The sequence below is a fragment of the Mus pahari genome, chromosome 10 (genome assembly GCF_900095145.1).
Source record: "Mus pahari chromosome 10, PAHARI_EIJ_v1.1, whole genome shotgun sequence".
Classification (NCBI taxonomy): Eukaryota; Metazoa; Chordata; class Mammalia; order Rodentia; family Muridae; genus Mus; species Mus pahari.
Window position 1 is genome coordinate 78,893,409 of NC_034599.1, and position 71,497 is coordinate 78,964,905.

The 71,497-nt window shown below is 37.3% G+C and overlaps 1 non-coding gene across 1 annotated transcript; it reads left to right on the forward strand.

Moving 5' to 3' along the window:
* Positions 1–13,843: 13,843 nt before the first annotated feature.
* LOC115064940 lies at positions 13,844–14,006 on the forward strand. Its single transcript, XR_003844754.1, has one exon. It is a non-coding gene; the product is annotated as a U1 spliceosomal RNA (small nuclear RNA).
* Positions 14,007–71,497: the final 57,491 nt, after the last annotated feature.

A 71,497-nucleotide genomic window follows, 5' to 3' on the forward strand; every position in this document is an offset into this window, starting at 1 on the left:
GGATAGCATTTAAATGTAAATTAAGAAAATATCTAATAAAAAAAGAAAGGGATTTATTAGACGGGCTTATGAAGTCAATCTGACTAGTCTAACAATAGTTGCCTATGAATTGAAAAGTCTGAAACCCCAGTAACTTCTCAGTCCACAAAGCTGTATGCCTGAGCAGTCCCAATCCACAAAATTGGATGTCTGAGCAGTCCCAAGCTGATGCTGAAGGCCTGAAAGGATGACTGGAAATCTGCTGGTCTTTACATTGGAACAATATTGGAAGCCTGAAGAAGGTTTTCTCTGTTTTCAGCAAATGCTAAGAGTACTAGCAACAATGAGTTGATACACTCAGCAAGAAGTGAAGGTAAGCAGGAAGCCAGCATAGCTTTTCCTCAGATGTCTTAATCTTTTGGTTACAGTCTGTGCTGCCCTTTCTAGTGGAGGGTTCTCTCTGCTCTGCTCTACCAATCCTCCTAGGCATTTCCTTCATAGACTCACCAGGAGGCTAGACTCTTTGTTGATTCATAATGGAAATGATCAAGATTAGCAACATGTAGCTAAAATTGTCACCTGTATGTCAGATGCATGCTAAGTTGTATTTCAAATCATTTTCAACATTTCCATCTCCCCTATAAACTCTGCTTTCTGATTTTTTTCTTTTCAAGTCCTTGACAACCCTGGTGCTGACTATAGGATGAAGTACATATATCATAGGCAAGGCACATGTGGAATGACAGGCCCATTTGATTGACATGTCCGGAAGATCGAAGTTTTCATTAAATAGGTAGCAATAATCAATTGTGTTGTCTTGAATGATTTATCTGAGTTCTTCAAACAGAGTTTTCATCTAAAATAAAAATGGAAGAGTCACATAATTGACTGAGCTGACAGATCCTAGTGTTGACAAGTGGGGAGGAAATGCTTATGATTAATTGTCAAAGTCAGAGAGTGGCGATACTATTCAGACCTAGTTTGGGAATGAAAGCACAACCAAAAGGAATAAACCCTTAAACAGGATGCCCTGAAATGGCCTCTGAAGAACTAGTAGTGAACAGGGCATCTGTCATCTGTCCTCTGTCCTCATCACTCCCCACTTCCATCCTCCTCCGTTGACCTTCCAATCTGTTGCCTAGGTTGCCCTTCCTACCTCTTCTTCAACCACAAAGTGCTCTGGCGCAAGCTTTTTTCTCACCCACTCATTGAGAATGAGTCTTAGCTGTGCAGCTTGTACCCACAGTTTAGTCTTTTCCAAGTATGGTATGTTCTATAACTTTCATTATCTAGGACCAATGGAGCAAGAGCCATCTATTTCTCTTCTCTATAAAAGTCAACCCAAGAAGGATGTTGGGTGAACACCTACTGAAAGTAGAGATCTTCAACTTAGACCATTTGCTTTCACAATTTAACACAAATGTTAGTTTCTTAAAATGACTTCTGCTGGCTATTTACAAACATCACTTTCTGGAAAACTGTCTCTGTGAAGTTTCATATATGATATATTGATGAGATTATTTCTATCGGGAAATATTTCTAGGATCATCTTTGAACTATATCTCCTGTAAATCTTCATCTACTATATTCCATTATATCCATAATTTAAATATCAGATACCTTCCTCAAAGGTCTCCTTTGGAATTGTTTGTTTGTGTGTGTGTGTGTGTGTGTGTGTGTGTGTGTGTGTGTGTGTGTGTGTGTGTAAATATGCCAAGCAAATTAATTATATTCATGTTTTCACATTGATATTTTGAAATTTTTTCATTTTTATTTATTCACTTTATATCTCACTCATGCTTCTGCCTTCTGATGGTTACCCTCTTCCACAATCCTCCCCCCAATACCCCTTCCTCTTATCCTTTGCAAGTGGGGAGCACATCAAGTCTCTATGGGGCCAGGTGTATCCTCTCCTACTGAGGCAGCCCAGCTAGAGAAACATATCTCACAGACAGGAAACAGGTTTTGGGATAGCCCCCATTCCAGTTGTTTGGGACCCACATGAAGACCAAGCTGCACATCTGCTACATATGTCTGGGGATGGGTGAGGGGAGAGTAGGTCCAGCCTGTGTGTGCTTTTTGGTTGTTGTTTCAGTCTCTGACTGTCCCAAGGGTCCAGGTTAGTTGACTCTGTTGGTCTTCCTGTGGAGCTCCTATCTCTTTCCTGGCCTGCAATCCTTCTGCCTCCTTAATCCTTCCATAAGAGTCTCCAATCTCCATCTACTGTTTGACTGTGGGTTTCTGCATCCTTCTGAGTCATCTTCTAGGTGGAACCTCTTAGAAGACAGCCATGCTAGACTCTTGTCTGCAGGCATAACAGAGTATCATTTATATTGTCAAGGATTGGTAATTGCCCATGGGATGGGTCTCAAGTTGGGCTGGCTATTATTTGTCCATTCCCTCAATCTCTGCTCTTGCTCTCTCCCTGCATTTCTGGTAGACAGTATTATTGGGGGGCAGTTTTGTCAGTGGGTTGGTGTCCCTATTTCTCTATTGGTGTTGCTGCCTGTCTACAGGAGGTGGTCTCTTCAGGCTCCGTATTACCAATACTGTGAGTCACAGGTACGGTCACGCCCATTGACTCTTGGGCACCTCTCATATCCCAGGTTTCTGTCATATCCTTGAGATGCCTCTCACCTCCCCAGCCCTGTCAGTTGCAGATTTCTATTTATCCTCCTATCCCTCCGCAGATCTGATACTAAACAACACATTCCTTTCCCCTTTCTCTCTCCCATCCAGTTCTCTTGAATCCATCTGCCTCTTACAACTATTTTATTCCCTCTTCTAAGTGAGATTCAAGAATCCTTCCTTCTTGTTTAGCTTCTTTGGGTCTGTGGAATGTAGCATGAGCATTCTGTATTTTATGGCTAATATTCACATACACATGATTATATACCATTCATGATTATATACCATTCATGTCCTTTTGGGTCTGGGTTGAAGTGGAAGTTTTTGTTACATGTAATACAGATTCACATGATGTCTTGATGAGGCCAACTTATGTGGTGTTTTGCTGAGACAAGACCTGTAGAATGATAGAGAATTTGACAGTGCGCTTGCATAGCTAGCCTTGCAAGGCTTCGTTAGTTTTCTGTCATTGCTGATCTTCAGTTCCTTGAGAGAGGCATGACAGAGAACTTGTTCTGGCATTCCTGCTGGTTCTGGTAGATTCTGTTGATTTATGCTGATTCAACAGAGGCCTTGGTGTTTCTGTTGGATTGTGTTGCAGTTGTTGATTTTTTTCTTTGGTGACACTTTTGAACGGTATTGTTGGCATTTTAACAAACGACTACTTCTAAACAGGTCCGCATTACCATCTTTTCTCCTTCCATTGGATGGCAGGGTAGAAGTGTAGTCAAAGTGTTTGAGAACCCTTATTCAAAAGTAAGGTTTTGAAAAATCTAAGCCTACATGGGTCACCTCACTCAGGATGCTATTCTCAAGCTCCATCCATTTGCCTGCACAGTTCATGATGCTTTGATTTTAGTAACTGAATAGTATTGCACTGTGTAGATATACCATATTTTCTTTATCCATTCTTTAGTTGAGGGACATCTGAACAGGACTCTTCATTCTTACATATTGCTTTAATTCTTTGCTCCATATATGTAACAAACAGATGTCAGAGGTGATCCGTTTACTCATACCCTACTCTGATTCTAAATTCACTAGGAAGTGGAAGTCGTGAGGAATACATGAGGACAGTTGGGGATTTTAAATAGCATGTTTTAACTTTCCATTGTTTTAATGTGTTGTGAACAAGATAGTCAACTAAGAAACTCTTAAATAGTCAGTTAGAAACGAAAGAAGAAATTTGTTGTATTTATGCAGATAGTTTGTGGCCTTAGAAATTAAATAGAATTTGTTTTCAGATATGAAGCAGGAATATATGAACACAAATGCCTCTTTTGTGAGGATAGTCACCTGATCCAAAGCTACATGGGATTTCATTCTGCCTTGGAATCTTTCTCTCTTTCCGTAATTGTAGTAGTTTTTCCTTATCCATGGTTTTACTCTTTGTGGTTTTAGTTGCCCTCATTCAACCACAGCCCAAAAAAATATTAAATGGAAAGTTCCAGAAATACATAATTCATAAATTTGACTTTGTAGACTATTGTGAGTCGCTTAATGAAATATTACATTGGCCACTCCATCTTGCCCAGACCATGAATCATCCTTTTGTCCAATGCATCCACACTGTTCCCTTCCTGACCATTAATCACTTAATGGACATTTTGGTCCTCAGATCTACTGTTATACTGTCACAGTGGCTCTACCCAAGTCACTGTGTTTTACTTAGTAATTCCCAGGAGTGAGGTTGGCCATTCAGCTGTACTAAAAGAAGTTGAAAGATTTTCTTTAAATGAGATGCTATTTATTTTAAAAAGGAATAAAATATATTTTATAATTTTATTAGAGAACACTGTTACAGTTTTTCATTTTATTGTGCTATTGCTGTTAATCTCTTTCCAAACATGCCATAGTTATGCATATATAGGAAAAACATAATTACTATAAGGTTTCGAGGTATCTGCAGTTCAGATATTACTAGGCATCTTGGAACAACATTCAGTCATGTATAAAAAGAGACTAATCTATATTAATATATTTTGTCTAATATTCCAGAGTGTTATGTTTTAATTCCTTTATTTCCTATTACATTTCTTTTTATTTACCTTTTCCACCCATTAGCTTAAAATTCTTTGCACAGAATAATATAGTTATCAGTTTGCTTTATACATACATACACATGTATGTATATTATATATATATGTGTGTGTGTGTGAATATACATATATATTTATGTATGTTTTATATTCAAATGTTTTACCTACAAGTATGTATGTACACTATATGAATTCCTGGTGCTAATGGAAGCCAGAAAAGGGCACTAGAAACCTTGAGACTAGAGACAAGCCGATGTGAACTGTATGAGTGCTGAGAATTGAACACAGATCCTCTAGAAGAGCAAAATGTTCTCTGAACAGATGATTCATCTTTCCAGCCCAATGCAGTATAGATACTGGGAGTAGTTTAATTTATTGTTAGCTGTTGGAGTTTGAGAACACCCATTTGTTGATGAAAATTCATTTTACCACCAATTATTTCTGTTTATCTGGATGGTCTTCAAATAGCTCCTGTGTTTCATTTATGGTATATATTTCTATGTTATAACTTGGTATACTGATTTGATTTTTTTCAGTCCATATAGCTTATATATAAATGATTATATCCAAGCTCACCTCTTATATTTATGGTCTAATTTAATTTTTCTTTGTTAGGAAACAATGTATTACATATTTCTGGTGGAGCTTCAAAATAAAATGATGTGCAGAATGCACATATTTTTAAATAATTAACTTGCATTTTAAAACTTTGTGACCCAGTCTCTTATTTTGTAATACTTGTAAAGATCATTTTTTTGGTACAAAGAATTGAAAATCTATTAGTTAAGACAAAGAGACTCTATAGATGCTGCTTGTTTAAGCATTAACTCTGTTCCCTCAAAGTGTGATCCATTTTTTTCCTAAGGAAATTTAGTTTCTTTCTTTGCAATTAAAATTTTCTTGTTATGAGAACAATAAAAATGCATACAAGTAAAAAGGAAAGCTGTTACCAATAAAAATTGTATTTAAAGACTAAATATTTACATTTTTAAAGTAATTTTATTTTTATTTAGTTTTTTATTTAATATTTTAACATTTAAAAGTTTAATGTTTTACGTTATAATCTCACTTGAATCAAATAAAATTTTAGGGGTGAACTTTTTTTTAAATTTGATAAGTTTAAGTAATAGTTTCCATGTTTTCATTGAGTGGAACAGATGGGTCCTAGATGAAACTGAGATTTAAATATTATCTGTAAAAGATTTATTTCCTTAGTATTAATATAGGAAGAACTGAAGACTGTATACATCACTTACACAGCTTATAAAATGGATAAAACCTCAGGTTCAAAAATGTATTTCCAAACCTATCACATGCTCTAGCAGAACACTCATATTTTATTTCACTCCATAGGTATTTGGTGGGCTTTGCTTGAAGGCATTCCTGCCAACAGTAGGCAAGATATGTCATCTTTTCCACCTTAGTATTTGGAGAGTCTAAATGAATTTAATGTCTTCCCTTGGCATTGCTGATGATGCATACTGTGAGAAAAGTGTGAACCTTGCCAAAGTTGCAGTTGCTACATTTGCCTTGCAAACCACAAAGCCCTCAGAATCTCTTTAGGGCAGGAAGCCTTTTTGCTACCTAGTCAGTCAGTAGCTGTTGTGTTATATAGGTGGTCACGAAGCCTTGACTAAGGGTATCACTGTTTCTAGATCTTATCCCTTTGCCAGGATTCTGAAGCCTCTGTGAAAAGATTTATTTCAGTGTCTGGTTGGTGGTTGGTACTTTATGCTGTATTCTAGAAGATGGACCTATTACTATATGATATGGCCACATGTTTGTTATGGCCCCGAAGGCTGTTCAGCAGGGGAAGATGTGGAGAGAGAAGACAGTAATAGTAATAAAATTGTGACTGTGCAGGGCTACAGTGAGTGTGTTCCTGTATTTGTTTTTAATAAATTACTTGAAATGTGTTTAGTAAACTATTTTAAGTGCACAAATTGAAAACAATTAAAAATACAGAAGAGGTCATGGAATAAAATATAAAGAAAAAGGTTTATTGTGTTAATCTTTTAATCTAAATATTATTATGAGTAGAAAGCTTAAAATATACATTAAAAAGTTTGTAAAGTAAAAAGCTGCATTAACCCATACTTAATTCACTATTAAAGAAACAAAATATCTTTCTATAAATTGTGTGTGGCTTAAGTATATGTTGTTTATAAAGAATATAAAAATGAACACTAACACAAGGAACTAACCCACACTTCCTTTCTTTTCCACTAATTTAATTGAGTAACTGCCAGCCCATAAGTGTGGTACTGGGTTTGCAGATTCACTGTTTTAAAAATCATTTATTATTGTAATCAATTATTATTGTTGTTGTTCCCTTTGAATATTTTAGATATGTTTACATATACAAATTTACATCAAATTTATCTTAAAATCCCCAAAGTATTCAGTAAAGTCACATGCTATTGAAGTTTATAAGATAGGATCAATAGGCTAGACCAAACAGCATAGATGTGTAGTAGTCTGTTCCATTAATATTCATGTACATATATTCTATAATATTAACACAATGACAAAATTTCCTAAAGATATGTTTCATTTGAATTATTCTTCCAGGATATCCAAAACTATGTTTCTTCCTGTTTAGTCTTTTGTATATACCAGACCAATGAAACAACCTGTTTGTGTTGTCTACTATGTAAACCTAAATCATGCCACTTCTTTTTCTGATTAGAATGGAAAACCACATGTGTTACTTGATTGAAATTCTATCTAAATAGGACTTCCTTCAGCAAGAAATATCATAGTTACTCTTGAGAAGTAGCTTGTAATCCAGCTAGTATATTATGTCCAGATTCATTTAGAGAAAGTAGTTTTAATCCCTGTTACCATATGGAATTCCATATGAAACTAGCTTGTGAGTTCATGGAGGATCATCAATACTATGGGTCTAGACGTTATAAGAATATAAATAAATGATTTTATCTTTTGACCAATAAAATATACTACTCATGTGTCATCACCCCTCAATAATAAACTCAGAAACTTGAATTAGTTCAGTCTCATGGAATCTTGGATCCACTAACACTCAGTTTAATGTAAGACGTTCAATTTATATAGCCACATAATGATCTTTTAGGTTTTCGATCTCTGCAAGAGCTTAATGTCAAAAACACAATGTCTACAAAGACATTACTTAATCATACAAAAGAAAATCTATCCCTTGTATAGCCTTGGAGATTTGTACTGATTCTGCTATTTGGGTCAACTGCCAAGAACAAGCATGGGCTCAGAAAGTGGTTCTTGGGAGAATGGGTGTTTGTAAGTAGTGAAAAAAAAAAACAAAAAAAAAAACAAAAAAAACCAAAAAACAAACCTGGAGTTAAATCGTGGGTTACAAGCTGATGGTCTATGTTCTACTCAAGACACCTTTCCAGATTGTCCTCTCTCTCTCTCTCTCTCTCTCTCTCTCTCTCTCTCCAACTTTTTCTTGCAACTCTAAAAACACTGTATACCTCTTCTCCTAAAGGTCAAAGGCCCAGTCTTTTATTTACATGTCAATTCAGTCATTACTCCAGATTCCTTTTTGATTATTCCATGAATGGGCATGACTTGGAAAGACCCTAGCCTGTTGATTCTTGGGAGGAGGGGCCCTGTTCTTGCAAAGATTATATGCCCCAGTACAGGGGAATGCCAGGGCCAGGAAGTGGGAGTGGGTGGGTTGGGAGCAGGGCCTGGGGGGGGGGGGTATAGGGGACTTTGGGGATAGCATTTGAAATGTAAATGAAGAAAGTATCTAATAAAAAATTCTTTTAAAAAAAGAAAGAAACAGCAAGCATACTATTATTTGACATTGCAAATGCATTCAGTAATATGCTTGCCTTTGTTAAGCATGGACTGTAAACTAGCTGGGTGAGACCCTGCATATTGGTGTTCCTGAAAGGCAAACTCAAATTTCTTTAGGTAAGCCTTACCAATAGAAAAAGTTGACCTGCCACATCAAAGGCCACTTGCTGGCTGTGTTGACATGCTCCAATTCAAAACACCACACACACACACACACACACACACACACACACACACACACACACTGAAAAGTTACAACTGTAATAATGCTTTGATGATATTAGCAAGAACCCACCAATCAGATGCAGTCACTTTTCACATTGGCAAAGTAGATAATATGAACAAAGATGGGTATAAATTATTACTTTTGTCTTATTCAAGTCATTTATGGTTAATGTAACTCAAGTAATTGGCTCAGATATTTGTTCTTATGGTACTAAAGTATTTGTAAATGAGCATAAATCTAGGGACTTTATTTTGCCTCTCTAACATATTATTCTTTCCTATATGCTTAGTATATATATAGAATTTTTAATTTATTCATACCATATATTTCTATAATATAAACAGGAATCAAAATAAGATAAACACAGGATGTATCCATTAATACTTCTGCTGTTTATTATAATATATTCATTCCGCAGTAACTATATATAATTCACAGTAACACTTGTCTGAGGTATGGTGATCCATAGCACTGAAAACATTATGATTCTATCTGTGACTTGCTTCAGATACCTACATGTTTTATGTCAGATAAAAAAAATAAACTCTCTCTAAACTAAACTACCTTTATTTTCTCTGTATAGTGTTATTATTTAGTTCTCACATGTTAGCCTAAATCAAAAGTTAGTTTCCTCAGTGTTAAAACTAACCCTAAAGAACTTAATTCTATATACATAGGACAGTGCACCTCTTTCCTCAGTGAAACATTTTGCAGTTAGATGGTGTCTTAGTCAGGGACTCTATTCCTGCACAAACATCATGACCAAGAAGCAGTTAGGGAGGAAAGGGTTTATTCAGCTTACACATTCCACATTGCTGTTCATCACTAAAGGAAGTCAGGACTGGAACTCAAGCAGGTCAGGAAGCAGGAGCTGATGCAGAGCCCGTGGAGGGATGTTCCTTACTGGCTTGCTTCCCCTGGNTTGNNCAGCCTGCTCTCTTATNGAAACCAAGACTACCAGCCCAGGGATGGTCCCACCCACAAGGGGCCTTTTCCCCTTGATCACTAATTGAGAAAATCCCTTACAGCTGGANCTCATGGAGGCATTTCCCCAACTGAATCTCCTTTCTCTGTGATAACTCCAGCTTGTGTCAAGTTGACACAAAACTAGCCAGTATGATGGTAATTAACAGAGATCTACAACTGATTAACATGTAGACATTATAAGATGCTGTAGAAAATTCATCCCTAAATGGGACACACATATTACTCACATGTCTACACGTGTTCAGGGAACTTCAAGGTAAAGCAAACAGGATGCAAGCAAAATCCAGAGATAGAGAATGACTTCAAGCAAGTGGTGTTGTCCAGACACAACGGGAAGTTGCACACAGGAACTCACATAGACAACATATTGAAGACTTGCATAAGTTCAAGCTAAATATTGGAGGTGTCAGGCATCAATGCCAGGACTGGGGGTGTAGGCCTGAAATCTTGTAGCTAAGCTGTGAGTTATTGACATTTGAAATGGAAAGCCTTAATTATTTTATTTTGCAAATGCATAGGCATCCTGCTTTACAGGAACATGTTATAAAATTATGCATACAGTATACTTGCATTTGCTTTGTATTTGAGACAAATTTCTACACATTTAGTTACTTAAACCAACATGAACATATTATCTCATATTTCTGGAGATTATGATTCTCATACAGATTCTACTAGGCTAAAGTCAAGGTATATATTAAGCTTCTTCTTTAAGGGGGGGTATTTCCCCTTGTCTTTTCCGGTTCTAAGGGACACTACCCTTCATTGACCCCCTTTCACCCGGATTATGGAGGCAACAACCTTGTATCTCTATTATGTAGCTGACTGTATTATGAATGTTAATTACATTCCCCCCAAAACCTGTTTATAGGAGAGGGTCTACATGTAGCTTCTTAGAACCTCTCATTACTTGGTTTTGATTGGTAATTAAAGACACCAGCAGCCAATAGCTGGGGAGGACAGGCAGAGGGAGGGTTTTAGGATTTCCGGAGACCAGAGGAGGAAGGAGAAGATCAGTCATGCTTTAGGAGAGCATGGAGAGGGGAGAGACACAGACGCTGCCATGGGGGTAGAGAAGTAAGGAGAGCACCCTGGGCTCTGAGCCAAGAAACCCCAGCCCAGATGGCACCTCAAATGGGTAGGGAGCAGGAGGCAGATTCTAGCCCAGAGGCTATAGGCAGTGCCATTGTGCTGCACAAGACATAGTGAAATATAAAGGGTGTGTGTGTGTGTGTGTGTGTGTGTGTGTGTGTTTTGTTCAGGAACATAAAGAATTGAGCTGGGTAGCAACCCTTTGCCAGGATTTAACTCTTCAGTACGACCTTTTATTTTTAAGTAATTTCTTCTCTCTCTCTCTCTCTCTCTCTCTCTCTCTCTCTCTCTCTCTCTCTCACACACACACACACACACACACACACAGGTGGCCAAGCTCCCTCTATGGAATTTTATCTCGTTGATTATTTTTAAGATTATGATTTGATTGCAAGGATTCTCTCTTGTCTTTCCCTTTCCTTTCCTCCCTAGTTACACATCCACACATTGTGTCCCTCGTAGACACATCTGCAAAACACTCCTTAAACCTAAGGCTCAAGGGATACTTCTAAAGAGAGGGTGGGGAGATTTTTTAAGAGTCAGAGGATCATGGAGGTTGTTGTGAGATTGTGTCTCCTGTACTATCTGTTTCACTTCCTGAGTTTATATTCTGTCTTCTCTTCTACTCTCACTACCTAATGCCTCTGACCCACAGAAAAGGCAAAGCCTATTCTATCCTATTGTCAGGTTTAGAGGAATGGCAACACTTTCTGGTCCAGGTACACACGTAGTCAGCATGTGAAAAAATTAGCAGCTGGAGCTTCCTCTTTTCAGATATTTACAGTCTCCTACCAAGACTAGCCTAACTCCTTTCCTCTGGGCTGTGTACAATAAATGCCCTGAGGTGATGTACCTTGGGATGGTACACTAGGTGGGGGCTCCATCAGAGTATTCACAGCATGTATTACAGCAAGTATGATTCTAGCTTTTCTGTAGGTATATCTTCGTGTCATTCCTCATTCCCTTGTTATCTCAGTCATGTTTCCAGAACCAAGTGGTGTAGCATGAAAGATGTAATAAAGATTTCTTCAGAAGCATATGGTACAGGTTGTTGTGGCCATATCTAGGAGGAAGAATAAGGACTTTGTTGCCAATCTTTTTTGTATCCTACCTAATGATCTACTATACAACCCAAGTGTGTTGGGGTCAGAACAACATGTAAGCATAGCGAAAGTTAGCCAGAGAAAAACAAGGTCTTTGACATGATGTTTTTGCTACATGGGTGAAGTTTGATTATGTCTGAAAGGTCAATTGGAAAGTCTTCTCTACAGTTGAATGGTTTAATGCCTGCCAGTTTTCTTTCCGAGCTATGAACTGATTTTTCTCTTCTACAGAAGCTAGAGAACTGTTTGACTTACATGGAAATAAGTGTCAAGGAAGATAAGGGCATAGAAAATGAAACTCAAAATTTATTCATTAATTCCATGAAAGGGTGATTGCCAGATATTGTGGTATTCTCTGAGGGATGTAAGGATGTTTATAGACTTCTTTAAATTCAAGATGCTTCTTGCACATGAGTGACACAAGTACAATCCTTACTATACATGCAAAAATGTTGACTATATGTCCTGTAATTCCTTTTTAGTAAAATTACTAAAAGCTGTTTTTAGGTTTGCTATGAAATTACATTATTTCTTTCCTCTTCCACCTCCCTAGTTTTTATATATTTTTATTAAAACCAAACTAATAAATAAATGAAGTAATGTGATTAACTAATTATATTATACAACTCTTGAAGAGACAACTGTGTTAAATAGGCACTGAGATAACATTATAATCCTCTACAATTTCTGATATACTTCATCAAGTAAAATGGGAAGAAATATTTTCCCAAGTCCAGTGACTTTTCATAAGATTAAGTTTTATATAAACAGAATAAAATAGAAAAAACTGAAAGAAATAAGAGCAAATTAAATTTAGTTTAAACCTGACTGAAAAAAAAAATGTGGGAAATTGGGTAATATAGGGTTTCTCATGTTTCAACTCCCTAATCTTTCTCGCCTGTATTCAAATGAATTTCTGTCTTGGATGCATAATGAATGTCTTCAAGAATTACTTTGAATTTATAAAACAGGAAACTGTTTTTATCCTATGAACCATGAAATGAGGGATGGATCTGTTTTATTTCAGCATGAGTTGATCATTCTTGCTAAAAGTCACAATAAAGTTCAATTATACATGTCCAGTTTCAGAGATATTTTTCTCAGTCATATGTGATTATATAATTCATGTATTAAATGAGAATTTAAATTTAGACAATGAATTGCACATTGGAGTTGATCATCACAAATATAACGTCTTCTCTAATAACACTCAATTGAATTATTTTGAGTCTACTTACGTAGAAAGTTCTTTTAATTATATAGCAGACATAGTAAACTCTTCCCATAAATGGCCTCATGTTGAAGTAATTTCAATTGCAGGTAACAATTTGTCATTAAAATTTAGAACATATTTAAATATAAGGATTAATAAGCATTTAAAAGCATAAGAATAAAAAACTGCAAAATGTTTATATTTGAGCAAACGTCTGTGGCTCAAATATAAAACTGTGGCTTCATACCAGAAGATGCTCCTCATAGCTATAAAATGATGATACGTAACCTCACTGGTTTTTCAAGATGATGATGATAGAGCTGATAAGAGAAAACACATTCATGAGAAAGCCCAGTGCCATATGCTATAAAAGGGTCATAGCATAACTTGGGGCTCATCCATAGTGAGATTTGAGATAAATCCAAAAATAAGCTGTATATAATTTCTGTCCAATCCTTAAATTTCAATACATAGGCAGAGAGGATACTCCAGCTGGAAAAAGATACTGCCTAGTGGTTCAGAAAACAGAAAACATGAAGCAGGTAGAACCATCAGATAGTACCTTAGAAAGATTACTTCTGTGTCTTAGAAAGTTACATGTTTTCTATACAAGATCAGTAGGAAAAAATTCTCCAAATCTTAAAAAGAAAAAAAAACTGTTATTAAAAAAAAACTATTTAAAATTGGTAGTTGAAGATAAAGAAAATCTGGCATGTGAATTGAAATTCACAGAAAAAAAAAAAAAAAGCCACACAAGATTCTCCATAGTGGTGTTATCCTTACCTGGGAGGGGAGACACACTGAGCACAAAGGTAGTTTTCACAACACACAGCTTATTCTTTGCACTTTGGCTGTGCCAGCACCACCAGCATCCCAGAGATGGGAAACTCAGCCTCAAAGTTTGTAGTAGTGAGGGACTGATAGGGCTTATGCTTCCTACTGGGGAAGGCTGGGGTTTGCAGGGAGGATACTGCAGGGTTAAGTAGCTGATTAAAACGCATGCTTGTACAGAGCGAAAATGTTACCAGCCCACAGCCAAATCATCCTAGACTGTATTTAATCACTTTAGTAGCCATTAATTGCTATTCTATGAGGCTTTTCCTAAAGGAACAGTAACTCCCCGATATGCAACCAGTGATATACCTAAATACAATTTGGTGAACCAATGAACTTATTGATGTTGCTTGCAGAGGTATGGATGAGGAGTTATTGACAGAGGCAGGAATGGTTCATAGGCATTTACATTACCAAAAGTCCCATTTCGCCCTGGGTGATGATTTCCTCGGGGATACTGCAAGCTTTGAACTCCCTGAAGTATTTCTAGGATCTAAGCTACTTTGAGAGTGTCTTCTTGCAGCCGCTGCTTATATAATGAGGAGACTTGACAGTCTTACCATTTTCAGCAGGACTTAACATGCCCCCTCACTTTCAGAGTCTCCTCCATCTATGCCCACCTCTGTCTTTGACCTAATGTGGTTTGGACTATCAGCTAAACATTTCAAATGTATTCTCAGTAGGACACTGGCTTTCCCAGAACCAAAACTAAGAATGTGATTGGACAACATCTGAGATCCGTGGCAGTGATTTTTCTTTTGTTTTCTGTAGCCCTCCTGCCTGGTTGATGATCCTGCCAAAGTATTTGCAATGGGTTCTGATTTGTTTCTCTCTTTTGTGCTATAACTACAAAAGTTTGTCCACCACTTCCAAGTTGGAATATATTGCTAGGAAGAAAGAGAATCAATGTTCTTAGGTCATGGTCACATTTTTGGCTCACAATAAATTATCTCTTATTCCCTTTGAGATGAGAGTGCTTTTGTGTTGACAGTTTTGGTGATTGAGTGTGCAGCGCCACAGAGGACACATGTTCAGAAGAGGTGTCCCCTGGAACAGTGCCACATACCAGCTCAGGTTCTCAGTGTTCGATATTCTGGGTTATTGTGGATGAGTTTATGAGGCCTTACTTCCCATTGCTTTGTGTGATGGTCTGGTGGTTTATCTAAACTAGTTGTTTGGCGTCCTTCTGCTTTGTCTCAGAGAGTTTAGTTAGAACATATTTTTAGTTTGCTGTATGTGTGTTTCCAGAGCACTTTCGGAGAATTCGTTTGGTTGCTAGCATTTGGGTTTCCTACCACCCTTCTGATATCTAATTCTCCATTTTGCCTTCTCTCTGGTTATCTTGCCATTTTAAGGGAGTGTCTCACATAATGATGCTGGGTAGAAGCATCTTCCCTCCAACTCCCCAGGGGTAACACTGTCAGTGGGGCTCTCCCCAGGACTTGGAACGTCCTCACAAAGACCGATTTTTGCCTCAGTTTTGAAGATTCATGAGAGAATGATCACACACTGTCTGGACCTCTTTGTTTCCATAACTGTGAAGAATAAACTTAAGAGATGATGGAAATATATCTTGATATATCTTGAAGCCAGAGCCAGCAGGGCCCTTCCTATAAGCAATGCATACATCTGATCCAAAACACAAGTCCCTCTAGCTCGCATATGAATAGAAGATTCAACATTTCACTTCCAGGATTGTTTCTAAAAGAGAAACAATCACTATGGATCCGTCAGTCAGTGAAGAGAAAGTCAACACCGCAAATCCATTTTCATAAATTTGACAGCTTAGATATAATCTACAAACTTGACAAGATTATTTCTAAAAAAAAAAAAAAAGCATTTCTAAATAAATATTGGTAAATAGCTAGTTCTTACAGCTCAGCAATCAGAAGTGATTATGAAAGACACAAAGAGGCAGTCAACAAAAGAATTCCCAAAAATCTCCATACTTACATCACTCTTCAAAACCCAAGTAAGAAACGAAATCATCATTGACTACACTAATGGACTATTATACCCTGAGCACCATGCTTCAGTGAGGACACCCTAGTAGGGAAGGATTTCTGAGACCCCTGGGGGAAAGGTGGGGAATGGACAGAAAAATAAGAATAACAGACATCATATGTTTTGTCTCATGCAGAAAATAAATACCCACATCTGGAGGCAGAAGAGGGACTATTTATGAAGAAAAAGGAACAAGAAGAACTGAAGGGAAAATAGAGGGTGATGTGTGGGTTCCCAATACAGATAAGGGACAGTGGAGTATTGCCCATACTGTAGACAACGCTCAGAGTCAAAGGCAGATGTGGGTCTGCTTCCTACCCAAATCAGGCTTGGGCCTACTCAACTGCATAAAGACAAAGACCTCAGCATGATGAAAGGTTTTTAGGCTTCTGGTGCCCCACCAGATAACTGGCTTCTTAGAAACCATGTGACTAGAAGTCTGTTAATCTAGCTGATACATTGGAAGGCCCCTGCTTCCGTTGAAGACACCCTCCCTTGTCTTTATTTTCCTCCCCTCACCCTAACTGGAGCTATATGAGTGTCTTTTTTAGGGTTTTACTACTGTGAACAGACACCATGACCAAGGCAACTCTTTTTTTTTTTAATTAGATATTTTCTTTATTTACATTTCAAATGCTATCCCAAAAGTTCCCTATACCCTCCCCCCTTGCCCCTGCTCCCCTACCCACCCACTCCCACTTGGCCCTGGCATTCCCCTGTGCTGGGTCATATAAAGTTTGCAAGACCAAGGGACCTCTCTTCCCAATGATGGCCGATTAGGCCATCTTCTGCTACATATGGCAACTCTTATTAGGACATTTAATTGGGGATTGCTTACAGGTTCAGAGGTTCAGTCCATTATCATCAAGGTGGGAACATGGCAACATCTAGGCAGGCATGGTGTAGGAGGAGCTGAGAGTTCTACATCTTCATCTGAAGGCTGCTAGCAGAATAGTGACTTCCAGGAAGCTAGGACTAGGATAGTAAAACTCACACTCACCTATTCCAACAAGGCTATACCTCCTAATAGTGCCACTACCCGGGACAAACATCAACAAACCATCACAATTCGAGAGCCGCTACTTCAATAAACAATCCAACCTCAGAAAAATCTCCTGGTCCGTTAATACCCAAAGTACTCACTGCCTCCTGAAAAGCCCTGCTCTCAAGATCCTCCACATCCTGTGACTACTGGAGCTTAATGCTGATTGGGATAAGAAGATCCACATATGGCACCCAAACAAGGACCTTCCAGGATGCATGAAGGAGGTTGAGTACTCCTATCTGAGAGACAGTGGTGTTTGTCTTGCCTTCCCAATCTGAGAACAGGCCAGTTCTTCCTTCCTCCTTTACCTTCAGTTTGAGCTGTCAGGAGGCACTGACTACAACAACTGATATCTTTCATCCAGGGCTTGACTGAAGAAGGTCCTTAAGTCCTTTGGTTGGACCCCAAAATCCCTTCACCTCTCTAAATCTCTTGGAAAGAACCCAGTTAAAATCTCTTGGGGGCTGTCGACAGTTTTCTTAAATTTGTAGGAAGGCTAGCCGTTTGGGTGGAATCCTCTGGAACTCCTGAGGACCTGGGAATGTTTGCATTTTGACTAAGCATTTCCATCCTCTTCTGTCATGGGGAATTCCTCTTCTCACCACAAGGAGTCCCAAATTCAAAGCCTTTTTCAAGTTCAGGCCTTTAAATTCCCCCAGAAGGAAGCAATTTCAATTAGCCACTCTGATGTTCCCCAGTGACCCCCTATGACACTTTAACAAAGGGAAATCCAAGAAGAGACCAGCAATGTGTAGACTTCACCAATAGCCTCTCATAGGCTCTCTTCAAGTTGTGCCAAGCCTCAACTTGTTTCCATGACTCCTTCAGTCTTGGGCTATCAGCTGCCAAGTAAGGCTGCACCTTCACCAATGGCTTTCCCTGGCCTCTCACAGTGCCAAGCCTCAGCTGCTTTTCATGACTCCTTCATGTCTTCAAAACCAGTATCACCTGGGTGACTCTTACACATTAGCAAGTATAGCTGCAGCATGAGGTACAACCCAGGCTGGAACACAGCTTCTTTGTGCTCTCAGAAAACACTTCCCGGAAGATTTCACCTCAGTGATACTGGTCTCTTCTTAATCACCACTAATTTCTTAGCTCCAGCTAACCAGCATCAATTGTCTGGACTCTAAAGCCAGAGCCGTGTGACCAAAGCTGCCAAGTTCTGCTGCTTGCTGGGGCTGGAACATGGCCCCCTTGTTCTATTACATTTCTGTTTTCCAATCCCTTCACTACCTAAGCTTGGCTGTCTATCTTGTAACTTGTTGTGTAGACTGACTTTGTGTTCCTGTTATAATTATTCCCCATGTATATCTATATGAGGATGTTGAGGTAGCTTCTACTCCACACTGCACAAGACAAAAAAGAGAAATCTTCATCCCTCTGCTGGTCAGACTGGGACTTAACCTCTCCCCAGGAGCAGGGGGAAGAGCAGGAGTGGACTTGGTATGGACCCACTAACTATCTGGAGACTGCAAAGACAAGTTGGATCAAGCCATGACTGCCACCACAGATAGCAATTACATCATATTGAGATTGAATGATATTATAAATCATTCAAGTGATTACTAGCTTCCCCCATAAGTGTTTTTATTTATATAAAAATATGGGAAGAGAAATTTGACACAGAAGAAGAGGGGGCAACTTGTTAGAGTGGCTGAGGTTGCAGTGACGTAGCTTGCTGAATCTTGTCTCTTTAGCTCATTCTTTGTCACTGATATGTAATATGAATCCACTCCAGCTGATGCCCATTCTTATATCATGCAAGTTAAATGCCACATGTTGTTCTTCTGTTGCAGCCAATGCTATTGTGAGCATTGTACATGTTGACACACACAAACACAGAATTACCACTAGCTTGTACAGTCTCTACTGCAAGATTATGCACAACCTTTCTAGTTGCTATTAAACTACTCTCCAACAGAGTTGTATGAATTTACAAGCCCAGAACAGTGTAGGGATATTTTTATTGTGCTATTACTTCATTTATAGTACTACTGTGGGACTTAAAATTTCCTCTAATAGATATAAAACCTCTCTTGTAACTTCTATTTGTATTTCCTTACTAATGGTTAGGCTGGGTAGATATTTGTGTGTATTTATTGCCTTTATGTCTTCTCTGAAATTTTACTGACTTTATTTTTAACCAAATAGTAGTTTCTGTTAAGTATTCTGTGTACCATATTAAATACTTTCCTAGCAAAATTCTCAGTTTCCTTTTTCGTAATAAATGTTTCAAATTTACTGTAATAAAATTTATCTCATTTTTCTTTTAATTTTAGCCCTCTAACCTTTTACAGGCACATCTATTTTAGGTACTATATTAATCTTGTCACTGTGACCACTTACAAGATGAGAAGCAACTTGAGGGGGAGATGTTTACTCTGCCTGACAGTATAGGAGGACAAAAGTCCATCTTGGTTTTGAAGGAATGGAAGTGGCTATGGCTGTGCAGCAGGGAGAAGGCCGGTTGCATCATCACAGAGAAGGCCGGTTGCATCATAACAATTCCCAGGAAGCAGGGGGATGACTTTTGCTATGCTACTGCCTTTCTTGTTTTCCTGTCTTCTATTTCTGAAAATTTCATACATAGGTGCTTCATTTACATTTCTCTGCCTCTTCCTTCCCTACCTTCTCCTCCCATTCCCTACCATGCCCTCATGAATTGATGAACATTTTAAACTATTGTTCTCTCTCTCTCTCTCTCTCTCTCTCTCTCTCTCTCTCTCTCACACACACACACACACACACACAACCTATGAAGCCTATATAGTGTTGTTCATAACATGTTCATAACATGTACTTAAGGCTGACCACTTGATTTTGAGTGAATAACCTATCAATGAACTTATAGTTGAAGACAATTGACTCTTCATCTCACAGCAGCCATTGACTCCCTGTAGCTCTACATACAGGTGTGAAGTTTTGTGAAAAAAATCTCATTTCCAATTGACATGTCAACTGGTTTGGACAGTATGGCTATGAATGTCTTGTGTGTACAACTTTTTATGTTTCAAAGACACTCTCTCACACTTGGCATGCTAGCTCTTTTGAGCTTTATGACCCCATTCCCATAATATTCCCTAAGCCTTAAGTGTAGAATTTGCACTGTAGATGTACAAATTCAGGCGAGTGTTTCCTAGAGCCATTTATTATTGGTATCTGACCAGTTGTGGAGATATAACACACACACACACACACACACACACACACATACATACATATAACATGTATATGCATACACTCACATGCATACATGTAACATGTATATGCATATATATATATATATATATATATATATATATGCTACAAAAGAAGCTTTTTGGTGAGAGAGGAAAGCTATACTTACTTTTTGTTATAAGGGTAAGAGTTTAGAGTAGAGTTAAGAACCACACTGATTTAGGAAAGTAGCAGTAGCAGGTGTTTTCTAGGACCTCTGACTTCACTGGACACAGGTAGAAGGCAATGTATACAATACCATGCACAAATTTCCAGGTTATGAGTCCAATTAGATATTTAATGGCTAGCCTTACAATATGTGTCACTATTGCACCAGTGGGGATTCTGTGCCCCCCCCCACATACACACATTGCTGTGTACTACCACTAGTCAGTGGTTCATCAACTTTGTATCTGGGTTAGGACTACTGTTTTATTTTTCCCTTGGCAATTTGTATAAATAGAACTTTCCTATATTATTAATTATTGTCCTTCCATAGGAGGTTTAAAGTTCAATTTCAGCTCAAATCCTCCCAGTCCTATGTCTGAAGTGTATTCAGCAATTGTGTCTTGTGTTCTGGGAGTCAACAAAAGTCAATGGAAACAAAGAAGTAACCTATACTGTACAGTGTTATTTTTAAACTTTTCTCCTCAAGAATATCAAATCATATGGAAGTTTTCCTTGCATGGTACTGGGGAACTTTAGACAGTCTACGGATCTTTGGGGATCATTGTCACCAAATTTTGGAAACAACAAATATTTTCATTTGACAGAATCTGGCTAGAATATAATATCAGACACACATCAATAAAAAAAAAAAGGACCACATGGAGAAGTCATATCACAGAACCACAAACAACATGAAAAGGCAAGATAATATCCTCCCCCACCCACATACCCCCAACAATAACAACAACAGCAACAACAACAATAACAAAACAAAATATAAAACAGTCCTGTAGAACTGTGTTCCAATGAGAATCAAGTAGATGAGCCATAGGACATATACTTTTAAATAATTATGAACACGGTCAAAGAGTACAATTAGTTTAAAGAGAACACAAGCAAACATCTCAAAGATATTAACGAAGGTAGGAATAAACTATTAATTGAAGTCCAAAAAGCATGAAAAGTGAAAATATGAAGACAATGTGGGGCTTTAAAACTAAATTAGGTAAAGAGGCAAAGATTGAAGAACACTCAATCTGAAATATACCTAAATTTACCAAATTCAACAACCCCAATTAAAGTTAGAGGAGAGCATCACCAGTAGAATGGGAAGGAAAACCAGGGGATAGATGGGAAGAGGTGAACCTGCCCAAGCTACATGACCCTCTCAAAGAAGTAATAAAAACTTCAAAGGAGAAAACAGAATAGCAGGACTTTTAGACAACGTAAAAAATTAAACCATGTAAACAAAGAATAAATCACACAATGAGTATATCAGAACTTTGGAACACCATGAAAAAACCAAATATACTGATTATAGTCATAGAAGAAGGAGAAGAATCCTGGGTGAATGACATCAACTAGCTCTTCTACAAGATTATGGAAGAACCTTTTCCCATATTTTTTTCTCTTTTTTATTAGATACTTTTTTCATTTACATTTCAAATGCTATCCCAAAAGTCCCCTATACTCTCCCCCAGTCCTGCTCCCCAACCCACCCACTCCTGCTGCCTGGCCCTGGCATTCCCCTGTACTGGGGCATATGATCTTCACAAGACCAGGGCCTCTCCTCACATTGATGGCCAATTAGGCCATCCTTTGCTACATACGCAACTAGATAATAGTTCTGGGGGGTACTGGTTAGTTCATATTGTTGATCCTCTTATATCGTTGCAGACCCATTTAGCTCCTTGGGTACTTTCTCTAGCTACTTCATTACGAGTCCTGGGTTCCATTTAATAGATTACTGTGAGCATCCACTTCCGTATTTGCCAGGTACTGGCATAGCCTCACAAAAGATAGTTATATTACGGTCCCATCAGCAAAATCTTGCTGGCAAGAAAATTGGACATAGCACTACTGGAAGATCCAGCAATACCTCTCCTGGGCACATACCCAGACGATGTCCCAGCTTGTAATAAGGACATGTGCTCCACTATGTTCATAACAGCCTTATTTATAATAGCTAGAAGCTGGAAAGAACCCAGATGTCCCTCAACAGAGGAATGGATACAGAAAATGTGGTACATTTACACAATGGAGTACTACTCAGCAATTAAAAACAATGAATCTATGAAATTCTTAGGCAAATGGATGGATCTAGACTATATCATCCTGAGTAAGGTAACCCAATCACAAAAGAACACACATGAAATGCACTCACTGATAAGTGGATATCAGCTCAGAAACTTAGACTACCCAAGAAACAATTTGCAAAACCCAAGAAGAAAGACCAACAAGTGGATACTTCGTTCCCTCTTAGAATGGGGAACAAAATACACATGGAAGGAGTTACAGAGAACAAGTTTGGAGCTGAGATGGAAGAAAGGACCATCCAGAGACTGCCCCACCTGGGGATCCATCCCATATACAACCACCAAACTTTTCCCATATTAAGGAAAGATTTACACAAAATCACACAGGAGTACAGCTAGAAAAGACCAGAAAAGAAGCTCTCCCACAGTGTATCATAAATAAACACTCAATATACAAAAGAAAGGGTATTGGAAGCTACAAGGGAAAAGCCCCAAGTCACATACATAGACAAACCGATTAGGGTAACAGTTTACATCTCAATTGAAACTTTAGAAGACAAAAAGAGTCTTAAGCAATATATGGTACTTCAAGTTCTGAAAGAATATAGATTGATTCCAATCATGCTACTGTTCTCAAAAAAACTACCTGGTAGTTGAAGAAGAAAGAAAAATTTTTCTATGATGTAAACAAGCTAAAGAAGTCTTATCAATGTAACCATCCTTACAGAGAATACAGGAAATAATATTTCAAATTGAGAAGGACAAGCATACTCAAGAGACTATAGAGAGAAAAAACAAATAGAATGATTATCAAAAAAGTAGACAAAAAAGTGAGTCTAAGAACACAATGCCAAAAATAACAATATAGTGACAGCAATCAACACGCATTTTTCAATAATATCTTTCAACATTAATGTGTTCAGCTCCTCTGTCTAAAGATAATACTTAGTTAGATGGATTAAGAGACAAAAATCCATGTTTTTGTTGTCTATAAGAAAGTTATCTTACCTTCAAGTATGGACACTACCTTCCAGTAACAGGATACAAAATATGTTTTTTTAATTGGATATTTTCTTTATTTACATTTCAAATGTTATCCCCTTTCCTGTTTCCCCCTCTGAAAAACACCTCCCCCCTACCCTGCCCCTCCCCCTGCTCACCAATCCACCCACTCCCACTTTCTGGCCCTGGCATTCCCCCACACCAGAGCATAGATTCTTCATAGGACAAAGAGCCTCTCCTTCCACTGATACCTGACTAGGCGTTGTGGATGCCAACAAGTGCTTGCTGACATGAGCCTGATATATCTCTCTTCTGAGAGGCTCTGCTAGTGCCTCANAAATACAGAGGTGGATGCTCACAGCCATCCATTGGACTGAGCATAGAATCCCCAATGAAGAAGCTAGAGAGAGGACCCAAGGAGCTCAAGGGGTTTGCAGCCCCATAGGAGGAACAACAATATGAACTAGCCATTACTATCAGAGCTCCCAGGGACTAAATCACCAACCAAAATATGTTTCCAAGTGACCAGGGAATAAATCACCAACCAAAATATGTTTCCAAGTGAATAAGAACAAGAAACAAGCAGACATCAGTATCCTACCAACTGACAAAAAAGACTTCAAATAAAATTTATGTAAGAAAAGACAAAGAAGGGCATCTTATACTCCTCAAGGATACACTTAACAAAAAGGACACTACAAACCTAAACATTCACACCAAACTCTGGCACACCAAATCTTGTCCAGCTTTTAATATTGTGTTTTCTTTCCATTTTTTTCATACTTTCACTGTATCATTTTGTGGTGTATTTCTCTTCCAGTCATGCCTATTTGTGATTTCATGTGTCTTTTGTGTTTGAATATCTACTTTATTCCTCTAGCTTTGGGGAAATATTCTTTATAATTTCTTTGAATAGATCATTTGTACTGTTAGTGTTTGTTTATCATTGCTCCTTCTGTTCTCTTGGTTTCTTGATCACCTTCCAGTGTTCTATGATCTTGCAGTAACATTCACTTAGTAAATCTTATTTTCTTGGGTCAGTCTACTGTTGTAGGTTTGTGGTGCAATACTACTGAATGTGAAGAAAATAAACCATAATAGCATAAATAGCACTCCACTCCACGGGGTGAACAAATACACTTAAAATATGATCAAAGTAATACTTTTACAATAACATCATTTTCTATGGTTATCCTTTATATAATGACTTCAGAAAAGACAAAATAGTGTTTTTAAATCAAAATTTAAATTCACTATCCTGCATTTGAATGAGAAATTTCCTCAACTCCAAATTCTATGCTGCAAAATCTTTTGTGTTCTTTCCCTTGCTCAGTTTTTCACACACCTGTGCTAGACAGTATCCCCAAAGACCTCGGACTGTTACGCAGTATCTTTTTCTTTTCTATATTTTGGGGTTTTTGTTGTATTTCTCTACTTGTTATCTCATTCTTCCACATTGATAGGGAACCACTTTGTTTGTATAAATGAGGATTTTCTGGGAAAGTATTTTTTCTGCACCTAAGCTCTGCTAGAGCCCTTCTCCCTTTTTGTTTCTCCCATGACCCTTCTCTTGCTGCATTTTTGTTGGTCTGGCCTGTTTGGATTATGAAACTCTTGAAAATACTCATCTTGGAAGATGACTGTGCTGTGGTTACCACTAATCGTTCACTCCAACTAATTGCATTTAAAGCAAACAGCAGTCATTAAATGTAATCAATTATATATAACATAATCAAACAGTACAATACCAAGTATGATTTTAAAAGTTCCATTGGAAAAGCAATGCACAGATCACAAAAGAAGCTGTGAAATTTTAAGAAATAAAAAAGAAGCAGAACAATTTTTTTGTTTGAAGGATGTATAGCATCAGAGGCCAGAAACACAATTGCAAAGGTGGAGGGAAATCTTGGAGATACTGTTTCAAACAATGAAAGTTAAGAGTTGTGATTCAAATAGAGCAAGGTAGCAATCTTCAGTCTGAGGAATAACAAATGGAAGAAGTGAATCACACACAATAAGAACACCTCTGTGATAGTAGAGCCTATAAATTAAATTCATGATATTAACATAGTCTGTCAAAGTTCCCTACCTAAAATATCTTGAAAGTTGCTAATGTGTTAATAATTTTCTTTAGTCTCAAGTTCTGTGTGTCTGTATGTTGTTTCTATGACCTGGTCATGTCTCTCCAATGAGGTCAGTCATTCTCATGTCTAGGCTTTTATAAGGTTCATGACCAGCAAAGGAGATCAACTTCCACCAACATGATATAGAAACTGTCCTGATATGTGCTACATGATATGGCTGTATAACTTTGAGTGGCTGCTTAACTTGGGTGGCTCCTCCTACTCACTGTTTTGTGGAGATACCACCTGGGATTTTGTGTTTCTTAAGGTCAAAAAGTTATTGTGGGGTTTGTTTTGATATTTTAAAAATAATCTTCAAAAATAAAGTTTATATTTACATACATTGTATTTTGTTAGCATGCACACTCTACTTCCCCCCTCCAATTCTTCCCAGGATCCTTAGCCATCTTCCTCTCAATTTAATGTTCTCTTTTATTGTTAATTTTATTTATTTATTTATTTATTTATTTATAATAATTAATTTTCAATAACCCCCTTAATATAATTATTGTGGACCATATGTACTACTACTGTGACATGGGCAAGCTAATGTGGACATATTCCTAAAGAAAAGTGACTCTTCCTCCTTTAGAATCCATCAGTTGCCAAGAGCTACTCCACTAGAGCTGAATTCTTGACTTCACCCAACTTTGATGGGATATTTTTAGTGGCTTCATCTTGAGAAGAATTTCGCTAGTCAGTCACAGCTGCAGTGAGTTCATGTGTTCAAAGGCCATGACAGTGCAGAAAACAGAATTTCACAACTTTACTCTCTATGCCCTACGTCTTACATTCTTTCTACCCCCTTTATCATGGTGTGCCACGAGCCTTAGATGCAAGGGTTTTGGTATAGATATCCAACTCAGAGGTGAACTTTCACAATTGCTAATATTCAGTTATTTGGTCAGCTTTCAGAGTCTGCATTAATAATTATCCACTACAGAAGAAACTTCTATGTCCAAGGTTTGACTACAAATACGTAGAACAATATTTGACACCATGACAGTTTAATGAAACAATAACAGTATGTTCTCCCCTAGGGCCAGTGACCTTTGCAGTCATGGCTTTTAACCAGGAGTACCATAACAGGCATTATATATCTCCTATAGAGCAGCTTCAAGTCCAATCAGAAAACTGTTGGTAACTCCTGGAACTGTCTCATACCATTATTGGACCAGTGTTCATAACTTGCATATTGTATAGCTATTGTAGCAGTCAAAATACAGTGCAAAGTACCACTGATGTGTTTGTATTCCCAGAAGCCTGCATAGCACCATAGAGTACGATGAAAGTTAGTTTGCAGGGTGAGGGTTTTCTAGTTGTTTTAGATTAATTTATATAGATTTCATTACAAAAACGATATTTTCAATCAAAAGGTTTTACTACCTAGTTATGGTTGGCAACTAAGCAATTGCAATAGCATGAATTATTTAGGGGCCTCTGGAACATCCTTGACTAATAAATAGTAGTGAGGTAACCTGTGCTATGCAGTGAGATTTTCATTTTATAACCCATGTCTTCCAGTGACACCACTGTCCACCTGGCCATTCCTTACTACCATCTCACTGTTATGCCCCTATTGCTATCTTGACTTAAGCCATTAACCTCAAATAAACCCTGACTGTGTTCTTTTATGTTCTACTTCTAACTACAGATTTACTTCGCTTGCAACATGGGTTTTTATAGAGCATTTTCATAATGCTTTATTTCCTAAAGTCTTTCTCAACCTTGTTTTTCTTGACTTCTCCTTTATCAGGTCACTTAAAGATAGTTTCTAATCTGCTATCTTATCCAGAAGTGTACAGCTCATAAATGTCTTCATCCTCTTAACACATCCCTCAATTCTATGTACACAATTCCTCTCCATAAACTTCATCACATTTATTGCATCTGATATGCAGGGAAGGTATTTACTTTAGATGTCTCAATAAAATGTATTCAAACTAGATAATGGGAGATAAATCCATGGACATTCTCTGTCAGAGTAAATGTTCAAAAGAATATTCAGACAATCTAAATGTCTGTAAACATTTTACCATCTGCTCATGTGACAGAATAATACATCTAGAATCCACTGGAGAGCATCACTTTCTGCTGAAAACAGAAATAAAGAAGACTTTTGAGAAAGTTAATACTTCATTTCAAATTCCCTACTATTTGTCTTTAAGACACAGCATATCCAAGAGTAGATAAGTCATCCTAGAAATATGATGCTTGTTTGTCACAAAAAAACCAAACCAACCCAAAACAGGACCAACAAAAACAAGACTACAGAGCAAATCAGTTTTGGAGAAAATCAAAGCCATTCTCCAAATGTAACCAACCTCATTTGGGAAACAGTTTTTGACTTGGAAACGAGGCCCCAGAAAAGACTCTGATGAACATAACATCTAAGACTATCACTGCAAACTGAGTGCTTTTCTGGCTTTACTATAGATTACATATTTCCAGCAAACATGTATCGCCATGTAGAAATGGTGACAAAGAACATGCTCAGTTAGGCTCCAAACTTTTAAGATGAAGGAATAGGAGACTCAGTTTGCTTTTATTCAGCTTGTTCTTAAGCCCTCTCCTTTCTCTTAGTCTATGCCTATGTGCTTTTGCAATGTTCTTCACAATCAGTTCCTAAACTGTGCTAGTCTGGTTTATATCTATGTTTCTAATATTTTGTTCCTTTATAAATGTGCATCTATGTAGCATTAAACCCCAGCTGCAAGATGACCTGAAAGATTGGGTGACAGAGAAGACTTGCCAGTTGTCAAAACTCCAAGCAGAATACTTGTTTGCTTCCTTTATTTGGAAAGAGTGATGAACCAAAGGGAGGCCATTAGTTGACAGAATATAGGTAGGTGGAGGAATACTGACAAAAATTTTACACAGGAGAATGTATACAAGTCATTTTATATGGAAAGACTGATATTTGTGTCTAATGTGAACACTCACCAAAGGATCCACAATAGCCATAAATCTTATTTGCAAAGTCAATCAAAATTAGACTCCGTAGATGTATTATTCTCTTTCTTTAACCAACATGGTTCCTGTTCCTAGATCCAATGAGAAAACCAGTCACAAGTTTAAGAACTGGGTTAATGCATTGGCTCAGAAACATGGGACTTCCTTCACTAAGCATGGCATGGGTAATGATGCTGTTTGGTTTTCAGTAGTGACCCACACCAATCCCCGATTAAATTTATCACTCCACAAGGGACTCAGATAAATATTTGGTTAATTACAGTGAACTTCTTCCATTATGGAAAGGCATAGATCTCTCCTTAATGAAGTCAAGGCTTATTCTACTTATAGATTTTCCTTCCTTGCCTGTGACACTTCATTAAACCCCAAGATATATAAACTCAATGACTGCCTTAATAACAGCGATGGAAGACCCTATATAGTTGTGGCTTTGTGGAAGCATGTTTGTGTTGAAGGAATTACAGAGGAGCAAGGAAAGTTTGTGACCCAGGTTTGGGGAAGAAACTAACACAGGGCAGGCACACAAGTCAGAAGTTTTGAAGGTAGGAGGGGAACACTGGGAAACAGCATTTCAATGGGAGAGGAAAACAGACAAAGGAACAGAATGTGATAAAATGATTACATTCGTTATAAGAATTATGACTTTGTTAAACAATCAAAAACTGAGCTATTACTATATTGGGGAATTATGTTTCAAAGCAAACTAGAGATTATTTTTCTACTAAAAGCTGGGCATGATGGCACACATTTTTAAAAAATTTTATTAGATATTTTCTTTGTTTACATTTCAAATGCTATCCTGAAAGTTCCCTATACCGTCCCCCCACCCTGCTCCCCTACCCACTCACTCCTACTTTTTGGACCTGGTGTTCCCCTGTACTAGGGCATATAAAGTTTTCAAGACCTAGGGGCCTCTATTCCCATTGATGGTCGACTAGGCCATCTTCTGCTACATATGCAGCTAGAGACATGAGCTGTGGGGGTACTGGTTAGTTCATATTGTTATTCCAAATTTAGGGTTGCAGATCCCTTCAGCTCCTTGGGTACTTTCTTTAGCTCCTCCATTGGGGACTCTGTGTTCCATCCAATAGCTGACTGTGGGCATCCACTTCTGTATTTGCCAGGCACTGGCATAGCCTCACATGAGACAGCTATATCAGGGTCCCTTCAGCAAAATCTTGCTGGCATATGCTATAGTGTCTGCGTTTGGTGGCTGATTATGGGATAGATCCCCAGGTGGGGTAGTCTCTGGATAGTCCATCCTTTCGTCTTAGGTCCAAACTTTGTCTCTGCACACATTTTAATCCTAGCTCTTGCGAGACAGAAGCAGGCAGATCTCTGAGTTTGAGGCCAACTTAGTCTACAAAGCAAGTTCTAGGACAGCCAGTGGTACACAGAGAAACCCATGCATCCTGTGTGGAATGGAGTGTTCTGGAAAGTATAGTGCCATTCATCGGCTGGGTTGATTTCTTTCTATTCAGTTTTTGGTCTATAATTTTAATATAAGTTAGTGGTAATGATAATGTTTCAAAAATACCTTAATGCGATTTCCATAAGTAAAGTCTAGTTTAAGAAATATAACCATGATCTGTGTTGGTAGAAAATACTTCTAAAATTGAATTATCTATCTTTTACTTTGTTTTATAAAATGTTGGGAATGGATCCCCTAACTTGGGCATACACATAAAAGGAGTTACAAAGCAACTTGTATAAAGCTAAGCCATGCATGCTTAAGTTACAACACTAGGCAAAATGAAAATAAAAGTAAAAATCATAGTACGCTACTTAACCAGAAAAAAAAGAAAAACCAAAAATATAAAAAACAAATTTAAGGCTATATAATATTAATTTCATGACAGTGGATCAAAGTTGAAATCCTTGCAAAATATAAATTTCACTAATAGATTTTTACATAGGAAATTTTATATATATATATATATATATATATATATATATATATATATATATGAGAATATGATTTGGATAGACAAATAAGGACCCTAGAACCCTGTTAAGATAGGAGTCATCCAGTTTCAGCATGGTGTTGTGAGAAGCTAGGCATAACAGAATAGGAAAGCTCACAGCTATTCAGAACAATTCAATTCGTGCCAGTTTGTAGTCTGATCACTGTCATCAATTAGAGTCAGCAGCACCACTGCCTTCACATTCAGCTGTGAGAAGTTTGACGTCAATATGCTGGGTATATCATTAATAATTACAGCTGACCTTTCCTAAATTCATCTTCAACACAGTCACAGAATGAGGAAGGCTCCTGGATTCCACGAGGAGACCTGGAATGTCAAGTTGTAAATATTAGAAATAAGCTGCATTTTTAAGTAAATGGAAAACATTGAGGACATTCCAGTAAGACCATAATAAGCCTGAATGTGTCTCCTAGACCTGCTCTTAATGTTATCAACTTGTTTTGATGAAAATAATGAAGCTAGGCTGTTGTGGTGCACACCTTTAATCCCAGCACTTGGGAGGCAGAGGCAGAGGCAGGCGGATTTCTGAGTTGGAGGCCAGCCTGGTCTACAGAATGAGTTCCAGGACAGCCAGGGCTACACAGAGAGACCCTGTCTCAAAAAAATGATGAAAAGGGAAAAAAGTGTGCATGCAGCTATAAAATAAACTACCTCCTGACCACTTATCATTCAGTATCTGTATGATGGGAATTTGGGTGAGTCATTTATCTTGATTATTTATGATCACCTTAAGTGAATTGATTTCAAACACCTCAACTTTGCTAACTAAAACAGACCATGTCAATCTATAAATAACAACAACAACAACAAAAACATATTCAAGTGTTCTTCCAGGATACTACCCAAAGGTGAAAACAGAAAAAAATCTTATAGCAGTTGCAAATACAGCAAGTTTTCTGTGATTTTGAAACTGTCATTGAGTTTATGGAGACCAATTCTCATATTGTTTGATTAAGCAAGTGGAGAAGTATGTAGTAACCATTTATTTGGACCTTGGTGTTTACTGGGCAGTATAGCCAAGACCTCTGACTGTATTATGCAATTTAAACCACAGCATGGAACTCTGGAAAGGATATCATTCTCCCTTTTTAGAGAAAAGTATATTTATGTGAGGAGTAACAATAAACTGATTTACTAAGATAAAACACAGATAGGTAAGTTTGAATCTTAGGGAGTCCATTACAGTGTAGACATTTGGAACTCTCATCTTCCTGCTCCCTGACCGTCTCAGAAGCCCTCTCAGCTCTCATACTTGAAAATTTACGTGAAAAGTAGACAGACCATAGACCTGAATTTTGTTTTGTTGCTCGCAGTCAAGTTATTATCTTATCCATTATATATTTTTTTCTTCTTCCTCCATATATTTCAAGTTCTCTTCGTAGCTTTCCCGTCCTCTTTTGCTCCCAAACATTCTACTCTGCTTTTAATCTTGATGCCTTTGCTTCAGCTGCATTCAGTTGGCAATCTCTCCTGAAATCTGTAGTGCTACAATGGTGCCACAGATCAGTTGACAGCTTTATGCAGAAATTTTATGTTTGGCAGGTTTTAATCTAGACAAGCCCGGAGGACATTTGTCATCTGCCAAGTGACGTTCTTACAGCATCTCTCCTCCCACATTCACAAGTGACATGCTGTGACCTTCCACACACCCACACTGCTGGGTGTACAGTTTCAACGAGATGCACATTCTACTGCCCTGGGGGCCATTGGTCATCGTGAAACTACAGTGACGGTTTTCAAATGTAATTTTTTTTTACTGTCTGTTACTTAAGTTATTTTTAAATATTTGTTTTCACTCTTCATTCACATCCCAAAGGCCTTGCCATGAGAACATCTGTAACTCATGTATCTGAATGGGTCTTAAGTAAAACTGAACCATGCAAAGAGAATAATTTATTTGTCATGTTAAGAATGAAGCTCTGTAGGTAGTATTTCTACATTTCTACTCCATGCTTTTTTCTTTTTTCTTTTTCCTTTTTTGGCAAGGTCTACATAGCCCTGGCTCCCCTGGAACTCACTATGTAGACCATATTGGCCTTGAAAATTACAGAAATGTACTCGCATCTTCCTCTCAGTGCTGCTGGTGTTGGAGTTAAAAGAATGTGACCTGAATCCCCTTTATTTTTTAAAGATTTATTAATTGATTTTATGTATATGAGTACTCTATTTCTGTCTCCAGACACACCAGAAGATGGCATTACAAATGATCCCATTACAAATGGTTGTGAACTACCATGTGGTTGGTGGAAACTGAACTCAGGACCTCTGGAAGAGCAGTCAGTGCTCTTAACTGCTGAGCCATCTCTCCAGCTCAACTTTATATTTTTAAATAGAGTTTCCTTGCATAATATATTAAAATACAACAAAATAAATATGTAGAAAAGGAACATTGATTTATTGTGATGGGCTTCAGATTTTAATTAGTATTTTATTCTGATTACATTATGCACATATACAGTGCATCTTTATATTTATTAAAAATAGATTCTTCTGCCATGCAATGCATCCTGAGCACTGTTGCCCCTCCTTCCATGACTCCCAGCTCCCCTCCGCTTACCTTCTCCCAGGATCACTCTTGCCTTATTTCCTCTTCAGAAAAGTACAGGCCTCCAAGTAACAAGAGCCAAACACGACAAATCGAGATGCAATAAGACAAGGTAAAAGCCCTTCTATCAAGACTTGACAAGGCAACCTAGGGGAAGGATAAGAGTCTCAAGAGCAGGCAAAAGATTCAGAGAAACACCTGCTCCCACTGTTGACTGAGAGTCCCATAAAACAACCAATCTAACAGCCAGAAGATCTATGCAGAGGGGTATGCCATGCATCGTGATTCCATGCAGAGGGGTATGCCATGCATCGTGATTCCATGCAGAGGGGTATGCCATGCTTCGTGATTCTATGCATCTTTCCTCCTTCTCCCACTTCTACTGATACCTCCCAATGTGTCTTTCTCCTACCTTTGTGTCCTTTAAAAGTTATTTTAGTCCAAAAATATGTTAAAAATTGTGTTACTTACCATCTACTGAAGGAAATTTCTCTGATGGGGCTGAACTAGTCTTTGACCCTCTAGCACATGTGTAAAAGATTTTTTTCCCATTTTATATGATACCACTTTGCTGTACCAGCTTTTTGCTTCATGACATCCCACTTATTTCTTGTTGCTTTTCATTCCCCTGTTATCCATGTCCTATTTAAAAAGTCCTTTCCAGTGGAGGGGAGTTCCAAACTATTCTTCCCCTTCTCTTTTGACAGATCCAGATACCTACAACTGGACAATGAACCAAGAGGGAGAGACTTTAGGGCTCTCAGATGTAAATGAGAAAATGTCATCAAACTCTTCCACTTTAGGTTCAGGAGTTTAGGTGGAGAGAGAAAGCTGAAAGAGTAAAAGAGCCAGAGGGGGTGGATGAGTTCAAGGAAAAGACATTTTCCACCAACTTCAGAACTGATAAATGTACAAACTCACAGAGACTGTGACAACACACCTAAGACCTGTATAGGTACAAACCACGCACAACACCAGAACTGAAAAGAAGAAGAGGATGCTAAGTCCTACCACTAACCAAAAAGTTTGCATCTGATACTGGGAAAGGGAAAGTCAGTTCTCTCCAATGGAGTGTGCCTGGGTATGTCAACCATTCTCAAGGGCAGTCCCAGGAGTAGTTGGTCAGCACAAAATGACCTTGTCGTTTTTCTGTGCAGTTTTGTTTTGTATTTTAATATTATTAATATTTTAGATTGTTTTTATTTTTTAACATTCTATTTTGCTTTTGTTTTGCTTTTTTACTGGAAAGAGAAGGAGGGAGGGAATGAGGGAGTGAGTGCAAGAGAGAATATCATGAATATCACGCATCGTTTCTAAGATAAAACATTTCTCAGCAATCTTTCTCACACATATATTTTTCTGACTCTTCTGTGATGTTTCCTGAGACTTAGGGTAGTAAAAATTGATATGTTCTATTAGGGCTTACTACCTGAGAGATACTTATTTAAAGCACTTTGACCAATTATGGATGGGTCTCCATTAATTTCTACCAAACTGACGTTTCTCCAAGCAAGGTTGGGAGCAGTGTAATTCAATGAACACAAAACAGATATTTTGAAGGCAATGTAATACCATAATCATTTAAGAAAACAGGAGTAGCTTCCCTGTAAGGACTCTTGAGACATCTTTAGGCATGAGAAATTTTTGTGTGCCCATCTGTTTGTTTTGATGGAATTAATTCTTAGATCCCATGAAAGTGGACTGTCTTCCCATTTCTTTTACGTGTAGGTTTCAATCAATTTATTTAATCAGTTTTATATAATTTTCATCTTAAACTGTTTTATCAATTTGGCTAAATTTATTTTATTAATTTTATTTTGCATCAAGTTCACATAAAAAGCTGTACAGAACATGAACCACCTGCAAATAACATGGAGGATCACAGGAATCCATCTGTCTTCACCTTGGTGGGTAGAAACCCTTTCTATGTGACCTTGCATCAAAATGGGTGCCTTTGGGAGCCCGAGTATTAGCAGAAGCCTAGGCCTGAACTGGAGCTGTGGCCTCAGCATGGGTTTGAGCTTTGGTTTTCAATTCTGTGACCCTTGGCCATGTAGCAACAAATCTGCTTCTCAAGCGTGTGGTGTGCAATTAAAGCAGGTTGTAGTTGGGGCCCTTTGGCGTTTTAGGTTTAAACACTGTAGGCTTCACAAGTGTCTTGGTGATAGCTACACATACATTCATTGCTTTCACATTGCTTATGTGCATCTTCTTCAGACCTTTTTGGTCGTACCTTTTAGCAAAGTTCATGTTCCTCAGTAACTTGGAGTTGATTCCCTTAAATAAATTAAATCTTCTTTTAAGATTTTAAGGATGCTATTTCTTTTCCAATTTTGAAACTGGTTGTATGTGGTATAGTTCTTGGACTTGGCTACATTTTCACTGTAATCCATGGCTCCCAAAGCAACTGGGACTTTACCAGAACAAACATCTGCGGCTGTAATAGTTCTTAATACCATCCTTAATTATTTCTATTGACCAGAATATCTGCACATTGAGAAAACTTTTCCATATTAATATCCTTTATATAAATTTCAAAGAATCTATCCATTTTGAGAGACAGTCAAATTAGCTGGCAGGTATTTCTCATGAAAATATTGAGCAATCTTTTGCAATTTTGTGCTATCAATCACAATGTCTTCCTCTTCATCTCTGAGTTTATTTGAATATTTCCTCTTTTATTTTGTAGCGCAGTGTTTGTCAATTTTGTTTATAGTTTAGAAGAGTTAGCACTTAGGTTTGTTAATGGATTTTACTACCTACATTCTCTATTTCACTTTTTGGTTTGTTTTTCTAGTAACTTGACACAAAGCAGCATGACGTCATTGTTTTTTTGGCATAGGTACTGAACAATCAACCTGAGTGCCATTGGTTGCATGTCTTTAAATTTGGTAAAGCACGTCTATACTGTCAATGTACTCAAGTATTTTGATATTTTCTTTCTTGATTGCTTCTTCAAACCATTGGGTTTGAACTGTGGGTTACTTAATTTACATTCATGTTTTATAGTTTCCAGTTTTCTTGCTAGTGATGTCTACTTTCTTATATTACAGTTTAGACTGGTTTTGTAACTTATCTGATTATATATTGGAGAATGTTCCATGTGGTAATGAAAAGAATGTGTGTTCTTGAGCGGTTGCATGTCATGTGCACAACTATTTGCTATGATTACTTTGAATAATCATGCTGTCCTTGTGCCACCCTCATTTACTTGTTGAGCTCCAACAAAACAAATATTTGACCTTTCGATGTTGTCCCAAGATTTCTGAGTTCCTGTGGGCTTCCTTCATTCTTTCTGATTAGTTTTCTTTTCTTCCTTTCCAAATGTGCATTTTCAAACAGCTTGTCTTTACATTCAGTATTCTTATTTCCATATGATTTAGCATGTTGAGGTAGGTATCTATCATGATTTCAGTTTTCATATTCTAAATATCTTAGTGATTTTTTTCCACTTTATTTATTTATTTATTTATTTATTTATTTATTTATTTATTCACCTTACATCCTGATTACAACCCCCCACCTCCTAGTTCCCCCTCACATAGTTCCTCCCTCAATGCCCCCTCCCTTTCTCCTCTGAGAAGGGGAAACCCCTGGCCTGGGCACCAACTCCTCTTGGCACATCAAGTTTCTGAAGGGTTAGGCACATCTTCTCCCTCTGAGGCCAGGCAAGGCAGCCCAGTTAGGGGAACAGGATCCAAAGAAAGACAGCAGAGCTAAGGTCAGCCCCTGTTCCAGTTGTTAGGGGACCCAAATCAAGACCAAGCTGCCCTTCTGTTACATATGAATGGGGGACCTAGGTGCAGTCTATGTACACTCTGGTTGGTGGTTCAGCTTCTGGTCATTCCCAAGCGTCCAGCTTATTCGATTTTGTTAGTCTTCTTATGGAATTCCTATCCCTCTGGGTCCCTCAATCCTTCCCACAACTCTTCTACAAGACTCCCTGAGCTCTGTCTAATGTTTGGCTATGGCTCTCTGCATCTGTTTTGGTCAGCTGCTGGGTGGACAAAGGACAGATATGCTAGGTGCCTATCTGCAAGCACAATAGTGTGGGGAGCCGCCCTCACATTCGCCATTACAAGATAGCGCTGATGTCCTGTGCTCTAACAAACAAACAAGGCAGCTGCGCATGTGCTGGGTAGATTTCCACTCCCTTGTGCCCTGCCTTTCCCGTGGCGTCATCTGGGGTGACAGCAGGCCGCCAATCAGAGGGTTACACGTCCTAGGCGGCGATCTTGCTCTATATAAGCTGAGGGATTTGGTTCTTCGCTCTCTTTTCCCCCTTCTCTTCTCTCTCTTCTCTTCTCCCCTCTCTTCTCTTCGCCCTTTGCCTGTTGGAAGCTTATGCTCTCCCTCTCAAGAGCATTAAAGCTTTGCTGCAGAAGGATCCTGTTTGTGTGCCGCGTCGTTTCTTGCTGGCGAGAAGGTAGCGCGGGACACAATAGAGTATCATTAATAGTGTTAGAGACTGGTAATTGCTTGGGACGGGGCTCAAGTTTTACACTTTAATTTTTAAATTAATTCCATCCCCCTGTTAGTTTTTAAAAATATTTGTTAGTCTTTTCCTAAAGAAAGTTTCCTTTGAAACTTTAATGTTTCCTTTGAGCAATGGTTTAAAATCTTTATTATGTATTTGTTACAGTTTGGGTGTTTTCAGGCAATGCTTTTAATCATTAAGGGAGGGAATAAATGATTTTTCCAAGTATATTTATTTAATTCTTGATAAGTAATCTGATCTTAATGTGGAAGGAATAATCCAATCCTCTTGATCATGTTTGCATGTCCCTATTCTAAACAGGCCATTTGTTCCATGCTTTTTCTTTTCCTCTGTGCCTGTAATTCCTTCTGCTTTCATTGACATGATAAAACTACTGATGTGTTATGGTTTGAGCACTAAAGAATTACTCAAGCCCAGGTATGTCTGAAATCTAAAGTTGGATTGTAACTCAACATGACTCAGGGAGTGCCTGGAAGTGTAGTCCAAACTTCTTGGCACTACAGTGGAACAGGTACCTATTGTTGAGTAATATTGTCTGTCTTTAGAATGTCCACGCTGATCAATGAGGTACTGGGATAAGATTGTGCCCTATACTGACTAATGTGCACTTCTTAATGCTGGAGTCAACTCATGGCCCAAAGAGGCTTCAACCAGTCTCCGGTTATGTTTAGCTGAATGAATATGATAAATTAGGTATGGATTTTTCTACTTGGCAGTGGGGTTGGTTGTTCCTGAGGTTAAACACAGAAGCACTAATCAGGAGATGGAAGTTTTCTGATGTGTTCAGTATGAGGTTTCACTGAATTTCAAGTCACAGTTTTGTGATATCTACCTTCTCGTACCTCCAATGAATGCAGTATTGCTCTGTTTCCCAAAGTTCGAGTGGTGTTGATGAAAACAGTTTGTTTATTTGGTTTGACACAGTGCTGATGCTAGGCTAGGTCATGTGTGCATCTCTTCAAGGTCCTGGAGTGCTTATTTATGGATAGAAATAGGCCTATCATATTTGATGGAGGGTAGGAAGGCAAAAAAATGTGAGCCTGAGGCATACTATACAGGTTTCTACTTGACACTTGTGCCAGTGTAGAGACTAAATCTGCAAACCCTGACTAGGTAACACTTATGCTACCCAAGTTTGAGAATGTTTGGGATAGTTATTCGGCCACAAATCTGACACTAAAGTAGGTTCTAACAGAGGCCACAACTAGAGATACTGGTACAATCTCAGGATGGGGTGGATCTTCAAGAATTTTCTAAAGCATAGCATGATGTAGGCTGAAAGTCAAGTCTAGGTACTGACATTATATGCAGGTTCCATTTATGCTGCATCACAGAGACTGAATGTACATGAGCAGTAGTATGGATCTAAAGATTACTTATGCCTAATACTTGGTCTCATCACAGCAGACACACTTCTCAGCCCCAAGACAAAGTCAGTACTAACTTTGCAAACCCTTCCCTATCAGTGCAGTCTTGTCTCTTCTGTGATAAATGGGAAAATGGTTGAAGGAAGAAGGCAGGCTCTTGTCCAATTCAGTTCCAAGGCTGTTGGTGAGTACTTCTGTGAAAAGCAGTGGTAGAGCTCTGCTTGGTACTGTGCGTCTCTGCGACAGGCCTACTACATTTCATACATAGGAATTGAGCTTCATTCCCCTACACCTTTACCAAGTAGAAGATATCCCTGTGCACCTTGGTTGGAGTTGAAAGAGGAGCAATTTTTTCCTTCTTGTTTTCTGTGCTGCTGTCATAGTAAAATCCCCCAGTGAAGAGGATTCACTCTAAAGTGTAGATGCCAAAGATAAAAGTCTTGATGTGCTTGGTTAATTGGTACATCTGTCTAGCCCGATTTCTTCTTAATTATTTTGGATATGTTTAGCATCCCTCTTACCTGTTACTAATTGAATATCTGCATCACTGCTGTCATTGAGCTTACAGATACAGTAATGCAATCATTTCCTAGTTTGAGGTCAACTTAGCCATTTGATATGAGGCTTTTATAGGATAATTCTGAGGCTGTGGGAGAACAAGCACATATCTAATAGAATCCTACAGCATGTGCTAAGATAGACAGATTCTACTTTTCTAGCCAGAAATAATATTGCTTTATCTCTGCATTGCCTTTTTTGCAAATTCTATGGAACAATCTCTTTTAGCATATCTTTTCATCTCAAATCTCTAGAAAGAACAATATAAACTCACTGAAAATATTCATAAGTGCCAGATAAGCAGGGAATACAAGAGGAAATAAAGTACTACAACTTGTAAGGGACAGAAAATGGATTTTTTAATTTTAAAATTAAGGGAATTATCACCTATGTATATAACCATACTTAATGAAAAAATAGTCCATGAGTTTGAAATACATCAAGGAGGGGTGGAGTAAAGGGAAGGAAGACATAATGTAATTATATGATTATCTCTATAATATACAAAATAATTTTTAAATTATGGAAATTATTTGCTAAACATATTCTATTGATCTTGTAAATTGAATATTTATGAGTGCCCTCCAAGGCAGCACTTCTTTTCTGTCCAATGCGTGCATAATGACACTTTACTACGGTACTTTCTGGGGTCAAAGAAAGTCTCTGGAGGAGCTGAGATTAGAATCCAAGCAGGGAGACCCAGACATGTTCCTAGTGAGATGTCCATGCTCTTTTTTCCCCCTCATACATAAGAAAACAAAAAAGGTATTCTAACTTGAGTAATTTTTATCTAAGAACATGGTAGAATAATTGATGAATACTAATATTTAGAAATAAGTTTCCTTCATCATTGTTTGAGCTCTACAGTAAGGTCATGAAAGATAGTAAAAGCGATAATCTTACATTCAGGTTTCCATAATAGAGCAACTTTGTTTAATATGGTACATTGGCCATGACTAATGAACCATTACTGATGCTATTATTTGTTATTTAAAGGTATGATTTTTCCTTAAATTGTACAGCATTACTTTAAATAAATTTAAATAAATTAAGTAAAAGCAAATATGTATTTTATAGTGACACTGATTAATTGTGTTTATATGCATAATAATCTTATCTTTCCACAGTGAGGTTTTAGTGAAAGAAATTTAATATGAAAGCGTTTATCTTTCAAGTTCATAGAAACTATCACACTGCACACTTTACCAGCATTTAGCCATATGAAATGTTTAACTTGTTATAACATATTATAATGTATAATTGCTTTACTAATTTACAAGTGGAAGTTAATTTACAATAAACTTCTGCGGTGCACCAAGACATAGTTTATAACTTAGGATCCTGACAAGAGCACATGGTAGAAGATCTCCAATTTAAGACATTGGGTCTTTGCATTAGGGACTCTGAGCTGACAGATACCAGAATAGCATGGCTGAGAGCCTTACCTAGTTCCATAACCAGACAAAAGCAGAAAGTACTGTGGAGCACCTATGTAGAGTAACTTTTATGACACACCCCCACTATTTTCCTTTCAGGAGTTATTGCTTAATTCTCTTATGTGATAGTGTAATTTTTAGAGACTGTAAGGACAAAAACACTTGCACCAAGGCTCTTAATTGTAATTATGGGGGAATCATTAAACTTTTCTTTTCCTTACAGGAAGAATTGGAATAATCCCGTTGATTATAGTTTGTTGATAGAAATATGATAATTTGAAAATTACCTGCTGTAGAGAAAAGGCTGATAATAATAACAGCAATAACAGCCACCAAAGTTAGAGTTCAAAATCATTGTGCATTTACCAGAGGATGGCGTGGCAGATAAGTTTTAAATCAATTGAATCTTATTTCACTTTTCCGTCACATTTGGGCTTTTTCTTTGCATTCACTTGCAGAGCAATTTTATTATAATATATGCAGTGAATATACCTCATTATAAGCATTATTACAGCAATGTATAATTGTTGCTGTATGGCAATGTAATAAGGAATGATAATAGTATACTTGGAATAAATGTTAGATGCGTTTATAAGTAATTTATTTGCAAATTCCTTGTAAAATTTTTCTCCTTCTGGGCTTATATTTATTAATTCCTTGATATTATTATCTTTTTCTTCCACAGCATCCACTGATAGTATTCTTCTCTCATGGACAGAATTGTATCTCCACCAAAATTTAGTGGAGAGCATACACTATCAACTTAACTCTATTTGATAGTTGGCGCCATTAAGAATAGTTAGGTAAAATGAGGCATCAAAGTGGCCCTCTGATCTAGTAAGGCTGTAAGAAGAAGCTTATAAGAAGAGCTATAGACAAGAAAAGGCCATGTGAAAAGACAGTGGAGTTGAGTTGTCTTCAATGCAGAAAAGACAACCCAGCAGAATTTTACTTAATTTTTTCTCATTTATTACATACAGACTGCAGTTTCCCAACTCTTCCATCCCCCAGTCTTTCATCCCACCTTCTCTTTCCCTTGGATTCAACCCCCTTCATCTCCCCTCAGAAAAGAGCAGGCCTTCCAGGGACATCAACTAAATATAGCATAACAACCTGCGAATAAGACCAGGCGCATATTTTCACATCAAGTCTGGATGAGGCATCCCAGTAGAAGAAAAAGGTTCTCAAATGCAGGCAAAAGATCCAAAGACAGACCCTGCTCCCACTGTTAGGAATCCTACAAGACCCCTGAGATACACAACAGATATATATAACACACACACACACACACACACACACACACACACACACACACATGGGTTCTCTGATCTCTGTGAACATACTTGAGTCATGGTCAGTTGATCCTGTGAGCTGTATTCTTATGGTATCCTTGACCCTTTGCCTCCTCTAATTCTTTGTCTCACTCCTCTGTAGGTCTCCTCAATATTAGCTCTGACTAATATTTGACTGTGGGACTCTGTGTCTGTGCCCATCAGTTGCTGGATGAAATGTGTCTGATGTCTGTGATGACAATTGTGCAAGGCTCCTGTCTCAGCACATCCTATAGGTCAGATGTTTTATGGTTGGGTTTTTGTCCCAATGTGTCTCAAGGCTTCCACTTGAGGCCTTGCCTGAGAAGCCAGCTTTTGAAACTGAGAAAAATGTATCTGTATTGTTTAAGTGGGCATTCTTTTCTACATGTTATATTATGGTACCCAGAAGAAGCTAAGATACAATCTCTGCTCTTCATTCAATTTAACACTCACACCATCCATACAATCATTTCAGGGCAGCTCTAACTTACCTGCTCTTTACCTGCCTCACTGGACTAAAAGGAGAAATACAAGACAAATCTAGTGTTTCTTATCGTCTTAGGCTTTCCATTGCTGTGAAGAGACACCACGACCAAATCAACACTTATAAAAGCGAACATTTAATTTGGGTTGGCTTACAGTTTCAGAAGTTTAGTCCATTATTATCATGGCAGAAAGCATGGCAGCAGGCAGGCAGACTTGGTACAGGAGGAACAAGAGTTCTGCATCTTGATCTAAAGAAGGCCAGGAAGAAATTGTGTTCCTCAAGGTAGCTAGGAGGAAGCTCCCTCCTACACTCGGTGGGGCTTGCGCATAGGACCTCAAAGCCCAACCCATGTTGACACATTTCCTCCAACAAGGCCACACCTATTTCAACGAGGCCAAACCTTGTAATTGTGTCATTCTCTGTGGGCCAATCATTCAAACACATGAGTCTATGCAGGCAAACCCTTTCAAACCAACAGACTATCTATTGATCATCATTAGAGTGAATATAACTAGAGAAAAAAGGCATACACCTGACATTTAGTTCATGATCACACAAGTCAAATGAACTTAGGAGCTTCCCAGGAGTACCATATTTCCAGTGAGGTCACTCTCCTCTTCCTAGTGTTGTTCTATCTCTCTCCTTGATCCTTCAACATCCCTCTGCTCTTTTCTTTCAGTGTTTATACTAATCACCCTGCACCCAACGATGATCAGCAGGAAACAGAAGTATTTCACCTTGCGTGTGTTCACATGTGCTGACATGTTCTGTACCCAGGGATTTTGCCTCCTTCATGATTGTGCAAAGAGACCATAGCCTCTGCTTTCACGTTTATTCCATTGCCTCCTACACATGTCTTAATAATCCCCCTCTTCCAACACAGCACAAACAGTGTCACTGTGCTAAGCACACAACTCCAGCACTACATACATCTGCTCCAGACAGTGTCACATGCTAGTTTCTCAGTATATAACTCCAGTGTTATCTTTTCCTTTTTTCTTAGAAAACATTTCTGGACATTGCTTTGCCTTACAGCTGTGACCTATTTTTACTTAATCTAGACATAATTTTAGTACCACTTACCTAAAAACATCTGCAAAATATTATGACTGAATTTGTGTGTGTGTGTGTGTGTTCTGCTAAATGTAATTGAAATGGAAAATAAACGAAACAAAGCATTGTTATTTCTCTAAAAAAAAAAAAAAGGGAAAAAATCAGCAAAAGCATGTGGATATTTGGAGCACTGGATGGGGCACAATTAGTTTGAAAGAGTGATGGGGTGCAATCTCACAGAATTGTAAATAATAACACCCCAAATTCATTAACTCCACTTCTGAAATCATCTTCCAAGGTAAAAATGACACACGCACCAAGATTTGAAATGGACAAATAATTGCAATCATGTAAAAGGCATAACAATTTAATTATGTATTAAATTAAATGCTCACCACTCAAAAGATAGAAAATATTACTGCAAAATAGAAAGATGGGGGACAACACCTAGAAAATATTACTGCAAATTATTTATAAATATATATAATATAAATGTACAGCAAATATATTGGAGAATTAACATGAATGTGAGATAGTTGTTTCCTTAGGTAACAGAAAAGGAAATAGTTCTGAAGGAGACGAGAGGTAAATTTCTAAGGCAAGCTTCACAGTAGAGAGCTAATGGCTGGGATTGTAAATCTGAACAAGAGAATGGCTTAGGACAACATAGGCACTATGGGAAAACAAACTACCATTCTGTTTCTAAATAGTCACGGCAACAAACTGCGTCCTATGTGTTTGCTTTTGCATCTATGCATTGGTTTGATCTTAGCCTTCATCTGAACATGCCCATATACACAACTCAGAGAGAAAACCAAATACAACAAAATATCAACTATATGACTTGTACATGATAGGAATGTACTATGTACATTTTCTCCTAATGTGTTTTCAAACTATATTTTAAAGGAAAAAGTTTAGGATAAAGGGAAGTAAACATATTCAGTAAATAGAAAATAAATGTTCCATAACGTTTGTGGAAATTACTATTTTTAAGAGGTCTCATTTACTGAAGCTGACATAGATATTTCAATGTTATGACTTCACAGTATTGCACCTTATCTCATAAGTAATATGAGCACAAAGGACATTTTTATGTAGATGAGATGACAGAGAGTCATCAATAATTTCAAGAATAAGAACCTCTATGTGGCAGTAGAATAGAGTTGACTTGAGAACACAATATGTCCTCTTGACTTCTGTAAGAGCATCCCTCCATCTACACCAGGATGTGGTTTCATACCACCTCTTACAAATAAATATCTGTAGCTACTATTAATGCTATTAAAAGATTATGTATTTTAATATGTATTCTAACTTTATCAATACTTACTTTAGAAATATACATAAATAATTTTTATTTGTTAATAATTAATTAATTATTTTACTTATTCATTTTACATCTAGCTCACTGCCCTCTCCCTATTACCCACCCCCCTACACACACACACACACACACACACACACACACACACACACACACACACGCACACATGATCCTTCCCTCACCCTTCTCCTCTGCATATCCATCCCCCATCCTGGCACTTCAAGTCTCTATGAGGCTAGGTGCTTCCTCTCCTACTAAGCCCAACTAAGGCAGCCCAGCTAGAAGACCATATTCTAAGGATAGGCAACAGCTTTTGGGATAGCCCTCACTCCAGTTTTCCTGGACCCACATGAAGAACAAGCTGCACCTCTGGTCCGTGCATGTTCTTTGGTTGGTGGTTCAGTCTCTGAGAGCCCCAAGGGTCCAGGTTAGTTGATTCTTTTAATCTTCCTGTGGAGTTCCTATCCCTTCAGAGCCTGCAATCTTTCCTCCTATTCTTCCACAAGAGTCCCCAAGCTCCAATCACTGTATGGTTGTGGGTGTCCATATCTGTGAGTCAGTTGCTGGGTGGAACCTCTCAGAGGACAGCCCTGCTAGACTTCTGTCTGCAAGAACAACAGAGTATCATTAAAAATGTCAGGTATTGCTGCTTGCCCATAGGATCAGCCTCAAGTTGGGCTGGTTTTTGGTTGGCCGTTCCCTTATTCTCTGCTCCACTCTCAATCCCTGCATTTCTTGTAGACAAGATAAATTTGGGGCCAAAATATTGTGGGTGTGTTGGTGTCCTTTTCATTCCACTTGGGTTCCTGCTTGACCACAGGAGGCAATCTCCTCAGGCTCTATAGCTCCAATGCTGTGAATCACAGGTACAATACCCCCCATTGATTCTTAGGCACCTCCCCTATCTCAGGTCTCAGTCTCTTCCTGCAGATTTCCCCTACATATTCCCAGTCAACTACAGAGATTTCCAGTCATTCCCAGGGCCATACTGCCATCACCCCTTCCCCTTCCTATACAGAACACCCTTCCTCTCCTTACCACCTCTCTGACCCAATTCCCTCCTTCCATCTCCCTTCCACTACCATCGCATTCCCCCTTCCAAGTGAGACTCAAATATCCTTGCTTGTGCTCTCCTTTCTCCTTGGGTCTATGGAGTATAGCACGGGTATTTTGTATTTTACGAGTAATATCCACTTATAAGTGAATATACAACATGCTTTTCCTTTGGGGACTGGGCTAGCTCACTCATGGGGATATTCTCAAGATACACCCATTTTCCTGCAAAATTCATGATGTCTTTGTTTTTCCTAGCTGAATAGTATTCCATTATATAGATATAAAGGAGTATGATTCACATTGTGAATAGGTTGACTTAATTAAACTAATCAACAGATCTATTAACTGAGGTAGTTATGTATTTGTGTGTACTCGAATTAACATTTAACTATGTATTTGCATGACAAATATTATTATGCTGTAAAGATATATCTAGGATATATTTATCACATGTGACTTGAACTTTGGACCTTTTGGCCAATATCTCTCCATTTTCTGTGCTGACATTATCCAGCATCTGGATTATTTCAGTTAATATAGTGCTTCCTCATTGATCATGCTGTTACAAACATCTGAATAAATTGTGCATGTTCATACCACAGTCTCTTGTCCATTCATTCATCAATGGATACCTAGGCCAACTCATGTCTTGATTATTGTAAAAAGGGCTGATGAAATACATGAAATACAGGTAGTTACAGAGGTAACTACCTCTCTATTGTTAATATTTCCATTAAATTTGATAATATGTCCTTAATAAGGGTTGCAGGGTCATAATAGCCACAACTATGTCACATAAAATTATTAGTAAGCCTTATCTTTGGTCCATATCATCAGACATTATTTTAAATAAACATAATAAAGGTTGTGAATTGATAATATTGAATAAAAATTTCCCTCTGAATACAGGCATCCAGCAATTTTTTCTAGACAGTTTAGGCATATCTTTTGTTTATTCAAAATTTGTATTAATTTATTTTGTAGAGGGGGCATGTGTGTTTAAGTTTGGGTACCACAGAGTTCATGGAGGTCAGAGGACTACCAGCAGAAATTAGTGCACTCCCTCACACAGGATCAGTATATCAAATTTGGTAACAAGCATCTTTACCTGCTAAGCTAAAAAATCAGCACATGCTTGTATGTGTGTGTGTGTGTGTGTGTGAGTGTGTGTGTGTTTGCCAAATTCTTTATATCTTTTTTATATATTATTTTATATATTATATATTAAAAATATATTTTTAATATATTTATTTATATCTTTCACCCTTATTTCAACTGGATTATTCTTTTTTATTGGATATTTTTTATTTACATTTCAGATGTTATTCCCCTTTCTCATCTCCCCCAGAAACTCCCTATCCCTTCCCCCCCTCCTGCTCCTATGAGGGTGTTCTTCTACCCACCCACTCACTCTTGCCTTCTTGCCCTCAAATTCCCCTACATTGGGTCATCCATTGAGCCTTCACAGGACCAAGGGCCTTTCCTTGCATTGATGCCTGACAAGGCCACCAAATACTCACAGGAGCAAATACATAGACAAAGTGTAGAGCAGAGACTAAAGGAAAAGCCATCCAGAGATTGTCCCATCCCATATAAAGTCACCAAACCCAGACACTATTGCATATGCTAACAAGTGCTTGCTTTCAGGAGCCAGATATAGCTGTCTCCTGAGAGGCTCTGCCAGAATCTGACAAATACAGAGGTGGATGCTCACAGCCAAGCTTTGGACTGAGCACAGAGTCCACAACTGGATTATTCTTAATAATTTTTTGCCTTTGCAATCTTTAAGTTTCTTATATTTGTTGGATATTAACTCTCCTCCCACCCTAACTGTTGGTTTCCCTTTCTGTTGTTTGCTTTGCTATGTAGGACCATTTATTTCACTTTGATGTAGTGACTCCTGTTTCTGTTTCTGTTGTCTATGCTTCTGCTCTCTATACCCCTCCAACTCTCCCATCCCCATCTCTGCTCAAAATCATGTACAGATGTCCAAAATATCATTGTATCAATGTAAAGATGAAGCTTTTACTTAGGAGTTCCTTTTAGTACAAACTTTTATTGTTTTAGGCTTTACAAGCATATTGATTCCACGTTTTGTTGATTTATCTATAGAAGTGAAACAGTCACATCTTATCCCCCTGAATCTGAAGAATGAGCTTTCTCAGCAGCATTTCTGGAGACTGTCCTGTTCTCACTGGGCATTTTTGGGACACTCTTCAAAGATTGGCTGTGGAATGCAAATTTCCTCCAGATTATTTCTCGCTTCCTCTATATATGCAGTTTACTTACTCTGCCTGTGTACTATAACATGAAACTTGGGTGGATGGTACTACAAGCCTTGTGCTTTCTACTCAAAATTAATTTTAATGTCTAGATCTTTATATATTTTTAAATTAAAATATATGATGAAAACCAGCAGAACTGTTTGTAAAGAATTGCATTGAATTTGTAAAACACCTTAAATAAGGCAAGCATTTCATGGCATTAATTTTTATAATCCGAAACCACTGGTTATCTTTTGTTTATCTTGTGTCTTTAATTTGCTTCATTAATATGTGTAATTCTTCACCTTTCCCATAAGTGTTTCTTTTCTGGTCGTTTACTGAATGGGCAATTGCTCATTTATTTCCTTTTCAAATAATTCATTGTTCATGACTAGAAAAATGACCGATTTTAGTGTGTTCATTTTTGTACTATATATCTTTACTGACTGGTAGATTTTAAGCCTATAAGGCATTCCAAATATATAATAGTTTCATTTGTAGAAAGAGATAATTTTGTTTGTCTGTATATGAGGGAGTATAATTTTTCATATCCTGATTTAGATGCTGCATATAAATTTGGTCTGTTTACCTGAAAATTTAGCCAAAATATAAGGAAGAACTATGATTCTATACCTTGTGAGACATTGTGAAATATTATCTTAGGAAAATGAGGAGAGTGATTTATCTTATTTCTGAGGTGAAAATATAGCCAGCCAATGGCACCTCAACAATATTAGAAGAACTAATGTTGTATATTATTTGACTTGTACAGTTTGAAGATTTTGAAGTCATTTTCCTATGTGCTCTGCCTTTGTCTGCCTAATATTATGTTACTAAGGAAAATATTATTAATGAAAACATAATTATCAAGTGTGGTTTTTACACATATAAAGTCTATGATATATGTATCCAGCCATATTGGCTTTGAAAATTGACAAATTCACCAAGCAAACAGGGTACACTAATTTTATATAGCAAGACTGTAATTGTTATACAATAAAATTTAATTAATCCAAGATATACTTTTATAATTATCTTTGTTCTATCAGTTTCATAATAAAGAATTTCTAATAGTGTGTAATAATTGAGAGTCATTTATTAAATGAAGATTGTAACATGTTTTATTTAAAACATTTTTAATTTAGTGACCAGTGATGATTCATTTTTAGTAATAGTTGCTTAGACCTCAATTCAAACATATAAAATATTAGAAAGGAATGTACCTTGTGGAATTTGATCTGTTGTGACAAGGTACATTTCAGATATAGACAACAATGTGAACAGAATATATATATATATATATATATATATATATATATATATATATATATACCATCTTTTGCTCTGTATGCTTCTCAGATCTAACCCTAAACAAACTCTGTCCATAAGTCAAGCAGTAATAGTAGATGGGGAACTGAATCATTTAACAACATGTGATGGCTGACAGGTACTCAGTTACGAAGGTTCTGAGGTGTAGTTGGACTCCATATTTAGAAAACAACTATTATTTTTATTCTGTCCATTACTGGTGTTTGTGGGTAAAACAATTGCCATGCTCTTATAAAATTGAACGTAGAAAGCATACCCTTTTGTTTCAACTTTGGACAATGTCAAAAAAATGTAAAAACACCTTCTTCACCCTCTGATAGTATTTGTATAATAACCCAAAGTATGCCATCAGATCAGGGAATTATGGTATACTCAAATTAATCCTGTTACATAAACAAATTTCTGAGTTGGTGGCTGTATTGTTTTGTTGTTGTCGCTGTTGCTTTAAATTTCATTTAATTATTTTATCTATCTATCTATCTATCTATCTATCTATCTATCTATCTATCTATCTCATTTACATCCCAAATGTTTCCATCCCTCCCAGTCCCTTCTCCAGGAATTCTTCATCACATCCCATCACCCCTTTGCCTCTGAGAGTGTACTCCCCACTTCCGTAGAATCCCCCTTCCCTGGGGCATCAATTCTCTACAGAATTAGGTGTATCCTCTCCCACTGAGGCCAGACAAGGCAGTCCTCTAATACATATGTGCCAGGGGGCTCAGACCAGCCCTTCTATGCTCTTTGGTTGGTGGCTTAGTCTCTGGGAGCTCCCAGGGGTCCAGGTCAGTTGACACAGTTGTTCTTCCTATGGGGTTGCCATCCCCTTCAGCTCCTTCAATCCTTCCCATAACTCTTCAATAGGGGTCACAAACTCATCCCAATGGTTGACTGTAAATCTACATCTCTTAGTCAGCTGCTGGTAGAGCCTCTCAAGAGGGCAGTCATGCTAGTCTCCTATATGCAACTACAACATAGCATCAGTAATAGTCTCAGAGTTTGGCAACTGCCCTTGGAATGGATCCCAAGATGGGCTGGTCACTGGATGGCCTTTCCTTCAGTTTCTGTCCCATTTCTGTTCCCAAATATCTTTTAGAAAAGAACAGTTCTGGGTCAGAAATTTTGAAGATGGGTTGGTGACCCTTTCCCTCTACTGAGGGCCCTCTCTATCTGCTGGAGGTGGACTGTTCAGGTTCCATCTCTCCACTGTTAGGCATTTTGGTCAAGGTCACCCACGTTAAGTTTTTCCACATCCCAGGTCTCTGGGAATTTCTAGAGGTTCCCCCAACTCCAGCCCCATACTTGTGTGGCAGCTGCATATTTCCACTCATTCTATTGACCCTCTGGGCTTCTCTCCTGTCTCCCACCCATACCTGATCCTGCCACCTATTTCCATCCCTCTCCTCTTTCCTACATAGGGTCTACATCATGTCTTCATTTTTTATATAGCTAATATTCCATTGTATAAATGAACCACATTTTCTGAATCCATTCTTCAGCTGAGGGACATATGGGTTGCTTACAGTTTCTGGCTAATAAAAATAAGGCTGCTATGAACATAGTGGAGCATGTGTCCTTGTAGTGTGGTGGAGCATCTTTTGGATATATGCCCAGGAATAGTATAGCTGGGTCTTTGGATAGAAATATTTCCAATTTTCTGAGGAACTGCCAGATTGATTCCAGAGTGGTTGTACCAGCTTGCAGTCCCACCAGCAATGGAGGAGTGTTCATCTTTCTCCACATCCTCACCAGCATCTTCTGTCAGCTGTGGTTTTGATCTTAGCCCTTCTGATTGGTGTGAGGTGCAATTTCAGGGTCATTTTGATTTGCACTTCCCTGATTACTAAGGATGTTGAACATTTCTTTAAGTGCTTTTGGCCATTTGAGATTTCTCAGTTGAGAATACTGTTTAGCTCTGTATTCCACTTTTTAAATTGTGATATTTGCTGTTTTGGAGTCTAAATTCTTTAGTTCTTTATATATTTTAGATATTAACCCTCTATTGGATAGAGGGTTAGTGAAGATCATTCCACAATCTGTAAGTTGCCATTTCTCCAATTGACAGAGTCTCTTGCATTATAGAAGCTTTAAAGTTTCATGAGGTCCCATTTATTAATAGTTTATCTTAGAGCCTGAGCCATTGGTGTTCCGTTCAGGAAAATTTCCCTTGTCAATGTGTTCCCAGACTATTTCACACTTTTTCTTCTATTAGATTCAGTGTATCTTGTTTTATGTTGAGGTTCTTGATCTACTTGAACTTGAGTTTTGTGCAAGATGATACTTGTGGATCAATTTGCATTCTCCTTCATACAGACCACCATCGTTTATTAAAGATTCTTTCATTTTTCTACTGAGTGGTTTTGACTTCTTTGTCAAGATCAAGTGACCTTAGTTATGTGAGTTTATTTCTGTGTGTTCAATTCTATTCTATTTATCAGTCAGTCTCTGTACCAGCACCATGTGTTTTTTATCACTATTGCTCTGTATTACAGCTTGAGATCAGGGATCGTGATTCCCCCAGAAATTCTTTTATTGTTGAGAGTTGTTTTAGCTATATCCTGAATTTTTGCTTTTCCATATGAAGTTGAGAATTTCTCTTTCTATGTCTGTGAAAAATTGTGTTAGAATTTTGATAGGAATTGCACTAAATCTATAGATTGCTTTTGGTAAGATGGACTTTTTCCACTATACTAATTCTACCTACCCATGAGCATGGGAGATCTTTCCATTTTCTGATGTTTTCTTTGATTTCTTTCTTCAGGGACTTTAAGTTCTTGTCATATAGATATTTTACTTTCTTGGTTAGAGTTAAACTAAGATAATTGATATTATTTGTAGCTAATGTGAAGGGTGTTCTTTCCCTAATTTCATTTTGAGTCTGTTTATCACTTGTATATAGGAAGGCTAATGATTTGAATTAATTTTATATCCAGCCACTTTGCTCAGTTGTAGGAGTTCTCTGGGAGAATACTGGGGATCATTTATGTATGCTGTCATATCCATGCAGAGTGATACCTTCCTTTCCAATTTGTAATCCACTTGATCTGCTTTTGTTATCTAATTGCTCTAGCTAGAATTTCAAGTCCTTTATTGAGTAGATTGGGAGTTTTATTTTGTATTATAAACCAGTGTAGAAGGCATATGTAGAGAAAGAAAGGAACAAAGACATTTTTAAACAAAGATCTCTGCTGTGACTTGATAGTATTCAATTTAAGGAGATTGATTCTACTGTTGCACACTATCCATGAAAGCATCTGTTTAGCATCAATTTGGTACATTTACTAGGTGGATCAACAGGTGAAAACATTTTTGATTTTTCAATCAGGTTCACTAAGACAGTGTGCCACATGGGAGAATTACCATTATGGTTTATAGTAAATGCCATCAAAATATATTACAAGCATGATTACTTCTCAAAAATTTTATTTGTTTTCCCAAGCTCTGAGCTTTTGGCACATCTCTCCTCTTCTGGTCTTTTGGAGAACTGGTATTGAGAATACTGATCCATAGGGTAAGCAGAACTACTTCAGCAAATGCAGAACATTTAATCACTGTAAAAGATTAGCTGTATCTGTTTGTCCAGTCTTATTCGTTTCTCCAATTCACCACATGATTCTTGTCATCTGCTTTCACAGCGTGGTTTACAGATGTTCTTGCCAGAGTTCTAGCTCAAACAAAGTTTCTGGAAGATTTGTTGCACTCAGATACCATGTGAGTAATCTTTTGTGATTCATAATCTGTATCTCTGACAACAGAACAAATTAATTAGTGATCATTAAGCAGATAAAAGCAAACTTGCAACTATATTGAGAGAATCTTCTAAACTGTGATGTAATCAATAAATACAGTTGTTTTCATTGGTGAGTCTAGAGCTCACAAAACTCTTATTTTTTAAAGTTATTATTTATCAGTTTGATTGTTGTGCATGAACTTGAGCTATTTGCACTCTCACAACGTTCTTAACCAAGCAATAGAAATCATTTTTTGTACTTGGATGACATTTTTTTTTACAGTGATATACAAGGATTTAGAGAAAATACACTAGATCATAACATATTTATAAGAACATAAATTGCTTAAGAAGGATCATTTGGACACTGTCATAAAATGGCTTATTAGGTTAAGTGATTGTTACAATAAAGATACTGTCTTCCTTTTCCTGTGTGGATAGAAATATTTTTAAATACATTGTATTCTGTCTGCCATAAAGAAGTATTGGAAAGGAACACTCTGAAAATTTGCAAGGCTCAATGTCACCATGAAAAGCCTGTTTTTCTTCTTTGTGTTGAGACAAATAGATATGTGAAGGGGTAATGAAGCTTCTGGGATATATTACCATTACAGTGTCATACTATGCTCCATACTATTGCTTCCCCAAGTTACAAATGCATTTGGTACCTATTATTAAAATTGTCTCATCACTTACGGTATTTTAAAATATGTTGATTCTATAATCTGGGAAAAGAGACCACCAATCTTGCTATAATTAGGTCAAATACTTACAGAAATTAATGAGAAGTCATAAAACTCTTCTCATTGGCATATAAATAAGTGAACTTTCTCCAGATGTTTATATCTTGTCTTTAAATAATGGAAGTTGGCAACTTTTCTCTTAAATCTTTTGATTGTTTAAAAGTAAGACTGACAGAAGCCTGATATAGCTATCTCCTGAGAGGCTCTGCCAGTGCTTGACAAATACAGAGGCAGATGCTCACAGCCAACCATTGAACTGATCACAGAGTCCCTAATGGAGGAGTTAGAGAAAGGACTGAAGGAGCTGAAGGAGTTTGCAGCCCCATAGGAAGAACAACAATATCAACCAACCAGAGCTCCCAGGGTCTAAACCACCAACCAAGGAGTACATGTGGGGGGACCCATGACTCCAATCATATATGCTACAGAGGATGACCTTATTGGGCATCAATGGGAGAAGAGGCCCTTGGTCCCGAGAAGGCTCCATGCCACAGTGTAGGGAAGTGTGAGGGCAGGGAGGAAGGAGTGGGTGGGTGAGTGGGGGTACACCCTCATAGAATCAGGAGGGGGGAAGGGATAGTGGGCTTCTGGAGGGGAGATCGGGAAATAGAACAACATTTAAAATATAAATAAAATATTCAATAAAAATAAATGAAGACTGATGTTGCATAATCCAAAGGTTAGAGTTTTTGAATCCTGGGAGTCAATTTCTGAAAATGATTTCTCAAAGTTTATGGCTAACCAAACATATTCAAAGTAGCACAGAATTTATTTACACAGATTTCTTCATGTTATATGTATTGTATCTTGGAAGAAACATGAAAATTATAGAAGATAACTTTGTAGCAGTCTGCAATTATTTTAGAGACAAACTTCCCACAGGAAGCTTATGAGCATCATATGCATTTGAACAGATTTTCTCAGATCTAGGCTTACCACAACAGGGACAGGAATAGGGTGTGGGATCATAATAAACATGGTATGTGTGTCGTTAGTTTTATATAGTTTTAATTAGTACAAAGTCTCTTTATTGTTTAGATTCTCTGAGTTGCTTTGCATGTAGTTTGAAATGTATATTTGCTTAAATTTTAAGTCTGTGGAATAAAGTTTTATATATTTTATGGTCCTACTTATAAATACACACACACATATTACAAATTCATGACATTGCTCACATATCTTAAGTTTTTAGATGTAAGATTCTGAGAGTTTTCAAATTTCTACACATCCTTAAAAATTAAATCAACTGAATATAAGGACATGTACATAGTTTAAATACATCTTATTTGAAGATCAAATTTTCTGATTTTCATGAGGGGTGTAAATTCACATTCATTGTATTTATTTCATTTAAGAATGTTTTCTGAAATAAATTTCTTACTTTTTAATTTTGTTATTTTCTAGTTTTGGTAATTGAATATATTTCTTTTCTATTATATCTCCACTAATGTGGTATTTTTATCATGTGTATTTTTCCATTATCATCACTGTCTTATCATACTTATATTTCAAAACTGTTTTGAAGGAAAACTCATGGAATATATTTTTCACTGACTTTTATTTCTCTTTTCTAGTAAGATGATTCTGTTATATTACTTTATTCTCTAAATGAAGGTAATTATAAAACAATATGATTTTGAGTCTCTGTACTATATCTCCATTGAACTGAGTGGTACAAAATCTTTAACATATTTTATACATCTCTGTTTTTATTTTTATCGATATACTCATATATATGGACCTAATTTCACCATAACAATTATTGATTACATTATTTATCCTGATCATCTTTCCAGATTTTGTTCCAGATATCATTTGTCAATCTCAATCCAGATAGCAATCTAATATTCAGAAAGATTACTGAGAAACCATCTACATTGAATATATCACATTGGACTATTGTGGGTACAGGGTGCTTACACCATACTATTCTTTTCCATTAAGATCTACAAGTATTGCTCTTTTAGATTTTAATGTTTTTCAGATAGTAACCTAAAACAATGGTTTGATATTTTTAAATTTAATCTTCATGCATGGAAGTGGTACACATCTTTCCAGTATAAGGATAAGTGCTGCATCTAACTTTATTTTGCAGTTGTTTACACAAGGAAATCTTGTCTGTTGGCTCTTATTCCATCTTGATTAAAAGTTACGATGATATCCTTTGCAATATGCAGATTCCCTGCAAGTTCCAATAATTTTGTGTGTTACATATTGCCAGCTGGTGTTAGAAACATAACTTCTACAACATTACTTCTTAAAAAGGAGGTTAGTATATACAGGGATACCTATTAGTGACAGATACTCTGTGAAAATTTACAGTATAGTCCTTAAAGAGATCAGGAAAAGGGAAGGTAGAAAGCAATAAGAAGACAAGTTACATAAAACCTCTGATTTTCTCCCTACTAAGGTGAGGTTGTAAGGGAAGGAACATAAGCCTATGTAAATAGAGAGTCAGAGTCATATAAAAAGGCTCATAAAATTATGATGCACAATGAAAGAAAACTCAATTTTTCTAGAAATCACATTAGTGAAAATTAGACTTCCAAGCCTATAATGGAAAACCTTTAAAAGAATGGTAACATTTATTATTAATTTTTAATCTTAGGGCTTGAGCTATTGGTGTTCTGTTCAGAAATTTGTCTCCTGTGCCAATGAGTTCAAGTAGTTCCCTACATTCTCTTCTATTAGATTTAGTGTGTCTTGCTTTATGTTGAGGTCTTTGATCCACTTGGAATTGTGTTTCGTACAGGGTGATAGATATGGGACTATTTTCATTCTTCTACTACTTGCAGACATTAAGTTAGACCAGCACCATTTGTTGAAGATGATTTCCATTTTTCTTTGTATGGTTTTGGCTCCTTTGTCAAAAATCAAGTGTTTGTATGTGTGTAAATTTACTTGTGGGTCTTATATTCTATTCCACTAATCAACCTGTCTTTTTTATACTAATACCATGCATTTTTACTTACTATTGCTCTGTAGTATAGCTTGAAATAGGGGATGGTGATACCTCCAGAAGTTCTTTTATTGTCCAGGATTGTATTAGGTATTATGGATTTTTTTGTTTGTTTGTTTTTCCATACAAAGTTGAGACTTGCTCTTTCAAGGTCTGTAAAAGAATTGTGTTGGAATTTTGATGGAAACTGCATTGAATCTATGAATTGCTTTTGGTAAAAATAGCCATTTTTGCTGTTAATCCTACCAATCCATGGGAAATGGAGATCTTTTCATTTTCTGATATCTTCAATTTTTTCTAAAGAAACTTGAATGTCTTGTCATACAGGTCTTTACTTAGTTAGATTTACACCAAGATATTTTATATTATTTGTGGCTACTGTGAAGGGAATTGTTTCCCTGATTTCTTTCACAGCCTATTTATCATTTGTATAAAGGAGGACTACTGACTTTTTTTTAAAGATTTATTTATTTTACAGGAGTACACTGTTGCTGTCTTCAGACACACCAGAAAAGGACATCAGATCCCATTATAGATGGTTGTGAGCCACCATATGGTTGCTGGGAATTGAACTCAGGACCTCTGTTAGAGCAGTGAGTACACTTAACCATTTCTCCAGCCCAACTACTGATTTCTTTCCTTTCTTTCTTTCTTTCTTTCTTTCTTTCTTTCTTTCTTTCTTTCTTTCTTTCTTTCTTTCTTTCTTTCTTTCTTTCTTTCNATATATATATATATATATATATATATATATATATATATATATATATAGTAGAATTTTTGGTGTAGCTTTTGTATACTATCATAGCAACTAGTAATACTTTGACTTCTTCCTATCCAATTTGTATCCACTGATCTCCTTTTATTGTATTATTACTCCAGCTAGACAATCAAGTACTATATTGAATGGATAGGAAGAGAGTGGGAAAATTTGTCTTGTCCCTAATTTTAGTGGAAATGTTATGTTTCTCTCCATTTAATTTAATGTTGACTATTGGCTTTCTGCATATTGCTTTTATTATATTTAGGTATGCACCTTGATCCATGATCTTTCTAGGAGTTTAACATGAAGACATATTGGACTTTTCAAAGACCTTTTCAGCTTTCTGAACATGGATTTTTTTTTCTTTACTCTGATTATATGGTGGATTACATTGTTTGTTGATGGATTTTCATATATTGACCCATCCCTGAATCCTGGGGATGAAGTCTGCTTCATCATGATACATGAAGATCATGGTACATGAGCTTTGTGAGGTGTTCTTGGATCTTATTGAGTATTTTTATATCAATGTTCATAACAGAAATTGGTCTGAAAATTTCTTTCTTTTTTGAGTATTTGCGTGGTTTAGGTATCAGGCTGACTGTGACCAAAAAGAATGAGTTAACCAGTATTCTTTCTGTTTCTATTTGTAGAATAGTTTGAGGAGTATTGGTATTAACTATTATTTGATTGCCTGATTTAAACCATCTGGCCCTTGGCTTATTTTGATGGGGAGATTTTTAATGAAAGCTTCTATTTCTTTAGGGGTTATAGGACTATTTAAATAGTTTGCCCAATTCTAAATTCATTTTGGTTACAGGATTCTATTGAGAAAATTATCTAATTGTTTAGTAATAGGTGAGACCTTATGAAACTGCAAAGCTTTTCCAAGACCAAGAACAACATCATTATGTCAAAATGGCAGCATATACAATAGGAAAATTTCTTCACCTACCCTATATATGACAGAAGAATAACATCCACAATATATAAACAACTCAAGAAATTAGATATCAACAAACCAAGTAACATAGTTGAAAACTAGAGTACAGATCTGAGCAGAGAGTTCTCAACAGAGGAATCTCTAATGGCTAAGAAACTCTTCAATGTTCAATTCCCTCCTCATCAGGGGAATATAATTCAAAATGACTCTTAGATTCCATCTAATACCCATAAGAAAATCTAAGATCAAAATCCCAAGTGACATGAGAGCACATGCTAGTGAGGATATGGATCAAGGGCAACACTTCTCTATTGCTAGTGGGAATGCAAATTTGTACAACCACTTTGGAAATCAGTTTTGTGATTTCTCAGAAAATTGGGAATAGTTCTGTCCCAGGACCCAGCTATGCCACTTCTGGGAATAGATCCCAAAGGTTCCACACTATTCCACTGGAACACTTGCTCAACTGTGATCATACCAGCTATATTTGTAATAGCCATAAACAGCCAACAACATAGATGTCCATCAATGAAGAGTAGATAAACAAAATTGTGGTAATCAACACAATGGAATACTACTCGGCTATTAAAAACAAAGACATCATGAAATTTGCTGGCAAATGAATGGAACTAGAAAATATCCGAGTGAGGTAATACAGACCCAAAAAGATGTGCATGGTATGTACTCACTGTATTTTGTGTCCATAGAGACAAAGAAGCAGTGATGAGAAGGGCTCAAGAGATGATATGTGAATCTCCCTCAGAAGGGAAAACAAAATAATCATCAGAGGTAGATGAAGAGAGAACACTTGGTGGTAGAAGGGGTGAGTAAGGAAAATGTGTTAGGGATCAGGTCTGCTAGGCAGGGGTGCAGAGGTCTAGGATTAAGTGGAAATTTTGGGAGGGACATCTCCAGGTTTAACTGGAGGCCTGGGACTACAAAAGCTACAGGGATTCAACGGGGGTGCCCTTAGCTGAAAGTCTTACCAGAGGTGGATATAGAGACTGAAACCAGAAAGGACTTCAAGTGGAGGGAGAGGGACATCAACTCCCCATACACACACACAACTTTCAACCCCAAATCCCCAAATTTATGCTGGCTGTAAGGTGTACAGTGATAGCGATGAAACAGAGACCGAGGAAAAAGCCAACCAACAGCTGGCCCAACTTAAGATCCATCCCGTGTGAGAGAGCCAAACCCCGACACTATTAATGATATTCTTCTATGCTTTCAGACAGGAACCTAGCATAACTGTCTTATGAGATGTTTCATCTAGAGGTAGATGGAAACAGATATGGAGACCCCACAGCCAAACATCAGATGGAACTAAGGGAGTGTGATGGAAGAGTGTGGAAAAGAAGTCACTGAGCTGGAGGGGTCAAGGAGACTACAAGCAGACCTACAGTGTCAACTAACCTGGGCTCAGGGGGCCTCACAGAGACTGAACCACTAACCAAAGAGCATGCAGGGCCTGAATCTAGGCCCCTTACACATTTGTAGCAGATGTGCAGCTTGGTTTTCATGTGGCTCTCCTAACAATTAGAGCTGGAGCTCCCTCTGACTCTGTTGCCTGCCATTGGATCCTGTTCTCCTACCTGGACAGACTGTTTGGGCATCAGTGGTAGAGGATGTGCCTACTACTGTATGTCCCAGGATGGAGTGGTACCTATGGGGTCTTTCTATTCTCAAAGGCAAAGGGGAGAAGGTAATGGGGTGACAGATTTAAAAGCAGGAGTATGCTAGGAAGGAGGCTACAATTGGAATGTAAAGTGAATAAAAAATAAAATATTGGGAAAAAAAGGACTAGTAACGAATGTCGAAGGGGTACAAATCAGTGTTGATTTTCTGAACTTCTAAATGAAGTTCAAGTTAACACAACTACTTTAAAGATAATGTAAAATGTCTACTGTACATAAAGTTATATATGGAAATTCTATGTGTAATTCATTGCTGAACATTTTCCCTAAATAATGTCTTACACCAAAAGATAAGGGTAACTAAGAATATTAATAGCAGCACTCTTTGCAGTATCAAAAAAAGTTTTTAAAAAATGAGAGAATCAAAGATAAATAAAATATACTAGTGTGACTCAGTTTAAAATAAATTTGGTATAGTCTCATAATCTAAGTATAGATTGAAAATGTATGAATGGTGACAATTCATAAATTACACTTAATTGACCTAACTCTACAGGTTAGAATGTAATAATAATACTACTAGGAACTGACATTTTAATCTTCGTGATCAAGTAGCTGGCTGGGAGCTTCGAATCACTTGCCTCTCTTCAGAATTCACTTATCTCTCTTCAGAGATAGCACTCTGTCACACATCACTAGTCAGGGAGAAAATAAAAATTCAGATTTCAAGGTATGATTGTCTATTACTTTCACACTATTGTAAAAATGACAAATTCAATATTAAGTAATGGAAGTTATAAATCAAGGAAGTGCTTGGATTTTGTCTCTTATAGCAAAATACTTTATAAAAGTGAAAATGAATGTTAGCAGCATCTACAGAATGTGGATTCCTCTCTCAACTTGTTAGTGTATATACCTTATCAATACAGAATTCTAGGTGCAAGCATCCCTCTGCTAGAGTTAGGTTGAGTGTCTTGGAAAATTAAGATGCAAATGTTTCCAGAGAGTCAATAATGATTGGATTGGGAAATTGTGTGAGGCTACTCTACAATTAGATGCAAAGCATGTAGGATGTTCTCAGGCAGACTCTAATTTCCTCTAGTAGTATCTCTGCTAAAGACTGCCCTCTACAATGTCACAGGAGATGTGCTCCAAATTAAGGTTCAGACACTTCTATGCATTTTCTCCACCTTCTACAATATGATGGCTCCACCTATCGCCTTTCCTTTAGACTGGGCTAGAAATAACAGAATTTTCTTTAAAATAGCTTGCTTATTTCTAGGTTCTATATACAAAAGACATTTCATCTCCAGGATTCTCAAATCTTCAGAAGATTTTCTTCGGTCTCCAGCACCAAACCATATTGAGTGTTGAGTGACAGGGGACCATGCTTTCATCAGAGTTATCTTATTTCCATGTTTGCAATTGTATGACTCAATTTAATTAGAGATCATGCTGAGAATAAGTCATTAAAGTTCCTTAAAATATTAGAAAAAGCATTTTGAGTCCTATGAAGTCTTAGGAGGAGTTATGTTTATGGTATGAATGTCATTTAAGAAGTGGGCTCTGTTAAATGCCTTCTGTTCTGATGATAGTCCCACATTTTTTTTTTTTTTTGCTATGTACTCTCAGCAGTACCCACCACACAGTGGCACTGAAGTGAACTTCACTGTCCAACTATGCACAATTCTACAAGCCAGACCTTTACCTAATAATTGAAACATTATCAATTTATTCCATCTTGAATAACCACTGGAGAGTTAGCTTTAATATCAGACATACATATGTACTTTACCTATAATAGTATGTTCTACCCAGATCATTCTATTGACTATATATTTCATTAAATTAAACAAAATAAATAAAATATCTGAAAGTACAAATATCCTTTCAAAACAATTCTAAAATTACACAGAAAGGATTTATGCTGCCTACATACTAAGGTTAAATCTGTTTTTTTCATTACTCAGTGATATTAGAGTTGTTAAAGGAATAAGCCAAAACATTTTTGAGAAGGAACACCCACTGGCATTAGCAAATCCAAATCTACCCTTGAAATTTCAAATCAAGCAAGTGAAAATAATAATCCAGATGAATTGGCAAACAGGAATTAGTCAGTATGTCTGCTTTTACCATTGTTGCCTATCAATATTTTCAATCTTCTACATAATTTACATCACAAATGTCCTTTTAAAAGTACTTTTGAAAATTAACCCTATATATGTGAACAAAATAGATTTCTGAATGGAAGACATTTTATGAAAGATAAACAAAGTACTACTTTGAGTTTGGGTTATATAGAATACTTCATTCTGAAAGGCCTTCACACTTTTAATATACTGTGTTGATAAATAACAGTTTTTTAATATAGAAGTACATTTTAACACAGGACCCAGAGTCTGCCTCATCTGACTACACATGGAGGCAGGGTTTTAACACATCCACACCCACACCCATATTCTATTCCATGCTAAGCATCACATCACAGCACAGTGAAGGTGATGATGCAAGCATCAATAATTTTAGAATTTCCCACATAGCACAAGCATACAATGAAGTCTGAGAACTATTGATTTTTATAACTCATGTCTAATGAATGGTATTTTATTTGTTTCCTATTGTCACTGATAGTCTAGTTTCAAATTATAATAGATTTTTTAATGAATTGGTTGGAGGAAGGAAAAGTCAACATTTCCCCCCCAAAGTTCCATAAATTAGTCTAAATGAAGTTGGATCTGAATACTGTTGCCCTTTGTGATAGCTGAGAATACAGTCATATTTATATCTTAGATAACAAAGCTCAACTAAAACACCAGAGGAAACTCATACTTGTGTCCTTTCCATGCAATAACAGCAGTAAATTATTTTAGTTAAGTTTAACTTTTAAGTTAAAGTATAATTACATCACTTCTCCTCTTTTCTTCCTCGGCCCTTCACTTCCAAATGGATAGCTTCTCTTTCTATGTTACATAAACAAATATTGTGGAGCTTTAAATGAGAATGACACCCCCAGGCTCCTATGTTTTGTTACCTGATGCCTAGCTGGTGGAACTGTTTGGGAAGGACTCAGGGGTGTGGGCCTGGAGGAGGTCTGCCACTGTAGGTAGGCTTTGGAGTTTCAAGTCTCCCACTATCTTGGAGTTGTTCTTTCTTTTTTACTGCTTGCAGTTTGAAATGTGTGTTACTACCTCTTGCTATAACCACCTCCTTCCTGCCTGTTGTCTCTGCTTCCCTGCCTCAGACTATGAAATTATAAGGTCCAAATAAACTTTCCTTTATAAATTGCTTTGGTCCTTGTGTCTTATCACAGTAATAGAAAGCAACTAGTACAAAAGCTGTAACAGGGAGTGAGCTAATTCTCTTACAGACCTGATTGTGTGGTTTTCTTGGAGGAATATGGAAGAAGTTTGTAGCTTAATGGGACATCTTAGTAGGATCCTGGAAGACCATAGTGCTCAGGGCTCAGCGGATTATGAAGGACCAACTTAAGAGATTTGAAAGGGGAGAAACACTAGCTATTCAGCTAGACAATATTCTTATAATATTTTGGCAAAGGGTGTGACTGCTTTTTTTCCTGCCTTCCAAAAAACTTATGTAAATTTTGAAAATTTGGGCCAATTTCTTTGGTGAAGGAGACTTCAAGAGAGCCTAATGTAGACTCTGTTTTGTGGTTATTAGTAATCATTGTTATGAATGTCCCAATGTAGACTCTGCTATGTAATTATTCGTTTTTATGAGTGTCTACAGTGAAAAGAGATCAAGTGAGGTCAAAAGAAATTCAAAATGTACAATTTCAAGAGAAAAGGAGCACTGGGAAATTTAATGTTGCCACAAAAAATTTGGTGAGACAGTGTGTAGAATCAGCAAGAGGGACAAGTCTGTTGAATGGAAAATACAGACATGTGGCTCTCTAAGCCCCTGATATTAGAGATGGAGCTATAGCTCTTGGGGTATTTAGGTCTTTTTATAATCCAGTATTTTCTCACTATTGCCCTTTTAGAATGGATATGAATATTTGGTGCCGTCGTGTGTTGGAAGTAGGCAATTTTGCTCTCTGATTTTTTTCAGGTGATTGGAGTTAAGAGATTCCTTGGATTCTCCAAGTCATTTTGAAAGTTGGATTTTTGCAATGTTAAGACTCAAGAGATTTGGGATACTTTGAAGTCAGACAAAATCCCTTTCACATTATGATGTGGTCAAAAGTCTATTGGTGCTTGGGAGCGGTGTGTGGTGATTTGAATACAAATGTTCTCCCAATAGGTTCTTATATTTGAACACTCAGTACTCAGTTATTGGAGCTGTTTCAAAAGCATTAGCAGGTCCAACATTGCTGGAAGAAGAATACTACTTAAGAAAGACTTTAAGATTTCAAAATGAGCTCTTTATGTCTCCGGCCGTCATCCGTGCATCTGCAATGGATGGTCCTTCGGAACTGCTCCAGTTTCTTTTTCTTTTTCTTTTTTTTTCCCTCCTTTTTTTTTCTTTTTTTCTTTTTTATTTATTATTTTCTTTATTTACATTTCAAATGCTATCCCGAAAGTTCCCTATACCCCACCCCCGCCCCTGCTCCCCTACCCACCCACTCCCACTACTTGGCCCTGGCAGTCCCCTGTGCTGGGCCCTATAAAGTTTACAAGACCAAGGGGCCTCTCTTCCCAATGATGGCTGATTAGGCCATCTTCTGCTACATATGCAGCTAGAGACTTGATCAAGAGAAATAAGATCAAGAACCACCCTCTGACTGTTCCACATCCCATACCTCCTCTCTACCCGCGTCTCCACATAGATGTCCCCATTCTCCCACCCCACCTGACCTCTAAACTCCCTGAATTAACTAAGACCTAAAAAGACATGCATACTATGTACTCACTAATAAATGGATATTAGGAAAAAAATACAGAATACCCAAGATACAGTCCACAGAACTCAAAAAGATCAATAACCTGAAGAGCCCAAGTGAGAACTACTCAGTCCCACATGGGAGAGAGAAGAAAGTAATCACAAGTGAGGAGGGAGGGAGGGACCTGGGATGGAAAGTGAAGGGGAGATGGAGGAGAGAGGGGAACCTGATTTGGTATTGGGTGAGGTAAAATGACTGAAGCCCTGAGGGCATGCAGAAAGAATGTAAACAGGTAAACTCAGGAAATAGGAGGTTGGGGCGCACGCGCGCGCGGGGGGGGGGGGGTTGTTCCTCCAAAATGGATCAGCAATCTGGGAGGTGAGAGACTCTCAGGACTCAAAGGGAGGGACCTTAGATTTCCTTCTGTTAAGTGGGCTTGAAGTCCACATAGAGAGCAGCTGGTTACCACCACTATATGGATGCCACTGTTTTACCATTACTGGCATCTTTTCCATGCTTGTTATTGTGGTGTACAGATGTTGTATCTGGGTAAGACTATTAATCGCATCCTTCTTTTGGTACCTTTCATAGTACTTTGTAGAATGATGGAAACTAGACACAGGGAAGAGAATTTCTGGGCAGACCCAATTCAAATAATCGGTGTTGGGAACCCAGAGAGTGCTGTGTCTTTAATAATAAAGTCTTATCTTCAACTTCTGAGCAGTACCCAGAAGCTGTGTAAATAGCCTATTTAGTTTTCTTGGAGTTATTTAAACTACTTTGAACAATCACTTGAAAGGAAGTTTCTTGTGACTGGCATTGGGGTTTTGTTAGTTTATGGTTTTTGTTTTTGTTTTTTGTTTTTTTTTTTGGAAAATACCATGAGACCAAGTGGCATAACTTTATTTAAGACAGACAGACAGACAGATAGACAGACACAACCCCCACCCCCCACCCCCCCACACACTGTAGAACTTTAGGTAAATATAAAATTTTGTGATCTCTTGAAGAATTATAAATCATCCTTGATTTTATGCATCTCTCCTCCATCTTTCTATATTATTTTCAAGTATTTCCACATTATTAGCTCCTATAGTCACATTGCTGGAATTAAAATTTTAAAAATAGACATTCTGTGGAAACATAAATATAAATTTCAAATCAGTACAAGGGCAGATATCACAAGTTAAAGGTGGATTGTTGTGAGACAGAAAATTGATTTTGCTGAGGCTGATGGATACTCATGATTATGAAACATTTCTTTATTTATTGCATTAGTTCTTATTGTTTCCCGGAAGTTAAAAGTTAATAATGAAACACTGAGAAAACTGTAAGGCCTAATACTATTCCACAAGCATGGGATTTAGTGGGTAGAAATTTGAAGTTAGCTAAAGCTATTAGCTTTCTTACTATGAGCGACATTACCATAGAAATTTGACTTTAGGACAGCTAAAAACTTAAGCATAATAAAACCTGATGGAGGCTGGAGGGATAGCCAGAGGTTTAAGAGCATTAATCGCTCTTCCAGAAGGCCTGAGTTCAATTCCCAGTAACCACATGGTTGCTCACAACCATGTGTAATGGGATCTGGTGCCCTCTACTAGTGTGTCTGAAAACAGCAACAGTGTGCTCATATACAATAAATAAATAAGTAAATAAGTAAATAAGTAAACAAATAAATATTTTTTAAAGAACCATCATTAAAAATAAGGTTTGAAATATTAAAAACAAATAAAATCTGATGGAACACAGTGCCTTCCAAATTTTACATAATAGTTTATAATACAAAATATGACTCATATTATTCATGAATACTTCAGAATTGTGCCATAATGAGTCAAAGAACCAGACATAAATAGTAAGTAAGAAAGTAATTATTTTGTAGTGGACTCTAAAATACTAAGAGATTGATGCTCTGTTACAAACATTCAGAAACTTCCTTTCCTTTGATGGTGCTTCTATGGACCAGTATACTTGATGAACAAGGATGAACTTTTCTGCCAAACTCATGGGCTCTTCATGTCAGGGACTGTTCTGAGGAGCAGATTACTTATTTCTTACTATATATTTATATTTCTTGCTAATATGTTTATTAAAACATTTAAATTAAAAAATGCTTGCCAGGTGGTAGTGACACATACATTTATTTGATCCCAGCACTTTGGAGGCTAAGGCAGGTAGATCTTGGAGTTTGAGGCCGTCCTGGTCTACAAAGCAAGTGCTAGAACAACCAAGGCTATAAAGAGAAACCCTGTCTCAAAAAACAAAAACAAAAATTCTTATGAATATAACATTACATTAATAAGGTAAAACCAATAGCAACAAAGGTTGACTTAGCATTGAAATTATATAATTAAATTACAATGATTTTCTGAGCCTTGGAAAAATGAAGTTGTTAGTTGTTAAAGATTTGAGATGTGTGCTTTGGTACATATTAGCAATGTTTTAAGAAAAAAACATGAACCGTATAGATTTCTTGAATCATTTTATGGCAGGTGATGTTATATCCTAACTGAATACACAGAGTACTAAAACACATGCAATATTTCTTTCTATCTACACACAGTGTTAGAAGCTTCTGGATCTAAAATGTAATGATCTTGTTTGATCATTATTGAGAAATGATTTACTAAGAAAGCAAATGTTATGATTAGAATTAGAAAAATGCCCCCCTCCCCCACCATGGGCTCAGATGTTTGAAAACTTGGTATCTCTTTTGTGAAACTCTTTTAGGAAAAATTAGTAGGTATGCTTTTGTTGGGATAGGTTTGCCACTAGAGTGGGATTTGAGATGTCAGTTTCAGTCTTGCTTTGTCTGACTCCAACTTGTGGATCAGTATATAAGCTTTAAGCTACTTCTGATGAGGCATGCTTGCCTATCTGCTACTATGCTCCCTATCATAATGGCTGTGGACCAACCCTCTGAAACCAGAAGCAAACCCCTAGTTGAATACTTTCTTTAATAAGTTGTCTTGGTTATGATGTCTCTTCACAACAATAGAAAAGCAACTAAGAGATCAAACATGCAAATGTATGATGTAAATACACCACTTATGTGCTTAGAATATGTTTTTATTTCATTCAAAGGTAGTTCCTTTTGCTTAAGGAGCTGAAGGGGTTGGCAGTCCCATTGGAGGAGCATCAATATGAACTAACCAGTACTCCCAGAGCTCCCTGTAACTAAACCGCCAAACAAAGCAAACACATGGTGGGATTCATGGCTCTAGCCGCATATGTAGCAGAGGATGGCCTAGTTGATCATCAATGGGAGAAGAGGCCCTAGGTTCTGTGCAGGTTCTATGCCCCAGTATAGGGGGATGTCAAGGCCTGGAAGCAGGAATGGGTTGGTTGGTGAGCAGGGGGATGGAATAGGGGATTTTTCAGAGGGGAAATCAGGAAAGGGGGTAATATTTGAAATGTAAATAAAGAAAATATCTAATAAAAAAAGAAAAGAAAATGAAAAAAGCATTTTTCCCAAATAGTTTGCATGATGACTAAATAACATGTAATGAATTAAGTGTTTGAAAATACTTTATAATATCTTAATAAAAATGGCTTAAAAGCCACTGAAAAATATTAACTTTGTAACCGTAAGTATGTGGTCGACCATTTTTATACAGTAAGTGGTCAATGGGACAATCACAGCATCAAACAAGAATTCAGTGTGGAATGACCAAGTCTTAAGTGGGAGTTGGTAAGAGTTCTTTAGTTTGACATCTTTACCTACTTCTTCATAGTATAGTAATTTGATATAAGCACAGTGTTTTAACAGTGTGCAATACCAAACCCACTCAGAAGGTAAAGATTAAAGAAATAACATTGGAGCCCAATTGATATACCTGGACTGACATTTCCTTTTAGTTTTCAGCCAATTAATTTTATGAGCATTATGTAAAAGTAAACCAGAGTCACTGGTTCCATACAGTAACCTTGTAGTAAATGTGGACCCCTATAAAATCCTTCTCTAGTTCAGTACCTTGCCTGAGTGCTTCATCCTGTCTCCACATTCCTCTTCATTGGGTGGGTACGTGTACTCAGTTTGTGACACTCAATCTGCTGAGCTAAACAAAAACTCTAACAAAATATTCTGCCTGTTGAGAGTACTGTTGATAGCTACAGAGCTGATGATGAGTAAGAAGATTAAATGATGCTTGTCTTCAGATTGGAGCGTAAATTGTGAACACTTGCTAGAACTGTGTATGTAGTGTGAGAGTTCCCAGAAACAAAAGTAAAATCTTATAGCATTTTTTTCAGATTTCATCTGCTAACTGAGGAAGACTCAGTAGAGACGCATGACCTGACAATGAGAAATCAGGCTTAGAATAAGGTGATAATTTTCCAGTCAATTTTATTCCGATTGAGTCCTTCTTTCAAATAGAAATGTATCATTTCTAAAATGAGAAAACCCAGGCTAAATTATCTTGCTGGCCAGTCAGAAAAAATGCAAGTTTGTTATCAACCAGGAATACAAGAATTCAGAAATCAGAGGATCTCCAAGAGATGAGGCACTTTGCAAATCTGCAAACATCATCACATACTTCAACATCCTGGTAGCATTCCAAGCAAGGTCAAGGTAGGACAGCAACTAGAGAAGAGGGCAGGATCCCATACCTTTTAGAAACAGCGACTCAAACAAAAAGTTCAGATACCACATAGTGAAAAGTACTTATGGAAAATAAAGCTCAATTCAGTGTGCTAAAATGAGATTTTTATTGTTGGGAAAAATAGCAAAGCAAGGTTTCTAATTTTTGTTTTGAAAATTTCATAGATAATAGTGTGCTTATATTATTTCCACCCACCCTTCACTCTCCACTTCTTTCTGTGCCCCCTTTCTTTCAAGTCATTTAGATTTGATTTTAACTTATTCATGTGTTTCATATACACAAAATAATATTATTGATTAAAACTAACATTACTCATGTGACATGAGACATTTTAAAAAAATAAAAAAAGCATTCTGTAACAACCAGTCCTCATTTGCTTTATAACATCAACTTTTGAAAATTCATGAAGTGAAATCTATTTGAGCTTATATGTCATATCATACCAGTGTTAAGTAATCTAACATACCTAAATCAGTTTACAATTAGTGTTTAAGAACAATTAATGATATTAAAAGCTAACTTGTCTATGCTTTTGCACACATGAGAGCAGGCCTGTCACTCAGCACTTTTCTGGATCTCTGGGCTGGCTTTTTATCTACTTTTCTGTGTTTGCTTTTTATCTCCCAACCACAGTTTTGATCCCTTGAGCAGGGTGGCATAAAAAGAAAATCAGAACGAACATTCTGTTGGAATAAGAGCAAGATGGAACAGAGACTACATACTTTTTAGATTTTTTTGGAACATTTTGTATTCTGGAATCTTTTTTTTAAATTTATTAATTAATTAACATCACAAGTGCTGTCCCTTCCCTGTCCTCCTCTCACAGAGTCTCTACTCCATCAACCCCAATCCTGGCACAGCAGGGTTAGTCACATCCTCTCCCACTGAGGGCAGACAAGGCAACCCTGTTGGGGAAGGGATTCCACAGTCTGCCTATACAGCTTTAGGGATAGCCCCTGCTCCAGTTCTTGGGAGTCCCACATGGACACTGCTCTTCATGTCTTCTACATATGTGCCTTGGGCCTTGGTCCAGCCCGTGTATGAGCTTTGCTTGGTGGCTCATACTTTGCATGTGCTTTTCCTCTGTAAATGTTCTCTGAGAGCTTAGACCAAAGGAAAGAAGATGCCTACAGTTTTCTTTCCTCTTTCCTTCCCTCACTGACGTCACCATAGACCCCTGTACCTTTTATATTTTATTTTATTTTATTTAGATATTTATTTAAAGAAGGTAGACAATGAAGGGACTGGGGAGTTGACTCTGCTGATAAATGACCTGTGCAAACCCTTGGACCTGAACTAAGACCCAATCCCCCATGAAAAGCTGCTTATTGTCCTGTGTGTCTTCCTGACTACTGCTCAAGAGACAAAGACAAATGGATTCCTGAAACTCTCTAGACAGCCAGTCAAGATACTTGGTGAGCTTTGGAAGCTGGCAATATGCCTTATTTCGAAAATTATGAGCAGAGTAGTAGAAACATCCACCCCGCATTAACATTTAACATCCACCTGTATGTGCCAGATATGTACATACGTGTACACATACACACACACACACACAGAGAGAGAGAGAGAGAGAGAGAGAGAGAGAGAG